Source organism: Quercus lobata, chromosome 11, assembly GCF_001633185.2.
Source record: "Quercus lobata isolate SW786 chromosome 11, ValleyOak3.0 Primary Assembly, whole genome shotgun sequence".
Lineage (NCBI taxonomy): Eukaryota > Viridiplantae > Streptophyta > Magnoliopsida > Fagales > Fagaceae > Quercus > Quercus lobata.
Genome location: NC_044914.1, coordinates 17,146,946 through 17,219,034, shown reverse-complemented (window position 1 = coordinate 17,219,034; position 72,089 = coordinate 17,146,946). Strand labels below are relative to the sequence as shown.

General features: G+C 35.1%; 2 protein-coding genes, 1 long non-coding RNA gene and 2 pseudogenes across 7 annotated transcripts; 2 read left to right on the top strand and 3 right to left on the bottom strand.

The window, feature by feature from the left end:
* The window catches only part of LOC115966486, a 14,675-nt pseudogene extending 14,349 nt beyond the window's left edge, over positions 1-326 (top strand).
* Positions 327-1,459: 1,133 nt separating this feature from the next.
* Positions 1,460-6,737, bottom strand: LOC115968554. 2 transcript variants are annotated; one of them, XR_004086769.1, is made up of 5 exons: positions 6,158-6,730; positions 4,919-5,176; positions 3,820-4,004; positions 2,819-3,070; positions 1,460-1,866 (listed from the first exon to the last, which is right to left on the bottom strand). It is a non-coding gene; the product is annotated as an uncharacterized LOC115968554 (long non-coding RNA). The 2 variants fall into 2 exon arrangements; XR_004086768.1 differs by having other exon boundaries at positions 2,819-4,004; positions 6,158-6,737.
* A 21,637-nt stretch (positions 6,738-28,374) lies between these two features.
* On the top strand, positions 28,375-32,808 carry LOC115968551 (annotated as a pseudogene).
* Positions 32,809-40,514: 7,706 nt separating this feature from the next.
* LOC115968549 (uncharacterized abhydrolase domain-containing protein DDB_G0269086-like) lies at positions 40,515-43,887 on the bottom strand. The gene is made up of 3 exons (XM_031087967.1): positions 43,256-43,887; positions 41,623-42,566; positions 40,515-41,547 (listed from the first exon to the last, which is right to left on the bottom strand). The coding sequence occupies exons 2-3, from the start codon at positions 42,094-42,096 to the stop codon at positions 40,867-40,869; spliced, it is 1,155 nt and encodes a 384-aa protein (XP_030943827.1). The 5' UTR covers positions 42,097-42,566; positions 43,256-43,887; the 3' UTR covers positions 40,515-40,866.
* Positions 43,888-51,168: 7,281 nt separating this feature from the next.
* LOC115968550 (glycine cleavage system H protein 2, mitochondrial-like) lies at positions 51,169-55,806 on the bottom strand. Of its 4 annotated transcripts, none has more exons than XM_031087969.1 (4): positions 55,377-55,806; positions 54,331-54,460; positions 52,560-52,811; positions 51,169-51,624 (listed from the first exon to the last, which is right to left on the bottom strand). In XM_031087969.1, exons 1-4 carry the CDS (start codon positions 55,391-55,393, stop codon positions 51,616-51,618), a joined length of 408 nt encoding a protein of 135 aa, XP_030943829.1. In that variant the 5' UTR covers positions 55,394-55,806; the 3' UTR covers positions 51,169-51,615. The 4 variants fall into 4 exon arrangements, 2 of the variants coding, with proteins under 2 accessions (XP_030943829.1, XP_030943828.1); XM_031087968.1 differs by lacking the exon at positions 55,377-55,806 and adding an exon at positions 54,712-55,281; XR_004086766.1 differs by lacking the exon at positions 54,331-54,460 and having other exon boundaries at positions 52,560-53,898.
* Between the last annotated feature and the right edge of the window lie 16,283 nt (positions 55,807-72,089).

The window sequence follows — 72,089 nt, the reverse complement described above, 5'->3', positions numbered from 1 at the left end:
TTTTTTTTTTTTATTTATTTATAAATTTTTACAGTTTGAGCTAAAGAGAGAGCACGTTACCTTAGGCATCTAATGCTACAAAAAGCAATATAATGTCTCAAACCAAGAGGTGCATGCCAAATTTCAGAAACAAATTGTGAATGCATGGAAGGATATAAACAGAGAGTGCATTAGACCTACTAAAGTGCCAGTACCTTTCCTCACACATGTTGTCAATTTCGCACGAGTCATAGATCTACTTTACAAAGATGAATATGCATACACAACTTGGAGGAATGATGGTAGAGTGTGTCACTTTAATGCTTGTTGATCCAGTATCAATTTAAAGATAATGATGCAATGTCTCAATATGATTACAAAATTATAACTAAGTTGGTTCCTTAAATAAAGGTTCGATTTCCTACCAAGTCAAAATAATAAAACAAATGTGTGACTAGAGTGAATCACAAATTTATGTGCTCCAAATTACTCTTAAAATTAGGAGCTTAATGCTTTTGAACTTTTAAATAAGTTTTCCGTGGATTATATATGTATGTGTTGGTACTTTAAAAAAGTAATAGTTTCAATAATTGATTAACTTATGAGTATTATTTCTACATGAGTCATGCTAACAAGTGTCCTTAGGGTATTAGTTAATAAACTATTTTAGGAAAGTTTTGACATCACTTTTATAAGAAATGAAAAAAACTGTCAAAATATTAATTTTTTTTCTTTTTCCATAAAAACCTTCTTTAAATAGATTATTAACGACATTTGTTAGAATTCGTTAGCATTTTCCCTTTCTACATTACTTTCCACTTGTGCATGTGTTCTAACAGTGAAGAGATTATTCAATGCGCCAAGGCTCTCTCATCCATATATTTATATCCATATTTACTTTTGTTTGTAGTTTTAGCTTTTTTTTTTTTATTTACTTTTTTTTTAAGCTCAATATGAATATGCAATCTAGTTAAAAAAAAAAAAAAAGACTAATACTTAAAATGGGGAGTATCGCTAATCCCTAAAGCTTGATAAAAAGTATGAATTTAATCACAAATCATTGTTTTAATACTCCCTCACACGTGGGTATAAGCTTCCCTCACTAAGTGAGACTTAATATGTGAAATTTTTAATTTTCGAACGAGAGGTAAAATAGAGATAAGATTCAAACTCAGAATCATTGCTTTGACACAATGTTAAAGTGAAATATCCTAGGAAAAAGAAGTAGATGGAAATGGAATACTTGAATAAATCAATGTGATTTGGTCATTAAAACCTAACACCAAATTTGGGAGAATGATACCACTGACAAGATAGTAAAATGGAAATACAGGTTGCAATTAGTGAACAATGATATTTAGCCATAATGATAAATTTCTTTAGCATCCCTTGACATCCACCCTCTGATTTTCGTGTAACTAACAAGTGAAAGTGAATAAGATAGCGTTCTCCATGCATCAAGAGAATGAGATCCCATATCTTGAATAAGTATTCGACTCAAACAAATATTATGAAAATGGTTCTCAAACCACAAACCTGCCTAAACAGCACCAATAGATGAAACTAAAACCCAGAAAGATTATTTGCTTAGGATATCCACTAAATTTATAGCTCTTAGGTAACAAAAGAAGAACAGTGGAAGCACATGTTTGGATGAAAATAGAAAGCAAGATATGTGCACCACACACTTCAAGGATTGTGTAATTTATCGTGATTATCCATGAACAACCCCTACATGAAAATTGTCCAAAGTTCTTCAAGGCCATAGTCACTCAGTGAATATCATCTTCTTCACAGAACTTGGTGTACTTATCTGCATCCATCAAGCTCTTCAATTCACCACTATCACTCACCTCAACCTTAATTATCCATCCTTTGTCAAATGGGCTTGAGTTAATCCACATCAAGACAGATACATCAGAAATAAGCATAAAAGAAATGAAGGAAGAAACCTATTCTTGATGGCAGAAAATATGTCAAACTTCACCAATTAAAGGAAACTGGAATTGTGAATGAATTTTTTAACACAATGAAGGTGGTTAACCAACATTTTCAGAGACAAATTTATTCAGATGACTACCAGCATCAACCTTAAGCTTAATAAGTTTAGTAGCATGTGAGTCTCCCTTATGGTCTATTCTGCTCTTGATTGTGTTCCAAATATTAGCTACTAGGGACATTGCCTAACAACTTGCATACTAGAAGGAACTATATTTACCTATAGGCCATTTAAGGTAACTAAAAAAAAATATATATATATATATGAGGAAGAAGAAGGAAACTTGACTTAGAAGCCCTACCCAAAAGGAAAGAAGAACCATGCAACACCAGACAAAAAGCGACATGGGGACAAAACATGCAGGGCAAGATGAAGAGAACAAAGAGAAATAGTAAGATATGCCGAGCTATGATAGCTAGCACACAATTCAGGAGGCAAAATTTGTTCATAGGCAGACCTCTCTGAATTCAGAGCATTTAAATAAACATAGACAAAATTTGAGCCTCTGACATGTTTTGTTTATGCATTGATGTCAAAAGATTAAGATTGGAGATGGTTCAAATCAGTTCATAACCACTCCTCCCCCAAAATCTTAAGTGCATTAGCACAAAATTCAATTTTGAGACATTCAGTTTCAGTCAACCATGAAAAAGAAAAATACAGTTATCATTTCTCTCTTGTTCCAATCTATGAATTTACTTGTTGATCCAGACCCAATACACCCAAAAAAAGAAAAAGAAAAAAGAAGCAAAACAAAACAAAACAAACAAACGAAAAAAAGAAAAAAAAAAAAAAAAAAAACATACAGCACTGAAACTCAAATTAGAAAAGGAGACTTACCAGACCAGGGGAGTCATTGAGCTCTTCGTTTACTTCAACCACTTTCCCTGAAATGGGAGAATTAATATCATTAGTAGCCTTGACACTTTCAACCACACCAAAGCCGTCGCCCTGTGATACTGGAGCTCCCACTTCCGGTAATTCAATGTAGACAACATCACCTAAATGATCCTAAGCACGGTCGGTTATACCAACAGTTGCAGAATTCCCCTCAACTTTCACCCACTCATGAGAGTCACGGTACTTAAGATCCTTCACAACCACATGTAACACGGAGAAAGCAGATCAATTTTCTAATAAACCAAAAAAGATCTCATCTCAACAATTATTTTTTTGATAGACAAGAATACTTTATTTAAAAAAAGAAAGCATAAAGTAGCCAAAATAATTATGCCAAAAAAACAGAAGCTATGTACAACAAGAAAGAGACTCTAAAAACATGGGAATGGAGTCACTAGATGTGAATCCCTAAGCATGAGACCAAACAAACAAAGTGTCTATAAATGAGGCAATGAGCTTGTCCCCCATATTTCACATGATTTAATTAAAAAAATATGCACCACACTTTCCACCACTATAGCAACAGATCATTGTCCATACTGACAGCAACTACCTCCAAAAAATCACACTTGGGTTTGAATTTTCAACAAATTATATGTGATAGACAATGGCTTAGGTTTCATTTTTTATTAAAAAGAAGAAAAAAAAATTATAGGAATAATCGACCTAAGATTAATCACAATTCCAGCACAACAAGAAACTGACAACACTATAAAAAGTATAGCTTTCACATACACAGAGTATATTGATTTATGAATGCCCAAATTCAAGAACCCATTGACCTCAGCAGTAATTGAAAAAAAAAACATGGTAAGTATGATACCAATGACAAAAACAAACCAACCCAATTTCCAAATACGAAATATTCTGATCAAAGAATCATAGATCAACCATTATAACTAACTAATACATATATGAGAGATCCAAATCCAAATCTCAACTTTTCTAGTTGATATGGCATTGGGTTAATGTTGATGTTGGTGCATCGCAGGATGGTAGTATATCACTCAATTTGATGGAATAGATGATATAAGAGGAAATGCCCTTGTACACAGAGACACAAACGTACAGAGGCTTGCTAAGATCCACTCCAAATGATGGCAATCGCAATTCCTCCAATAAAACCCTAAAATTCAAAAATCCCAAAATCAAAAAAGAGTCATAAAAAATAAAGCCAATTAAACTAAACAGACAATGAAATAAATTAACCCCAGAAACCCTAATACAAAACCATCAAGCTGAACCCAATTGCATAATAAAACCCATAATATTATGCCTTTAACTGCAAGTAATTTATCACGGAAACAATTGAGAAAACTAGAAATGAAAGGCAGAAAACTTAATTGTAACATTAGTTCTGTTTTAGGGGCAGTGGTACCTAGCACAAGCATGGAGAAAACTAGTGCTGGTTTGACCTGCCACAAGCATTTGCACCTCTTCCCCTTAATGGGAAGTCTATAGATAGGCGGAGGGTTTTGATAAAAAAAAGATAGGTGTTGGATTGAGCTACCTGCATTGGAGAGAGAGAGACAAGGAGGCGTAGGAAAGGAAATAACAGGCTATCAGAAAGCGACCGTGTTTCAATGTTTCAACACATGCGAAGAAAAGAAGAACCTCCAAAAGAATAAAAGATGAGAGAGTCAGCTTAATGTGGTAAGTAGAGCTTGTTGACTGACTCTACAAACTTTGATTGCGAAAGAAAAAAAGAGGCTCAAGAGCACTTTTGCAGGGATTCTCATGTAAAATAAACGAACATAACATCAGGTATCACATCCTTAACAAATGCAAAAGCAAGTTCAGATTGGTTGGCAATGTACTGAAACTCTAGTGTAGCTTCTAGATGATTGGCAATATAGAGACATTCAGTTTCAGTCAACAATGAAAAAGAAAATATCAACAATCAAAAAGAAAATATGGTTATCTTTTCTCTCCAGTTCCAATCTATAAAAATAAATAAATAAATAAATAATAAAATAAAAAAAAAATAAAAAACCTACATAACATAAGGCACTGAAACTCAAATTAGAAAAGGAGACTCACCAGACCCAGGGAGTCATCGAGCTCTTAGTTTACTTCAACCACTTTCCAAAAAATGGGACAATAAATATCACTAGTAGCATTGACACTTTCAACCATACGAAAGCTGTTGCCCTGTGATACAGGAGCCCCCATTTCTAGTAATTCAACAGACAAGATCACCTAAATAATCCTAAGCATGGTTGGTTATGCCAATAGTATCAGAATTCCCCTCAACGTTAATCCACTCATGAGAGTCAAGATACTTAAGATCCTTCACAACTGCACGTAAAATGCAGAAGAGAAGTATAAGCACAATAGGTCGGTCAATTTTCAAGGAATCCAACAAAGACGTGATATCAACAATTCCCAAAATCAATATTAAATAAAGTGATTCTGCAACTAGAAATGAAAAGATATTGCAGAATGCTACAAAATCAATGAACTAGATCATCATTTATATGGGAGAACTATCTCTATTCTATATAGATATATCGATCAGAAATTTGATTGGATAACTTTATGAGAAAATAACACTCCAATAAAAAAATTGAGAGAGAGAGAGAGAGAGAGAGCTGAGTAATGCACTGACAAATGAAGAATGTTGCTTGTTAAGCTTGCAGAAGCATTCAAAACCCTTTTACATTCTTTTTTTTTTTTAACAATACTCTTGACACCCCACATACCGTTGGAGTGTCATAAATAATAGTAGTAAATAAGCTGCTTTTTCATATAAGTAAATAGTTGAATTGAGATGGAGAGGTTCTTGAAATCAGAGTATTAACACTTAAAAAATAACAGCCTATTGTCTTTACATAACTTTTTCCAAACACTCGTGTGTGCAAATGATGAATTGAGATGAACTATATTGTAAGCAGACTGTTCAACCTGAGTAGAATTCACAATAATAAGAATATCACAATGATAAGAACCCACTGGTTCTTAAGAGTTTAGATGATCTATGGTACTAATTGGCCTAACATTAACCACAATTCCAGCACAACATGAACTAACCTCACACAGAGAGACAATATATTGATATATGAATATCCAGATTCAAGAACCCACTGACCTCAGCACTAATCAAAATCAAAATTTGGTAAATAAATATGATACCAACGACGAACGAAAAAAAAAAAAAACCATTTCAAGCAACTAATACAAAAATATAAATGAGAGATCCAAATCCACATCTGAGTCTTTCTGATTTATATATAAAAGGCAAATAAAGAACAACCCATCAAAGCAAAGTCCGATAAATACCAGAAGCAGAGCCTCGGTGGAACACAGAGATCCTGAAGCCATGTTTGAATGAAAACTTTGAAGTCTGAACCCCCCACCCAAAAAAAAAAGAAAAGAAAAGAAAAAAGAAACCTGTTTTTTTTCTGTTTCTCTCTCCCTCAAGAGTCAACAGAAACATGCAACACTAAATATTTTTTGTTTCTCTTATAATAATATACTTGGTGGGGTTAGGAGAGAAGAATTTTGGAGGCGGTTGTGTGTTCTGTAAGGAAGGGGAGACCATCGGATCGCCATGGCCATGCTCATCTTCAATTCTGAATTGCACAAATTGGATATGTAGACAAAGACACAATTCCTCCATTAAAACCTTAAAATCCCAAAGTCAAAAACAATACTAAAAAATAAAAATAAAAATAAATAAAGCCAATTGAAGTAAACGGTCAATGAAATAAAATAATCCCAGGAACCCTAATAAAAAAAATCATCTAAAAGTAATATTGCGCATTTTTTGACTTCAACACGCAAAGAAAATAAATAAATAAAATTCATTGACAAGTCGCAGAAAAATATTGGAAATTTGGATCAGGAAAGGCATTGTTAATTTTCAGTCTTGATTATTAAACATGAAGACTGAAAAAGAAAAAGAAAAAGAAAAAGAAAAAGACAAAATGCGCAATAATACTATAACTCGTCACATAATTAATTGTAGCATTTGTTGTGCCAAGACGTGAGGACAATATGCTTATTTTCGTAAGAGCCAACTGTCATATTTAATAATATATTAACGGATTTTTTTTATATTTAAAAAAAGAACTATTTGCATATTAAGCCCTCCATGCTAAATTGTTTGCCAACAACAACTTTCACGTCCACCAAACCTCAAGTCCTAGCTTTCTAGTTCCAAAAGCTCTCTTCTGAAACAACTGCAAAGCGGCACCCAAAATGAGCGGTTCATATGTCTCACTATTTAAAAATGTTTCGAGTTCCCAAAAAAGGGAATCTACATCAAGCTCTCCAACTCCAAGCGTGAGACTGCAAGGTGATGAAAATAAGAATGATGAATTTCCACCATTGCCGAAGTGTTCGATAACTTTGTCAGCCGGATTTTCCAGTAAGCTCAGACTCATTTTCCATGCTTCGATCACTATTTTATTTCTTTTCAATTATACTTGCTTTATACAAAACTTGACTCTTTTTTTCTTTTCTTTTTTTTTTGCTTGACAGGTTTGCCAAAGAGATCATTGACAGAACCCCAAATGGCAAGATTTCTTTTTATGCTCCATTAATTACAAACAAATTCATGGGATATGATTAACATAATGATCTTGTTGGAAACGATATATATATATATATATATATATATAATACATGGGGTGTGCTTTAAAAAAAAAAAAAAAAAAGGAGTATTGTTTTAGGTTTTTTTTTTTTTTTTTTTTGGGAGAAGGGAGTATTTAATTTATTTAGGTAGATTTCATATATTGTAACTACCTGTTGATATGATTGATTTTGATTTTCCTATTACAGCTAACGTAGCTGATGCTTCAATAACTGCTAGCATATACAAATAAATTACAAAGTACTAAAAAAAAAAAATACTAACTTTGTTTTTTTTGGTAACTTTGAGAATTATCTTAAATTTTATAGTTGACATTTCCACAGTCACCCTACTTTTTTCTTATTATTAAATTACACTTCTTTTATGCATGTGTGTGATTTTACTTTCATTCTTACTATACATCAAAATCCTGAAATGAAATAGTAGTTTTTTCTTCATCTTGGTAAAGTTTTTTTTGGAAATGCACATGTTTGTAACTCAAATTTAGCCCACTCTCATATGACTGTCCATCATATTGATCTATATTTCTAAACATACTAATTAAACCAAAATGCATATCTAAAAAAATCATAATAAATCATTCTTTAAATGAAAATTGATAATTGATTAACATATATTGTATTCACTACACCTCCCAAAATTGTTGCTTTGCTTTCTATTTTAAATTGAAAGCTGGGTATTCTTGTCTATTTACTACAGGAAAAAGGTATGGCAGAACTTGAGTACGAAATTTCAGACTCTGGTGGAGATGTTTGTCATCGCTCCTTGAGTGGTGCTTGTGTATCATTTATTCAATTTGATAATAGTGAAAAAGCCCAAATGAAATAAAGTCTTCTCCAAGGACTTAGATGTGGTGAATTTGTTTATCCCCTCATTATAAGTAATCCCAAAGTTTGGCTAGTGATGGAGAAAATAGATTTCACGTTAGACCAATTTAAAAAGAAAAATACTAGGATTTGGTCTTGTTATCAATTGGATGATAAGTAAGATCATTGTAAGGTATGAAAATAGCTTTTAATTTATTTTCATGATCTTTATAAATTTATCATGTGATCTAATGATTTATTTGATCACTTTTTTTTTAATTTCATATTTGAAGGGACATTATTGCTGCCGTTAATCAATTGGTGAATCAAGCATATACTGGAGAACTAAAGATTCAGGATATTGCCATTATAAATGGACGTGCCAAATTGATGAGAATCTCAAATGAGTAAGCCAAGGGACCAATTACAAAATCTATTAGAAGGCTTATTGGGAAATGATCCTAACAATAAGGAGTTGAATGATTTCTTAAACAATAAGGAGTTGAATGATTTCTACTCTCGTATGAAAACAATGCCAATGTAAGTACTCATGTACATTCAAACCTGTTTGGCTTTGTATAAAGTATTTTCTTGAAAATAGTTTTCTTATTTTTCAATATTTGGTACAATGAAAATCATAGTCAACAAAAACATTTTTAGGATTAATTGAAAACACCAATAAAATCTTAGAAAATGGTAATACATTTTTTTAGATAGTGATCTTTTGTCCTCATGTTCTAAAAATGTTCAACCAAACAAAATCAACTAAAACTCTTCTTGCACTTGAAATCGAATCAATAAAATTTTAGTTGAAAACTTTTTTTGAAGGGAAATATTTTATGTGGAAACAAATAGTTTTTCTTATGTGCATGAAATTATGTTTTCAATGTCTAAGTCAATTTCTTTTCTGAATATTTTTACCTTTTAGTTTTTAAAGGTGCAAATACATTCATTTGAGAAATCATCCGATATTGTTGACGTCTCAAGAGAGATTGCAATTCCCAGTATTATTACTTCAGTTGCTAAATTATGAGAAAAAATCGTCAAATTGGAAAGCTAAATATGATCGTCAATCTAGAGATGAAGAAGTTAAGAAAGCGAAAAGACTTGAGAAAGATAAAGAATATAAGGTGGTGTATGAGTACAAAAGTGAACAAAAGAGGGAAGTTAATTACATAGCAACAAAAGTTGAGAAAGATCAAGAATATTAAAGAACGTGTACAAGTACAGATTTTACCCAATACTGTATCAAGCCAGATTGTTTTATCTCGGAATTTCATTATACACATCAATAATGATAGGAAATATGTATGTACTCTTATAAATCTATCTATCTATTCTTTTTTATTAAATGAATATTTGTTGATTACCATTTAACTTTCTTTTATCAATTTCTTTTATAGAAGTCATATGTAGGTTAATATTACATATGGCAGTGAGAGTGAGAGAAGTTCTTCAAATTTTTTATAATTATTAACTAAATGCAAATTATATGATTGTCCTTTAACTTTCTTTCAGCAATTTCTTTTGTAGAAGTCATATGATAGATTAATATTACATGTGGCAGTGAGAGTGAGAGTGAGAGTGAGAGTGATAGAAGTTCTTCAATTTGTTTTACTAATTTTTTTTTTTTTTTTTTTTTTTTTTTTTTTTTTTTTGACAAAAGTAGATAGAATGCTTATCAAATTTCCAAGAGACGTCCAAGTTGATTTGGGTGCATGTGGAAGGTTGTAATAAAGCTTTATTCGAGAGTTCATAAGAGAATGGAATGAAATGATCATAAAAAAATGATCTATACTTCAGACTATTTTTAGTAATAGTATTTTTTATAATTTTTTAATGTGTGTTTATCACTTTATAAATACTATACATTGAAGTTTGTTTGTATGGTTACAGAGAACTGGCGAGAAAGTTGAGAAAAAGTTGAAGTATTTCTTTCCAAATTTGTGGACGAGATTGTTCTCACTTATGATTTGTGAGGGAATAGATATTTGGGATCAATGCACGTAAGTGTTCTTGTAATTAATTGTAAGAAACATGATTCAATATTTGTATCAAAAGTGTTTTGTAATATATAAGGTCTCTTGAAGAATACCTTCCTAGGAGATAGATAAATGTACCCACTGTTGGAAGAACAAAATTAATAAGGTGTTAAATCAATCATATTGAGTTATGAGATATTCTTTAATAAAAAGCATTTGCTTTCTTGTACTAATTAATTGATAATTGTACATTAATATATCAGTGAGAAGTATGGAGGAGATCTACTCAACCATTGGAGAGCTAATTTGAAGCTTTGCATCTTGGAAAATGATGATTTGGCAACAGAGTATTTCTTGAAAATTTGCAGATCATTTCTCTCCCTTATAGGTATGGTAGTTCATCTCTTGACATTTAAGTAATCTTTTAAACCTAAAATGGCCTACTAAGAAAATGACAAAATAAGGAAGGACAAGGCTATGTAACAAGTTATTATAGAAAACAAACAGAATTGAGTTTATTATGGTTTGCTTGATTAATCTTCCTTCACCAGGTGTTTGAACTTTGAACTTATATGACAAATGGTAAAAGGGAGAAGTAGACTCTATCTATATCTATGCATTTTGGCGTATGAATTCCTTGAGGTTGAGGTTGCATTGATTCAAACTCTATCTATATCTATATGATGGATATGAGGGCTGATAAAAGTGAAGCCATTTCAAGTCTTGTGACCATGATCAAGGACCAAATTCTTGTAAGTTCATCCCATTGACTATTGAAGCTCAAATTATGGGTCTAGATTTAAGCCAAAAATCAATAATGTGATGTTAGTGTTCTTCCTTGTTGCAGACCGTGGAATCAAAGTTTCTACAAGATCAATTCAAATACAGGAAATTGGAGTGGATATTCAAAGATGAGTCAGATTACAATGTCAGCAGCACATCTAAAAAGTGCATCAAATTTTTAATGAGGTAACTATGATTGGTAAATTGCTTTTTGCCTATACACGCTCATATACTATAAGAAAACAGAGAGCTAGGAAATAGAGAAGCTAGAGAGAGAATCAAGATTGAAGAAACTTTGTAATACTTCCATTAATTAACAGATTGAATGTACATGAGGTTTATATAACAGAGCTAGCACAGGAATGAAAATAGCTAACCCTCAACCAACTCCAAACTATACGGATCCAATACCTACAACCATTCACTACATTACACGTGTTAATACATAGCTTCTAACTGATCTAAGCCTAAACTACATGTCGTATCTGCTATATCAGTCATTTAGTAAGCTCTTCCACAATTCTTCCAATGCTCTGCTTCAATGCTCTGCCTCTCTGCCTGAGCTAATGTCCTCAAACATTCTTCAACAAACTCATCTTGACTTGCTTGCATCTGACTTCTCCTTATGTTTCTTATCTGTTCAATCAACTAAAATTTGACATATACCACTCATAATATCTGTAAAATATTTCAGGTTTTTAAAGTTCATAGCACTTTTTCTACACAAGTATGCTCTGAATGCTAATGGTGATGTAAAAGGAATGTTTGAAACTGCCTAGAGCAGCTTATTATAGGCCCATCCAGACTTGAAAAGTCTAAAGAAACACAGTGTATGCTTCCATCGAAATTCAATTCCTAACTGTCCTCTTTCCTGCGTACCTATCTAGCATATGTCTTATCATTGTATATATTGACTTCGCAGAATTTACTTGAAAGTGTTCCTAGTAATGAAGAATTCAAGTCATTGCTAGGCAATCCTCAAAACATCAAAGATTGTGGGAAAAGTGTAGCAGAATCCCTTATCATTTTGACAAATCGTTGGCATAAGTTATCGATAAGTCCTACTTTATTGTAATAAGCATTAATTTTGTGCAGTGTCCTGTCTTTCTTAAATATACCAATTCATTCTTCAATCCATAAAATGAAATTATTTGGACGTTTTATGTTTTAACACGAAGCAAAAATGTTTGACTTTTAAAATAAATGAAACTAGGGAATAGATAATTTTTTGAGAAATTACTTTTTATACAAACCCATTAACCCATTCAATAATTCACTTAATTTGGATAAGTCTTAACTCAATTCAATTAAATATTTGGATTAAATGGATAAGACAGACCCAAATGGGTAATTTAAAGTTTAATCCTAAAAAACAAAACAGCTAAAAGCCTAAAATGTAAAACCTAAAAAAAAAAAAAAAATACTAACCAGCCGCCACTTTCTCCACTTCTTGCATCTAACAGAAACTTTTCTCCTCCATTTTCTTGGGCAATTTCTCAACTACCAAACAGACAAAATCTAAACCCTCTCTCTTCAACTCTGCCCTATAGAACACACCACAAAATCTCACTCATTCACACAGAAAGAAGGAAATCATAGAATGAAAATCGTTGGCAAATCATTGGACTATGATTTGGATTCCATGGCGTCAAAAGTGACATTGGAGGGATCCAAAACGTCGGGCTTTGATTCAGACACTCAAATCGGCTTACCAAACTGTAATTACCCTATATTTTTCTTAAATCTTTACTAATCCTATGTTTGGTTGTCGAGAAAATTTAGGGGAAAGGGAAAAATTCTTAGATTAGGTTTAGTTTGGCAGCTGTGTATTTGCTATTTTGCTCTATTTTAGGGCACAATTTGTACTGAGGGAAAGTATTTTCTGGGAAAATTTGAATATATATATATTTTTTTATTGACAATTTCATGTGGTTCGCACATTTTAGATCAAGATGGATAGATTTGAGAATAATTCCTCAATTCTTATGATATATATATATATTTTTTATCCTCTGTTTAGTTGTCAAGAAAGGTTAGGAGAAAAGAAAATCTACAAGTTAGATTTAGTTTCAACATTCTTATTTTTGTTCTCCTAGCTCTGGTTGTTGTGATATCTCCATGACATTTTTATAACTAATCTTAAGTGGTAATCTCAACGCTAAATTCAAATTTGAACCAATAACAATTAACCACTTATAATTTATTGTAAAAATGTTGTAAAAATATTGTAGACGTAGCACTTCTCCTTACCCAGAATAAAAAACTCATATCATTTGCGTAGTACCGCACTAACATATACGCTACAACCCTTCAACACCAACCCTTTTTTATTTCATAATTGGACCATGTGAATGGCCAAATGCCTTGTAACTGAATTAGTATCTCCTCATGCATAAAGTGTTTGAAGGTTTAAGGGAGAAAGGGTTCAAGCTGCGAGATTAGCAGCATATTGTAATTATTTCTTAACAAAAAAAAATAGCAATATTTAAAAAATAATAATAATAATTAATTTTTAGAAAAAGCAATATATATATATATATATATATATTTTTTTTTTTTTTTTTGAGAAAAGAAAAAGCAATATTAGATGTACTTGCGCAGACGGTAGATTGAGATTCTTCAAAGATGTCACATGTATGGGAGAGCTCATATGTAACACCATGATGGCGTACCAGTCCTAATGTACCATGATAGCTATATAAGATTAAAAATTGATTTACTTAAAAAAAAAAAAAAAAGATTAAAAATTTGATAATATTAAAATTTTTACTGTTACAATATATCATGTGCTTAGACCACACAGAATTCTTCCATACCTCATATAGTATCTCCACGGGATAGTTCGGTCTTAGAACCGCCTTAAATCTTATATTACCTTTCTTTCTCTCTTCTTAAACCAACTCACACCTCTTATGTTTTAGTCACCACGAAAAATAAACACAACCACACAGTCACACACAGCTTTTTTATTTCCATTTGCATAATACTACTGTGCGCACTGAACCGAGTCATCCTATAGCCTAGCCAACTTGCATTCTTCTGGGAGCTTTTGGTTTTGCTTTTGTGTTTTTGTTTTTGACAATGGATTTTGAATGGGTAAGGGACTTTCTTGAGGGCATGTTGAAACCTTTGGTTGCAACCATGGTGGCAATTTTCATCCATATCCACGAACCCACCCATTACCCATCTAATTTGGATAAGTTTTAACTCAACCCATTTGAATATTTGGGTTAAATATGGGTTTTAATGGATAATGTTTGGATATATGTGATTCACTTGTTAGGAACATATGTTACTATTTTATGTAATTGGCTAATCCTTTGACAAAATGTAATTTACTTGTAATTGGGTAGATCTAGGTGTTTTTAATACTTCAAAAAATTGTGTTTCAAGATCAAGTGTTGAAGTCATCAAGTCTGTCCAAGAAACAAGCTAAGAAATGCAAGTTCATTAAAGCTCGACAACTAGCATGTGTTGAGGTTTAAGAAACTGCTTAGCCTGTGTGCTCAACACCTGCTCGATAGCTACTTGACACCTTCTATCTGTTGAGGTTTAAGAAAGAATTAGAAATTCTGATCTGTTTTCTTGGAATCTGTGAATGTATCTTTGTGACTTCTTTTCTCCTAACTTTAGACAAATAAAATGATTATTTTAAGTGCCGTCAAAGAGTTTACAAGTTGCACAAGCTTTGAGAAAAGTCTGTTTAAGCAAATTGTGACCGGAGACAAAGTTTTGCCCTAGATCATATCTTCTGAAGAAGTTGCTATGTTTGTACACCATAGGGTTTTGTGACCAAGCATCTTCTTGATCTTCATCGTGTGGATGAACTGAAAAACTTTGCAGCCAATAACCTTCTCTAATTGGTAATTGAAGTCGCATACTGGGATCCATGCAATTGGTTAGTCACGTATTTGGGAGCCATGCATCAAAAGGAGAAATTGTCATTATAGAACAAGTCCAGTTGGGTATTGGGGTAAGGGTTCAACTGTAAGTTGGTGTAAGGTACTGTGATTCCTTTACTTGTAATCGCTTGTTGTGATAATAATGGAATTTCGGGAGTGGTGACCAGAAAATCACCCAGTGGGGTTTTTGCCATGTAGGTTTTCCCCATTCGTAAACAAATCACCCTATCAATTTAATTTTCGCTACACTTAGTTTAATTGGTGATTTATTTGTGCTACTACGCACTTTGCATGTTAATTTGATTAATTAATAAACTTGGCTAATTAATCAATTAATTTAATCACAAGGGATTAATACGTTTTTGGCTTATCAAGTGGTATCAGAGTAGACACACTTATTGTAGCACGGTTATTGTAATAATTGTGCATTTACGCACAATTTTACACCCATCGATGTGGATATTTTTTTGCTCAAAATGTGTAAAATGAGCACATTTTTCTATTTTGCACAATTTTACATCAACTGATGCAGTTGCTCTAAGAAAGTTGCAAAGAAACATATGCATAGTTAAAGATAAACCGAAAATAATAATAAACTAATTCTATACTATTTAACATTAAAGACAAACAAATCTCCTGAAGTATTATTTATACTTTTACAATACAAAAGTATATAAAACTACAATATCACACCACTATAATATCACACTTAAATTATTATAAACCAAATTCACACTTACAATAATACAGAATCACTCTATATTAATTTTGAAAAGCCCGTTACTCATATAACCCTTTTCCACATACATGCCATTCTTTGTGAGTACAAACTTGTCAGATTCAATGACCACTTTGAAACCATTCTTACTCAACAGTGAGCAAGAAACAAGGTTCTTATCAATATCTGGCACATGCAACACATCATTCAAAGTAAGTTCCTTGCCTAAAGTCACCTTCAATATTACCTTTCCTTTTCCTACAACCTTGGAGGTTGAGGAATTACCCATGAATATTTCTTCTCCATTGTCCACAAGATGGTATGAAGAAAACAAATTCTGATCTAAACATACATGGTGAGTAGACCCAGTGTCCATCCACCATTCCTTGGTATCTCCTCCTACCAAGTTCACTTCAGAAATCACTACAGAAAAGTTTATATCATTAACATTTTTAGAAAGATTTTCCATTTCAATAATGTTGGCTTGAAAGCCTTTCTTGGTCCCTTGATATTTACGCTTATGACAGTCCTTAGCACGATGCCCCATCTTGCCACACACATAGCATTTTCTATTGAACTTTGTAAAGTTACACCCATTGGTTCCTTGATTCAAGCTTTCACCGGAGTACTTCCTCTTCCTCTTATTCTTATTATGCTCCACAATGTTTGCTTTAGATTCCATGTAGTGATTCCTTACAACTCTTTCTAAAGAACAATTGTCCTCCTCAATTCTCAATCTTACGATCAAGTCTTTTAGCCGCATATCCTTGCGCTTATGCTCCATGTAATTTTTTAAATCTTTCCAAGATGAAGACAGTTTCTCAATGATAGTAGCCACTTGAAATGATTCACTTATAGACATACCTTCAGCATGAATTTCATGTAAGATCATTTGTATTTCTTGCACTTGACTAAGCACAGTTTTGGAATCTACCATTTTGTAATCCAAAAGTTTACCTACAGTGAACTTTTTAGTTCTAGCATCTTCTGTCTTGTACTTCTTATTCGAGGGATCCCATAATTCTTTTGATTTCTTGATTGAACTATACACATTATACAATCTGTTGTCCAATCCATTAAGAATATAGTTTTTGCACATGAAGTCAGCATGTTTCCATGCTTCCATAGCAGCAACCACTTGCCTATCCGTCTTATTTTCCTTGAGATTTGGAGCATTCTCATACAAGAACTTTTCCAAATTCAGTGTAGTGAGATAGAATAGCATTTTTTGTTGCCATCTCTTAAACACTGTACTATTGAATTTTTCTAGCTTTTCTCCAGGATTCACAGGAACAGTAATAGGGGCAGCAACAAGCAACAGGCACTGCAACAGATTTCATAACAGTTTCATTCGACATTTTTGTCAAACAAAACTTAGTTAAATTGAATCCTAGAAAATCGACATTTTATAAAATTCAGTAATAGTGACTATCTCAAAGTAAAAGCCAAAGATGCATATAAGATATATATATATATATATATAGGGATTTACTAACGTGTGCCTTTAGAGTATATATTAATAAACCATTTTATGAAATTTTTTATGGAAAAACGAAAGAGTAATTAATTGTTTAGACAGTTTTTTCATTTCTCCGTAAAAACTTTTTCAAAATGAATGGCAATGGCACACATTAATTGGACCTCTATATATATATATATATATATATATATATATATATATTAATTCAACCCACAATAACCAAAGGACACGAAATAGTATCTAAAGGCAGAAAAGGATATCAAATAGTGAAGCCACAATCTGCCAAATGCCTTTATAGAGTAGACAGGAAATTCACAAAAATAAATTTATATATATATATATATATATATATATATCTGCTTTAAGATTGTTGGATATATATCAAAAATTTACTTTTGTGATTAACCAAAAAGAACAACATACAGATCTAAGCATAAGCAATAACACAAAAAGACGTGATAGCAAAAGCAATAAATAATTATGTACATATATCTATATATATAAAGAAATTTGCAAATAATTAACAACTCATAGACTAAATGTGTCAAGGATAAATGATTCAGATCAAGTCTTGTGTTTGACACAATCTCCTTAAAGCAGATTTCGCCTCTCACATAATTTGTGGTGCTTTGATACTCATGGACGTCTGCCTCCCAGGATAATATGATCTACTGGAACAGAGAATAAGCACACAAGGTCTATGTTCTACAAATTACTTTATGTCTCTTTCTCTCTATTTGACTCAAACACATGCACAAAATATTTTCTCTCTAGGAGAGTTTTTTTAGAAATCAGTTTTCATGAATGAGGGACTATGAATTTATAAACGTTGGTGAATAGACACACTATTCAAAGAAAAACTGTTGTGCACAGACTAACTGACTCAAAAAAAAATAATAATAATAAATTATTATTTGGACAAGAGGGCCCAGTCCACATATGCCAAAGCCCAACCCAATGTCCGGTCCATGAGCATATAAACTCATATATTATCTCTTTCCTTTCCTATGTGGGACTTAGGATTTTCATCACTTTAGTAACGTCTTCAAGTGAACAAATTAAACGTCAATTTCTTATTCACTCAATACTATTTTTCCAACAAAGGGATCTGCCTAAAGTTCTGGTTGACCAACATTGGTTATGGTGAAGGATTAGTGTCCATGGGGGCTAAAGCTGCTTTTTTTTTTTTTTTCTTGAAGATTCTATTCCGGGCCGAAAAGTACTTTTTTAGCTGGAACAGTTGAAATTGGTCAAAATGGCCGATACAAGCTGGAATGATCCGGTATTTGAAGCAAGACGATATAGAGGTGTACCTGAACCGAATTGGGCACTGGAACGAAAAATACCGATTGTATTGGCCAGTAGGGTATAGTATTGTCTTCCTTGAGTAAGAATAAAGAGAAACAATTAAAAAATATTAAGGAAAATTGATATTTAGGGTCATTACACTCTATTCCCTTGAGGACTAGGAAATCACACTCCACCCCAAACTTGAAAAGAAAAAACACATTCCCTCATTGACATCTAATTGACCAAGTGTGCATTTGGATTGGAATGGAAAATTAAAATTATTTTACTATTCAGCTTATTTTTGCTACTATTCATGGGCCTTACTGCACTTTTTAGTACTATTCATGAGCCTCACTGTACTATTTTAACTAACTTTTACCTTTATCTACAGTACTTTCAGCAATAAGTTTTTAGTTTCAACAAAATAAATGGTTTCCAAACACACCCCAAATTTTGTTAAATTAATATTAAAATGTTGTGTACTAGCAAAGGGTGGGTTTCCAAAATGATCGTATTTCATAATTAAAATTCGTAATTTTTAATTTTTAATTAAAGTGTATTTTAAAACATTAAGTGTGAACTTTGCCTATTAATTTTTTTTTTCCTTTTTAAATGGATTATGGAGAGATTTGATGTTGCAAATGTTTTAGTGCTTAATAAATTTTTCATTTTTATTCAAAATTTATTAGTTATTTTTTTAATAACCATGGTAAAACTTTTGTACAGAGATTCTAATAAAATTTAGAATAATTCAATACTAATATAAACAAAAGGGGGGAAGGGGAGTGTTAATTTCTTCAAATCTCAAGGGAGGTGAGTGTTTTTTCTTTTCAAGTTTGGGGTGGACTATTATTCCTCTAAACCTTTGGGAAGGGAGTGTAAAAACCCCTTGATATTTTAATAGAATGCAATTTAAAATAAATAATATGATGTGATGTTTTTTGAAAAGTGAGTATGTAAAAAAGAAAAAAAAAAAAATTCTTATGCTAAAATAGATTGAAATTTTTGCACGAACTAATGCGAATACTCTCAATGCGTAACTAAATCCCTAAAACTTTTTTATGGTTCAAGACACGATTTTATTTAATTTAAGCTCAGAGGAACTACATTTGTTGTAATTAAAAAAAAAAAAAATCATTGTCTTAAAAAATTCACATAACCAATCACATCTTTAGAAATTCCAGTGATTGTTGATGATTCCACACTCTCTCATACGCTCAAACCCCACACACAAGTACCATGAGCATAGCCAGTGCAAGCGACATAACCATGAGATGCACCGAGAGAAAGAAGGATCGTCATCCTATCTCACAGGAATGCTAACTATTTCCAGTCCTAGGGTGTCAATAGGGGTCGCCCATTCCTAAAACTTGGTGCCATGTTATAAGTATATTAGACATATTATATAATATAATGTTCAGCGACTGAATTTGTATAGTTTCAACCTTTTTTTGGTGTAATTTTTTTACTTGGAAACAATAATTATTTATTTAAATAAAATAATGTTGGACGTATACTGATATAATATATGTAAATTTTATTTTTATTTTTCTTAGAAAGATATATAGCATTTATTTGGTTTATAGATTTTTCTAACCATAAATATTGTCAAAAATAAGTTTTACAAAAAAATGAAAAATATTTTTTTAATGGATATATATAGATAGATAGATATAATGCAGATCAATCATAGATAGTTTTAAAAGTCAAGTCCTATTTTGATACATGAATAGAAATGTATTAAGAACAATTATTTTGTCTTTTTTATTATTATTTATATTTGATTAATATTTATACTATATTAGTTTCAATTTTATGTATCAACTTGCTTTTGATTTTTTTTTTTTAAATTTATTCTAGAATGAATTAAAAAATGTTTTTATCCTCTCAAGGAGAAATCCTGTTTCTGTGCATCCTTAAAGGAGAGGAAGCAACCGAATGATCTTGGAAAATGTTACTTTGAATATACCCAATGTTAAATTTATTCCAAATGAATTATTGATTGTGTTAAAATTTTAATGTTATTGCATGAAACTTGGGAATCTTGATCATTTATATTACTATTGGTATGAGTGCCTTTTCAAATCCACCCTTCTAACTATCAACTTACTAGTAGAAAAAAAAAAAAAAAAAAAAAAAAAAAAAAAAAAAAAAGGAGAGAGAGAGAGTATTTTTTAAGAAAGAAATACACACCAAAGATTGGATAATATTTTAACACAAAAGCATATCATAAACTTCACTCAGAAGTCAAACTTATGGTGGAAAGTACTATGTGATACACTCTATTAAACAAATATAGGATAATTACCTCTCTTTATTTATTTTTCCTTTGAGAAACTAAGCAACTTGACTTAAGCAGAAAAGATTTTGTGAATGAAGGGAGGGGATACAATTTTTTTCCACAATTTATTTATTTATTTTTTTTACAAATTTCTAAGTGGTAAGTTATATTGGAATAACATTAATTGTAAATTGGTCCACCACTAATACAACTTTTATTATGTATCAATTACAACAAACCACGTTAACTATTGTGAAAAAACTTATGCCTCTTGATTTATTGGAATAAGGTAAGTGACTATGACAAATATATCTCTTTAAAAAAGTTTTAAACAAAGAAAATGTTAAATAAATTGGAGGAGATATAGAAATATTGTAGATGCAGAAGCGTAAAAGAGTAACATAAGAACAAATGAGGGTTACGTGGCTTTATCTAACAACATATGTCCATGGAAAAAGAAAAAACCCTTAAGGGCTACATATTTGATAAATGAGTAAAGCACAATTCATATGTTACAATGAAGCCAATATAATCATAGGCGAAATTCTAAACTAATTAACCACACATTAGCTATGATTAATTGACTAGTAATAGAAGTATAAGACTTGACACATAAAGCATAATTGGACTTTGGCCTAAATTATTAGGCTAACATATATCTCTAACATGTACAGAAAAAGAGAATGAAACTTATATATATATATATATATATATATAGAGAGAGAGAGAGAGAGAGAGAGAGAGAGAGAGAGAGAGAGAGAGAGAGAGAGTGTTATTTGAATTTTGCTTATTGGCCTTGGTCCAATTCAAGCTAAGGACCAATGGTGGAGAATCGTTACAGGAATGGCTGAATTAGTTTTGTGTAAAAAACTAATACTTAGCCGACCAAACCCTTGGTTTCAAAAGGAATTATGTTTGGTCTAGGACAATCACACAAGCTGCCAACCCTTGTTTCAAAAGTGTGGCATGCAACATCAATAGAGATAGAGAATTAATATATTTTTCTCTAGTTTATATCCTATGTGACAAAGAGCTTTTTGGGTGTATTTAGGTTTTGGGTTTTATGAGGTTTAAAGTAGAGGTTCAAATTATGTGACTAACAGATAGGGGTGGTATCACACCCACCAACCTCCACCTCAAATTATGTGGCTAATAGATAAGGGTGGTGTCAAACCCACCAACTTGACAAGACTAACCTAAACTAATGCCCAATTTTTTTAAAACGCATAAAACATGTATGCACAACCCTTAACCCAACCCAACTAGGGTTTGGTTGGTTTCTACTTTCTACACGTGATGGATTGAGTTGAGTTAAAAATTTTACCAACCCAACTCATGCACACCCCTATTAATAAAGTCTTGAGGTGGTTTTTTTTTTTTTTTTTTTACATAGTTTTAACCTTGGACAACTAAGCCTCAAAAAATTAAATTTATGCTTTATATATATGTATGTATGTATTTATGTATATAAAATCTTCTCTCCCTTGTTGTCCCCCTCTTCTTCTCTTTCTCTTGTATGTCAATGATGAGAAATCAATTATAAACAAAAATTCACTTGTTAATAATTTATTGGTTTAATTTGTATGCACAAATTTATTGTAGTCGTACATATTATTCTTGATATTTGTATACAATTTAACTTAATTTAATGAAAATATATTTAATAAAATATTAAATACACCTTAACTTATGCCTTTAAAGAACTTGATAATAATAGCCTTTTTCTCAAATAGATGTCATAAAAGTTGACATCTCTTTTGAAAAATTACTGATTGTAAAGTGAAAACAGGAATTGAACTCAAGATTCTCTTGTTTTGATACAAAGTCGAATTACACATTGTTTCAAAAACTTAAATTATTAGAAAATAATGAATTCAATCATTTAACAATATATATATATATATATATATCTCTCTCTCTCTTTTACATCCAAATTCCTATACTAAATTAGTTTAATAGGAAATTTATGTAAACCCTCCTCTCATATATCATTAAGATGACACGAGAAAGGAGAAAAAACTATGATTCTCAACTCAAAGATAGAAGAGAAAAGGGAAGGGGCTAACTCCAATATATGTTTGTTCATTTTGCTTTAAAATTTTATAAAATTCTCTTCCTTGTTCCATATCGACCACAATTGTATTGCCATAAGTTTTGCTCACATGCTTCAGGAAAGTCAGAAAATACAACTATATTGTTATCGTTAAGAAATTGTCCATGCAGGGAGCTAGGTTCCAATTATTTATAAGTGCGAGCCTCAGTTGTAAATATAAGTACATACAGGTGCATAAGCTTTTTCCTTCATGTTAAAGTTTGAAGGACAAGAGGCATCCATTGAAGGCTTAAGCCAACTACTCCTTAATCCTTATCTACACCCCCAAAATGCTGTAAGAGTCTCCTGTGGAAGTGTACATAAACTTGTCATCTCTGATTTACTTTGGGAGGCCATCTGCCCTTTTGTGAATGGGTTTTGTTTGTGCACACGTAGGGCCATGACCTTTCAATTTGTGAGACAAATCTTTTAAGTTTCATATCGACCACAATTTTATTGCCATAAGTTACATATGCTCACATAATTCTAAAATGTCAGAAAAATATCGTTATAAAGCTTAATAGTTGTGGGCCATGCTGTGGTTAATGCAAGATACCTATTAAGGTGGAATGAAAAAAATTTCAAGAGAGAGAAAATGACTAAATTTTTGTTTTTTTTTTTTTTTTTTAAAGGAAAAGAAATTAAAGAGAGATTGAAACTCATAAGAATATTATTACCATTTATTTTTGTCGTTAACTTGATATAGTTGTTCTGATTACCAGATGAAAATTAGGTTATAGTTTTCATTTCTTTTCCAATATTAATATTGAGGCAAGCTTGAGTTTGACGGGTTCTGAGTGAGAGGAAAATACAACTTGATAATCTGAAAGGAAAATATTGTGGGAAGGTAATTAATTAGAGCAATATTATTATATATATATATATCCATGCAAGGAGGTTCTAATTACGTGCCTCAGTTATAACTTATAAATATCTTCTTCTTCTTCTTTTTTTTTTTTTTTTTTTTTTTTTTTTTTTTTGCTGAATATAACTTATAAATATCAGTACATATAAGGGCATAGCTCTTTCATTCATGCTAACGTTTAAAGATTTTAAATTCTATAAGAATGTGGTGTAAAACTAAAATTTTATACCCTCCAATCTAAACATGTAACGTCATCTTATCACATATTAAAAAATAAGTACAACCACATTTAATCAATTCTAATATCCATCTGAAAATCCAACTCCACCATGTTATCTTGACAATTCATATCAAGATTAGTTTAGATTGCAACTCAAATTTAAATTCACTTATCAAGTAATCAATGGACCATACGCTATGGGTTGGGTCAAACTGACTCAATTACTAACACTTAGAAATCAAATTGATCATCTTGACATGAACTTTCTTAGATTTTTATTTTTTATTTATAATAATGGGAGAAAAATATTTATTCTGAATGTGAAATTGCACATGTACCTGTCATCTCCCACTTGCTCAATATGTCCTTTTGTGCATGGTTTTGTCCACTTACATGTAGGGATTTGATATTTCAATTTGTGAGAAAAACACATAAGAAACATAGGCATATAATTCTAGATAAGAGAGAATGGCTTTTGTAAACTATTCTTTTACACGTATTTGGTAAGTTGGGAAGCTTATCTAATTTGCATTCTATATAGAGGTAATTAATTAATTAGCACAAAAAAAAAGGTCTATGAAAGGGCGGTTCTAATTGCATGCCGCAGCTGTATCTATAAGTACCTAAGCGCATAATCTCTTTCGTTCATGCTAGTGTTTGAATTTTGTAGGACAAGAGGCACACGTTAATAAGGCTTAAATTAAGCCTCTGCTTCGTTTCCAAACATTATGGGGAGAACATTTCCTCGCTTATTCTAATGGCTTTGAGGTGTGTGTATAAATATATATATATATATATATATATATGGGTTCAAGTTATACATTTTTTAAACCATTGGATTTAAATAGATCCAACCGTTAAAAAAAAATCCTCATTATTACAAATATTCTTATTAGAATCTTATTAATTACTCTCGTTTATTGTATTCTAAAATTATCTCTAAACCTAAAAAACATTTGATGTTTGACACTCTCTCTCTCTCCACCATTGCTCCACCTCCACAGGTTGCTGGCGGGAAAAAAAAAAAAAAGCTGAACACTAACAATAGAGGTTTGTGAGTGAGAGTCACTCTTTAGAGGAGCTGCATCAATGAAAGTAGTTCATACCATAAACACATCAGGCAAGAGGAGCTGTTCGATGATGGCTCTATACAGTTATGGATCAAAGGCATAGTCATAGATATTTATCAAGTCTCTACCTAGTGTCAAGAATGAAACGTTATTCGGAAAAGTATAGAAGGAAAAGATGAAAGAATTATTTGCAACTTAATTTGCAGGAAAATGATGTTTAGGAATGGTGTAGGAGATTGCCATATATAATATACGTTGGATTCAGTCTTGTATTTGAAGACATTAAAATAGTCAGATATGAAATTAAAGAGGGAAGGTGCTTGTGTGGTTCTGCAAGTCCTTTTAGGTGAGGTGGAATGAGAATGAAAAATTGTTTAAGAAATGGTCATTTGGAGAAATGTCATGGTGGGAACTTTCTTCTGTACTCCCACTTATTAGGAAATTTTCGTTGTTGGAAGCACTTGAAATTAAACACAAATGTGGATCAGGCTGGCCTGCTTTTCTTTGTCTTTGTTTATTTATTTATTTCTTTATAGGATTTGCAAGGAATCTGCCTGTTTTCCCAAGCTTTGGTTGACCGCATTGAAGGGAGAAGGAAATTGTAGTGACGTTTCTTGGAAGTGACCTTAAAGTCTTTGTGGGCGGCCTATTGTCTTTGTTTTCCATGCAGGGGTTTTTATTTTAATGACATACATTTTCCACGAAATAGTTGATCGGTTTCTCTAAAATAGATAATGCCTTTCGTTGACAAGGCTTGAGAATGTATCTCATTCACTCGTATCGTATGCATTATCTCTCTTATAGTGTATGTATCCACCCAGAGGTCATTATAGACATATGGAGAGTGACTTGATTGTATGAAATTGTCACAGTAATTTCCTCAGTGAATGCTTGGAAAAGTAGTAATGATACATATAACCTGGAATTTGGAATTGCTAGAACAATTTCTTTTTCGTTCCATGCACGTCACGTGTGAGAAGGGAAACAAGGGAAATTCGGACTTCATAGATTCATAGTCATGCCCACATGATAAGCATATGTGATTCATACCGTTGGATCACAGAGAGAGAATCGGAAAGAGAGAGAGTCAGACGTCAAATGTTTTTGGATTTAGAGGTAGGTTTAGAATGTAATAAATGGGGGTAATTAATGAGATCCTAATAAGAATATTTGTAATAATTAGGGTATTTTTTTAACTGTTAGATCTACTTAAATTCAACGATTTAAAAAATGTGTAACTTGAACTCATCTCATATATATATATATATATTAGTAGAGATCTCATGGTTCTGCTAAGTGGTACATTATATGATATCCTTCTCATTTACGCTTCCATCTTATCTAAATTTAGCATTTATGTTAAACTATTATGTAATGACAAATGCATTTATTCAAATGTATTAATAAAATTCAAAAAATTTGTATATAGTTATAACCTTACATGCTTTGAATTGATAAGGATGAATTTAAAAAGTTATGAGAAATGTAGGAATAAAATTCAAAGAATTTGTATACATTTTAACTTTATATGCTTTAAATTAAAACAAATGGATCTAAAAAGTCATAGAAAAGGTAGGAGTCAAAAAAAATTTTCAATTTTCTGCATAAGACTAACTTCAATGCGGAATTTCAAAAGTTGAATTCAATGAATTGGACAAATATTATTTGTTCCACATCAATATATATATATATATATATATATATATATATATATAAGTAGAGACTTTATGTGAGAAAGCATGAGGTTCTGTCAAGTGACACATTGTATGACGTCCTTCTCATTTAGGCTTCCATCTCATCTAAATTTAGTATTTATGTCAAACTATTATGTAATGACAAATGCATTTATTCAAATTTATTAATAAAATTAAAAGAATCTGTATACATTTTTAACTTTACATGTTTTGAATTGATAAAGATGAATTTAAAAAGTCATGGGAAATGTAGGAATAAAATTCAAAGAACTTGTATATATTTATAACTTTACATGCTTTGAATCGAAACAGAAGGATCTTAAAAGTCATGGGAAAGGTATGAATCAAAAAAAATTTTCAATTTTTTGCATAAAACTAACTTCAATGTAGAATTGTAAGAGTCAAATTCAATGAATTTGACAAATATTATTTGTTCCACATCAATCAATATATATATATATATATATATATATAAGTAGAGACCTCATGTGTGAAAGCATGAGGTTCTACTAAGTGGTACATTATATGACATCCTTCTCATTTAAGCTTCCACCTCATCTAAATTTAGTATTTATGTCAAACTATTAAGTAATAGCAAATGCATTTATTTCAATGTATTAATAAAATTCAAAAAATTTGTATACATTTATAACTTTACATGCTTTGAGTTGATAAGAATGGATTTAAAAAGTCATGGGAAACGTAGGAATAAAATTCAAAGAATTTGTATACATTTATAACTTTACATGCTTTGAATTGATACAGATGGATCTAAAAAGTAATGGAAAAGGTAGGAATCAAAAAAACTTTTCAATTTTTTGCATCAAACTAACTTTAATGCAGAATTTCAAGAGTCAAATTCAATGAATCGGACAAATAATATTTGTTCCACGTTAATATATATATATATAAAAGTAGAGACCTCACGTGGGAAAACAGGAGGTTCTGCCAAGTGGCACATTATATGACATTCTTCTCATTTAGATTTCCACCTCATCTAAATTTAGCATTTATGTCAAACTATTAAGTAATGACAAATGCATTTATTTCAATATATTAATAAAATTCAAAGAATTTGTATACATTTATGATTTTACATGCTTTGAATTGATACGGATGGATTTAAAAAGTCATAGAAAATGTAGGAATAGAATTCAAAGAATTTGTATACATTTATAATTTTACATGCTTTGAATTGATACAGATGGATTTAAAAAGTCATGGAAAATGTAGGAATAGAATTCAAAGAATTTGTATACATTTATAATTTTACATGCTTTGAATTGATACGGCTGGATCTAAAAAGTCATACAAAATGTAAGAATCAAAAAAACTTTTTAATTTTCTGCATAAGACTAACTTCAGTGCAGAATTGCAAGAGACTAATTCAATGAATTGGACAAATATTATTTGTCTCCACATTTGTCCAATATAAATCCCCATTTCCATTGGACTTAAAAATTAAACTTCCATACTTTTCTCACAATATACCTACTTAAATGTTGAAAAAAAAATCAACCTTCATTAAAAGTTCCATAATAACACCAAAGATAATCTATTAAAAAAAAAAAACTGAAGGAATGCATTCTCAAATAGACTTACCAAACGTAACCAAAGTGCATGCCTCAGCTATATCTATAAATACCTAAGCACATAAACTCTTCCTCTCATGCCAGTCTTTTGAAGGATAAGAAGCATACATTATAGGCTATAGCTTTTGCTAATTGCACCATTTCAACACTAAGTTGTTCTTTCACCTCCCAAAATGTCTCACCAAATTTCCATGGCTACTGCTCAAACCCAAAATCCAGATGCTAATGTACATCGTCGCTCAGCAAATTATCGTCCAAGCTTATGGGGAGACCAGTTCCTCTCTTATTCTAATAAATCCGAGGTATATAAGTCTTCCACCTGACATCTTAGGCTACATAATAAAATTAATATTCTAATATAAATTGTGATTCATTTCATAGCCAATATTCAAATGTCATGGTCTTAAAATACATCATCTTTAAATGACAAATGATGCTTGTAAACAGTGGTAACATGTTAATTTTTTATTTCGATTTCCAATTTTAGGAGACTATTGATGACTCGGAGCAAGTCCAAGGGTTGAAGGAAGAAGTGCAAAGGATGCTGATGGCTCCCATCGATAATCTTCTAGAAAAGTTGGAGTTGATTGATGCAATCCAACGCTTAGGAGTGTCTTATCATTTTGAAGGTGAGATTGATGAAGTATTACAACAAATTCACAGGTACCATTATACGTGTGATGTCCAAGAAAGTGATGATGCTCTTTACACCATTGCACTTCATTTTCGATTACTTAGACAACAAGGTTATAACATTCTAAGTGGTAAGCACTCTTTTGGTTGGTTATTTGTTTATTTAAGAAAACTCACTCTATGTTTGGATGGAGGGAGATGCGAGAAGGGAGAAGGTGATTGGAATTTGCTAAGTTTTAATATATTCTGGCTTCCTTAAATCCTTCCCCTCTATTCTCCTCACCTCTCCTTCCATCTCTCTTCATTCCAAACATATCCTTAAACAAGCTAAAAGTTAATTTTCGTGATCAAGCATTCACTTGCATCATTATTTCATATCATCTACTAATGGCTCATGCATGTCTTGTGCTGGGTGGTAAAGTAGATATCTTCAACAAATTCAAAGACAATATGGGAAACTTCAAGGAATCACTTACTAACGATGTGAAAGGAATGTTAAGCTTTTATGAAGCTACACATATGAGGGTGCATGGAGAAGATATACTTGATATATGAAGCACTTAAGTTTACAACCACTCACCTTGAATCAATGGTAATTAATTTCAGCCCTCCTCTTGCCACACAAGTAAGCCATGCTTTAAATCGACCTATTCAAAAGTGCTTGCCAAGGGTAGAGGCTAGGCAATACTTTTCTATCTACCAAGAAAATGCTTCACATAATGAAATTCTACTAAACTTTGCAAAATTGGATTTTAACATGTTGCAAAAACAACACCAGAAGGAACTTGGCCATATCTCAAGGTAAGTTCATTAACTATATCTCACTACATTGGTGTTGTAATTAAGCTTTCATTAGACATCATTTGACCAGCCAGTTTTTGTTGAAATTGTAATTTAGGTGGTGGAAAGGTATAGATGTTGCGACAAACCTATCCTTTGCACGAGATAGGGTGGTGGAGTTATACTTCTGGATTTTGGGAGTGTACTTTGAACCCCAATACTCTCTTGCTCTGAAGATACTTACCAAAACAATTTGCATGGCATCAATCATAGATGACATTTATGATGTATATGGCACACATGAAGAACTCGAGCTCTTCACAGACGCAATTAAAAGGTTTAATGCAAGCATATAGGGTCATCTTCATCTCCATTTGAAATTGATTGATATCATGATTCAAATTAAAAATTATAAATCTAAAGATGTATCCAATACGACATCACATAAAATTTTAAATGATGGAGTACTCTATGCACTATCAAATTAAAAAAATTAAATCGCAACCACGAAATGGATTTTCTCAATTTCTATTAGAATGGAGAATATCATTTTTCAAGGTCATATGTTTACCAATAAGGATGTATCTTTACTTCTAAAAATATTAATTAAGCCCATATTAACCAATAGATGAAAAATAATGTTTTTAAAAATTGAAACACTAAAACTATTACCACATTTATAAAAGAAATTATCTTCTTTTAATGTATAACTGACTATTGGTTTTATTCATGTGAAAGTTTTAGAGTATAGAACTCATAGTGTTCCACACACAAAAGCTAGAAAATCACTTACTCTCTCTTTCTCTGTCAACAAAACAAATTTAAAATCTGCAAATTATATAAAAAATAAATAAAAATAAAATAAAATAAAATAAATCTCAAACCTCATTTTTTTGGGTACATATTGCTGGAAATTTTGCCACTCTCTCCATTTAAAGAATAAAAAGTAATTTAAGCTTCTTTGTAGCAACATTGGACCTTCTTTTTTGTTCCTTTCAGGTTTGGCTCAGCTTCAAATCTCTCTCTCTCTCTCTCTCTCTCTCTCTCTCTCTCTCTCTCTCCTTGTTTTTATAGGAGATCTTTTACTTTGTGTTTGTTTTACCCTTGGTAGTGGTAGGAGATAAAGAAAGAGACCAATGTTTTATCTTGATAAAATAATTTATTCAGTCACTCTTGTTTAGCTTAGCTTTAAGCTTTTACATAGTCCATATTTATTATGCTCTTCATCATTCACTGTTTTTGACATGGCCCATTCAACCATTCGTAGTTTTGGGCGTGATGTAGCATGAGTTTCACAGTAGTTGTTGACAAATTTAAAAATTAATTTTGTTAAAAAAATCAATTAAATATAACATTTTAAGAAAGATTAAGTGATTTAACTATATTATTAATTTAAAAATAGATGTTAGAAAAGTTGAATAAAACAATTTAATTCATAATTTTTCATCTAATTAAACAAGCAAGTAGAATAATTTTATATTAAAAAATTATTACTTAATTGATATATATATATATATATATATATATGTACACACACACTCATATATATATATATATATATATCAATTTAGTTATTGCCTTAAGCCCCAAAATACATGAAGTCGGTCCTGCCCTATTTTTAACATTTTGGGGTATAAGTCAACATTGCAAACATGATTCAAACGTTTAAATTTCAGGTGGGATATAAGTTGCATAGACCAACTCCCAAAATACATGAAGTTGTGTTATAAAGTACTCTTGGATGTTTTTGAAGAAATTGAAGAAGAGATGTGCAAGGATGGAAGACTTTACTGTGTTTACTATGCAAAAGTTGCAGTAAGACACTATTAATTCACTTGAAACCGCTCTATTTTTTTCCCATTAATTCTCATTTTATAGTTATCAATATTTTATATGTTAATGTAACTAGATGAAAAAACTTGTTCAAGCCTACTTTGAAGAAGCCGTATGGTTGAAAGAAAAATATATTCCCACAATGGAGGAATATATGAGTAATGCACTAATATCTTGTGGTTACCTCACGCTTAGCACCATATCTTTTATTGGCATGGGAGATATCGTGACCAAGGCAGCATTGGAATGGGTCATCAAGGAGCCAAAGATTGTTAGAGCAGCATCAATCATAAACAGGCTAATGGATGATATTGTTTCCAATGAGGTACATTTAGCAAATGTTATATAGCACACATATTATTAGTGGATCTTATTGAGCATTGTGACTAAAATCAAGGGACGTTAATTATTCTATATTAAAAAAAAAAAAAACTTGAGAAAAATCATTAAGTCACATTTGTGCTGCACCTTAAAATAATTAGTCTAGTCACAATTGAGTTTTTTATTATTATTATAAATTCCAGATTAACCCAATATATATGTCTAATGTGGGACTCAACACATACCTACACAACACATGATTAATATTCAATCAATTCTGGGCATCACAGTTTTAGTCCAATTAAAAGATCCTCCTACATGCAGTATGTACAAAAATTATAAAAATATATAGAGAATATACAAAGTCACTCGTAATAACTACCTTTCTTTTTTCAGTATTTTTACTTCAACAGTGTGTAAGAGACTAGTTCAATACTACAAGGGAATTAGATCCACATCTACAAATTTATGACATGGTTCAAATTTTGTTTTTGAATCTAGTAAATAATAGTGTACATATTGTTAGGTCTTAAATAACGTGGTATTAGATACACCTGTAAATTTTTACTATTTAAAGCAAGAAATTGATTCATTTTAAATAGATCCACAAATCCATTTAGGCCTAACAAAAAATGACACTCATTACATATTTTGGGAATTTATTTTTTTACAGTTTGAGCAAGAGAGAGGGCACGTTGTCTCGGGCATCGAGTGTTACATGAGGCAATATGGTGTTTCAAAGCAAGAGGTACATGACGAATTTCGAAAGCAAATCGTGAATGCATGGAAGGATATAAACAAAGAGTGTTTTAGACCTACTGAAGTGCCAGAACCTCTCCTTACACGTGTTGTCAATCTTGCACGAGTTATGGATTTACTCTACAAGGATGAAGATGCATACACACATCTTGGAGGAGTGATGGTAGAGGGTATCACCTCAATGCTTGTTGATCCAGTACCAGTTTGAAGATATTGATGCCAGTGCTCATTATGAGCACAAAATTATAACTAAGTTGGTTCCTTAAATAAAGATTTGATAAACTGTCCTACGAAGTTAATATAAAATGAATGTGTAAGTGTCTAGAGTGAAAATTTTACTTGAACTCCAAATTACTCTAAAAATTAGGAGCTCAATGTTTTTTAGAGTAAATATCGTTTCAATAGGTGATTAATGTGTGAGAATTATTTCTACATTACTTTTCTCATATGGTTCCATTTTGTAGAACTCTGCTTTGTTAATCCGCAATAATTAATATATGTTTCTTGTGCATGTGTTCTAACAATGAACAAATTATTCAATGCGACAACGCACTCTGTCTCTTCTATATATTAATATTTATCGTTTTTTTTTATTTGCAATTTTAAACTTGTTTTTATTTAGTTTATATTTGAGCTCTGAATTTCAATAAGCAATTTAGAAAAAATAAGGATTAATTCTTTTAATTGTAGATATTGAAAATCCCAAAAACCTGAGGTGATAACAAAAGAAGTTATTTTATTCACTTATTCATTATTCTAATAGCTCCTCACAAATGTAGATTTAAACTCTCTGCACCATGAGCGGCTCTAGGTACAGCCTAGGGGGTTCAAATGTACTCCATGAGCTGGGCCAAAAAATAATTTTATATATAATTTTCTAATTTGTTTTATTTGAACCCTCTTAAAATAAAATTTTGAACACCCTAGGTTTATATTTTTTTAAACCCAGCTAAAATAAACTTGAATACTATCATCTTGACAAAAAATAAAAAATAAAAAATAACTCATAACAAATCAATTTGATCTGGGCGAATAGTAAGCCTAACAACAAAAGTATATTTTTTCATCTTAAATCTTTTTTTTAAAAAAAAAAATCCATGTAGATCTTAACAAATTTGAAATAAACTTGTACGGCACCGAGATCTTAGGCCCAAACAGACCCCGGGCCCTGCCCCAATTGTACAGTACGGTGATCCCAGGCCCATACAGGCCCTGGGCCTTGTCCCGTACTAGTTTTGGCCACAGGCCCAGCCGAAAGGTCCAGTCGTCTTACGCCATTCCCGGGAATTCATAAATAACAAACAAGTGTAGGGTATTAAGTTCCAAGGTGGACTCGGTCAAACGTTCCCGGTCATGTACGTGAGTCATTCCCGGGAAAATGTGGTATGCACGGGAGACGGAGCTGCCGAGCATTATCGGTCCAGATGGAATCAAGTTCCAAGATCATAAATGCAGCACCGCCCTCTCACCTAAACATCCACTTAAATCAAATGATATTGGACCTTCAATAGCACAAACGGTGGCTGTAATCATGATCTTCCCACTAACCTAGGCTATAAATAGAAGAAAGATGGGAGAGGAAGGGGTTCAGAAACTTGGAGAGAAAAGAGTGACAGAGTGAACTTCAAACTGGGCGTTGCTTTGAGTCTCTGCCGAGAACGACCCATAGTAGGAAACCTTCAAGCCCACTACAAATAGATTGTGAGCCCATAGTAATCCAAGGCCCATAGGCCTCGTACTTGGTTCTTACAATTGGCGCCCACCGTGGGGCCCTCCTACAAAGCTGTGGTTCGACTGAGACTCAAACGAGGAGGATGTCTGAGGAGCGTGCACCAAGCGGCTCCATGGGATCTTCTCGGGGGTCAACATGGAGGGAGAGAAGGCAAAAAAGGCGGGAAGATAGGGAGCACTCAAGAAGGGAGGAAGGGTCCGGACAAGGAGAAGGATCGGCTCAGACACACTGGACGGTTTCGGACGTCTCGGCGCATCGGCGGCATGACGAAAGGGACCGAGAGCTGGAACGGTTACGCAGACTGGTAATGGACCTAGAGCTGGAAGCAAGGGTTCGGCGAGATGAAAGGAATCGCAACTCCCAGCAAAGGAAAAACCAGGGTGAGGCCTCCAGCCGGTCTAATACGCATCGGTCCCGAGACCGGTCGCGCTCCCAAGAGTCGCACCGGCAATCACGGGAACCACACAATCGGCGGAACCGCTCACGGTCGCACGGTTATGATCACCAAGGATCAGAATCACCGGAAGAACGACTACACCACAATGCCTCCATGGACGCAATGAGCCGGGCTCTACGGATGGCTGCCCGATCACCGTTTTCCGATGAAATTGAACGGGCTCCTATGCCGAGCAGATTCACACGACCACCATTCAATTCGTATGAGGGAAAGACAGACCCCGTGGAGCATGTTAGCCATTACATCCACATGATGTCGTTGCATGCGCACAACGATGCATTAATGTGTAAGGTTTTTCCCTCTAGTCTCGGTTCCACGGCGCTAAGATGGTTCAATGGTCTGCGGAAGGGCTCCATACACAGCTTTGCCGAGCTGATTCAGGAATTCGGCAGCAGGTTCGTGACATGTAGCCGGGTGCAACAGCCGGTTGACGCACTACTTTCCATGAAGATGAGGGTTGGGGAAACCCTTCGGAGTTATGCCAACCGATACTGGGAACTCTATAACGAGATCGGTGGAGGAAACGAGAAAATTGCGGCAAGCACCTTCAGAATGGGACTCCCTGAGGATTCTGAATTACGGGAGTCACTGACGAGAAGACCCCCCGAGGACATGAGGCAACTGATGAGACGCATAGAGGAGTACAAACGCCTGGAAGATGACCGGTTGCAAAGCAGGGGGAAAGCTCCTTTAGTAGGGAGATCTCGGCAAAACGTTTTGCCGGCAAAACCGAAACGAGACTTCAGAATGCAGGAACCAGAGGGGCAGATCGACGGGGTCAATGTGGTGTTTAAAGAGCCAGTGCACAAGATCCTGGAACGGATCAAAGACGAGCCATTCTTCAGGTGGCCGAACAAAATGGGGGGCGACCCATCTCGGAGGAACCAAAACTTATACTGCACCTATCACAGAGACAAGGGGCACACGACTGAACAGTGCCGGGTATTAAAAGATCATCTCGGACAGCTAGCAAGGGCCGGGTACTTAAAAGAGTTTGTAACAGATTCCGTTAACCGAGAAACCGGGCAGGGATCCCAACAGAAAAGGAATCCCCTTCCACCACCCCTGGGGGTAATCGAAGTCATCCATGCCGCACCAAGAAGGGCAGCAGCGGCTAAAAGGATACTGACTGTAGCCTGCGCGGAAGGAGAATCATCCAAGAAGAAGAAAAAAGATGGACGGCCGACCATCTCGTTCGGAGAAGATGATTTCGAGGGGACGGTCCAACCCCACGACGATGCTTTGGTGGTGACAGCCCGGATAGGCGGATTCCTGGTGAAGAGGGTAATGATTGATCAAGGAAGCGGAGCCGACGTCATGTACCCGGATCTCTTTGAAGGGCTAGGGTTAAAGAGCCAGGATTTGGCGAAGTATGACACGCCGTTGGTCTCGTTTGATGGGAGGGTTGTAATTCCCGAGGGGCAGATCTCTCTCCCAGTAAACATGGAAGGCAAGACAGTTATGGTTACATTTATAGTGGTCCGATCATTCGCACCGTACACCGCAATCCTGGGAAGGCCGTGGATTCACGCAATGGGGGCTGTCCCGTCCACCCTTCACGTAAAAGTGAAATTTCCTACCGAGAATGGAGTTGCCGTGGTGAGGGGGAATCAACAGGTGGCGAGGCAGTGCCTCGTCGCCGCGGTCCGGAGGGAGAACGAACAGCTCGGTCAAACCGAGGAGAACGAGAAAGAAAGTTCATAGCAATTACAGAAACCCCAGGGGGAAGCTGGGGCGGACGTTGCCGAGGAGGTGCTGAAGGTAAGGATTCTCCCAGATGCTGACAAGTATTTCCAGATAGGTACAAGCATGAACGACCGGGAAAGGGTAGATATGTTGCTGTTCTTATTGCAAAACGTGGACGTTTTTGCGTGGAGCCCGTATGAAGTGCCCGGCGTAGATCCCGAGTTCATTGTCCACAGACTCAACGTGGATCCATTATTCCCCCCAAAGAAGCAGAAACCGAGAAGAGCGTCGAGGGAACACGTCGAGGCAGTAAACCTGGAGGTACAGCGGCTGAAGGATGCCGGAGCCATAAAGGAGATATTCTTCCCGAAGTGGTTGGCAAACACTGTCGTGGTGAAGAAGAAGAACGGGAAATGGAGAGTTTGTGTGGATTTCACAGACTTGAACAAGGCATGTCCCAAGGACCCATTCCCGATGCCCAAGATCGACCAGCTAGTAGATGCAACGTACGGGCATCCGAGGATGAGCTTCCTGGATGCCTTCCAGGGCTACCACCAAATTGCCTTGGCGCCCGAAGACCGAGAAAAGACTGCGTTTATCTCCCCGAATGCAAATTATCACTACGAGGTCATGCCGTTCGGATTAAAGAACGCCGGGGCTACGTATCAGAGAATGATGACGAGAATGTTCCGAGAAAAAATTGGATGCACGGTTGAAGTTTATATCGATGATATGGTGGTGAAAAGCAGAATTGAGTCGCAGCACACCGAAGATCTCCGGGGAGTGTTTGAGATATTACGTCGGTATAAATTGCGCTTGAATGCCGAAAAGTGCACTTTCGGAGTGGGGGCTGGTAAGTTCCTGGGGTATCTGATCTCTACTCGGGGTATAGAAGCTAACCCCGACCAGATAGAAGCCGTAAACCGCCTCAAACCACCAAGCAATCCCAAATAGGTGCAAGTGCTCACTGGAATGCTAGCGGCCCTGAACAGATTCATCTCCAAGTCTGCCGACCGTTGCCGGCCTTTTTATCAGCTTCTGAAAAAGTGGAAGGGGTTTCGATGGGACGAGAGCTGCGATGAAGCCTTTCGAGAGCTAAAGGAATATTTGGCAAAGGCGCCGAGGTTGACGGCCCCGGATCCCGGAGAGGATCTGTTTATGTATCTCGCTGTCACCGACCATGCTGTAAGTGCTGTGTTGCTAAGGGACCGGGGAGTGCAGATGCCGGTGTATTACGTGAGCAAAACCTTGGTCGATGCCGAGACAAGGTACTTGCCTCTCGAGAAGTTAGTTTTGGCTCTGGTGCACGCCACGAGAAAGTTGCCACATTACTTCCAGGCACACACAGTGTTCGTCCTCACCGAGTATCCGTTGCAGTCACTATTGAAGAGATCAGACTTCACAGGGCGGATTGCCAAGTGGGGGACTCGGTTGGGATCGTTCGACATAAGATACCGGCCTAGAAGCTCGGTGAAGGGACAGGTTCTGGCTGACTTCATCGCAGAGTTTACACCCAAGGATGAAGGCAAGATAATCTGTAGTACGGAGATTCGCCCATGGAGGTTATTTGTGGACGGTGCATCGAATGCTATGGGGGCCGGGGCTGGTATTGTCATTGTCACCCCGGAGGGTATACGACTGGAACACTCCCTCAGACTGGGGTTCAAAGCCTCGAACAACGAAGCCGAATACGAAGCCATGTTGGCCGGATTAAGGGCAGTATTACATATGGGCGCAAAGGACATAGAGATCTACTCTGATTCTCGACTGGTGGTTTATCAGATCACTGGGGACTTCGAAGCCCGGGACCCCAGAATGAAAGCTTATCTCGGCGCGGCAAAGCAGATTATCGGTCAGTTTGGAACGGTAAAGATATCCCAGGTAGCCCGGTCACAAAACAAGCACGCTGACTCTCTTGCCACGTTAGCCTCATCGGCTACCGAGGATACGCCAAGGCTCATCACGGTAGAACTTGTAAAGGAGCCAAGCATCCAGGTGAAGAATGTTCCCGACCAAGCCGGAGTAGAGATTGCGCAGGTGGCAGTAGCTGGTCCAAGTTGGATGAGCCCGATCATAGACTTCCTTGCCGAGGATAAAGTTCCGGAGAATGAGGCCGAGGCCAACAAGGTTCGGCGAATGGCTCCCAGATACTGGCTGTCTTCAGACCGGAAATTGTACCGAAGATCCTTTGCAGGCCCTTACCTCTTGTGCCTACATCCAGACAGGGTCAAAGAGCTTCTGACCGAGCTGCATGAGGGAGTGTGCGGCGGGCATGCCGGGGGACGATCTTTGGCACACCGAGCAATGACACAGGGGTTTTGGTGGCCACAGATGCAGAAGGATGCCGCCGAATACGTACGAAGTTGCGAACAATGTCAAAAGCACGCCCCAATGATCCATCAACCTGCAGGACAGCTAAATCCTGTCAGCAGCCCGTGGCCATTTGCACAGTGGGGGCTTGACATCCTTGGGCCTTTCCCCCGGGCAACGGGGAACCGCCGTTTTGTATTGGTGGCTGTAGATTACTTCACAAAGTGGGCTGAAGCAGAGGCCTTGGCTAATATCCGGGATTCTGACGTGAAAAAATTTGTATGGAAAAACATAGTTACACGGTTTGGGGTGCCGAATTCGCTAGTATCAGACAATGGGCTGCAGTTCGACAGCAATGCTTTCCGGAGCTTTTGTAGTAAGCTTGGCATCAAAAACAAGTATTCAACCCCGGCATACCCACAAAGCAACGGCCAAGCTGAAGCGGTAAACAAGACTATCTTGAACGGGCTCAAAAGAAGGTTGGACGGAGCAAAGGGAAGATGGGCGGAAGAGTTACCCAGTGTATTATGGGCGTACCGCACGACCCCTAGGAGATCCACGGGTGAAACCCCGTTCTCCCTGACTTACGGCTCGGAAGCAGTCATACCAACCGAGGTGAGCTTATGCAGTGCACGGGTCGCCGGGTTTGACCCCGTACAGAACGCCGACCTGATGATGGAGCATTTGGATTGGCTAGAAGAATGCAGGGAGGCTGCGACCATACGTCTTGCCGAGTATCAACAGAAGCTGGCCCAAAGGTACAACCGAAATGTAAAGAGCAGGGAGTTCATTGCCGGGGAACTAGTATTAAGAAGGGTAGTGGGGAACATGCGGGACTTGACTGCAGGGAAGCTCGCTCAGAGTTGGGAAGGACCATACAGAGTCACAGCTATTGCGGGTGCAGGGGCCTACTACTTGGAAGACCTTGATGAGAGGCCACTCCCCCGACCATGGAACGCCAACAACTTGAAGAAGTTCTACGCATAATCATCGGTGTAAGCCATTACTTGTATCCTATTGAAATTAAGAGCATGATGAATCCTTTTGTACAAGCTATTTATCATTCCTTAGCCGTGCGCCGGAAGAATCACCATCAAATCTAAAGACAGAAGCCTGACTCTCGGCTCGATCAAAATCGCCGAGCAGGTGGAAACCTACAAATAATAATCTAAGGACAGAAACCTGATCCTCGGTTCGATCACTATCGCCGAGCAGGTGGAAACCTACAGATAATAATCTAAGGACAGAAACCTGATCCTCGGTTCGATCACTATCGCCGAGCAGGTGGAAACCTACAAATAATAATCCAAGGACAGAAACCTGATCCTCGGTTCGATCACTATCGCCGAGCAGGTGGAAACCTACAGATAATAATCTAAGGACAGAAACCTGATCCTCGGTTCGATCACTATCGCCGAGCAGGTGGAAACCTACAAATAATAATCTAAGGACAGAAACCTGATCCTCGGTTCGATCACTATCGCCAAGCAGGTGGAAACCTACAGATAATAATCTAAGGACAGAAACCTGATCCTCGGTTCGATCACTATCGCCGAGCAGGTGGAAACCTACAGATAATAATCTAAGGACAGAAACCTGATCCTCGGTTCGATCACTATCGCCGAGCAGGCGGAAACCTACAGAATTCTCTAAGGACAGAAACCTGATCCTCGGATCGATCACTATCGCCGAGCAGGTGGAAACCTACAAATAATTCTCTAAGTACAAAAACCTGGCCCTCGGCTCGATTCCCGGTTCAGCCAAAGCCTAACCCGACCTTTTTTTTTTCAAATACTAAGTCAAAAAGCGCTCTCAAAATACGCTAAGCGCCGCGTAAAAGGTTCTCGGGGGGTACCATTACATTAAGCAGCCATAGCACTGGCGTGGTTCAAGCAAAAACACGAACAGAGATAATTTCATTCGACAAATTCAAACGGAAAAAGAAAACGGACTTCTAATTAAAGTAGAGCAATTGTTCGGTCACCACATCCCGGTGACATAGGCAAATAAAACCAACGAGATAAAACAAATGTTCGGTCACCGCATCTCGGTGACGTGAGCAAGTAAAACCAATAAAATAAAAATGAACAAGCAAAATAAAAGCAAAATTAGCGGGGAGGTTGGTTCGGCGGTATCACTTCCTGCTGGCCGGCCAAAGAAAAAGGCGGGGCCTCACCGAGAAGCTCCTGCACAGTCGGGATACTGGTGGCTTCCATTTCCTCAGGCTCAGCGTGAGCATCGATTTGCTCAACCAGCTCCCTCATACTGGCTGTCTCTTCCTCGTCAATCGCCACCGGGGTACCCTGAGCAGCAGGGGCGGGGCTCGGGAATGGGATTTGGCCGGGGTCTCTCAGATGCGAATCCTCAGGAACACCCATTGCCTGAAGGGCGGCAAACCACCCGGCCTCAAAGCCCATATTCCTAGCCCGAGCAACCACCGGCTCTACAGAGTTTTCGGCATCAGCAAAGCCGACATCATACCATTTCTGCTCCGCGGCTGCCAAGCCTGCCCTAAGGTCAGCTATCTCCTCGGCATTGGAGGTGTTTAGGCTGATGGCTTGGGCTAGCTTAAGCTCCGTCTCATTCTGCTGGGTTAGGAGCTCTGCACACCTTTTCTCGGCCAGGGACCGGTTCTTCTCGGCAGCTGCAGCCTTCTTCTCAGCAGACTCGGCGGCCTTCAGTTTTTCCTTAGCCGTTTTCACCGCCGCCTCGCGCGCCTCCTTCTCGCGCTCGCTCTCCTCAGCAAGCTCCCGTGCCCGAGCAGCCACAATGTGGGCCATTTGGGCAGCCTAGCAAGGACAAAAGTTAGAAAAAAGGCAAAAGGAAACCTGTATGAAGAACTAGAAAGACAAAAAAAAAATTACCGCAATGGCGTGCCACTCTAACCGGCGCCCTACCGACTCCTCGGATCCATCCTCGAAAGCATGCACATCCTCGGGAAGTTGGAGAGCTTCGGCCAAAGATTGGGCAATACGGCCGCCCTCGCCTTTATCCCACATCCGAATGCAGGCGGTTGACGGCAATGGTTTGCCGTCCAGAAGGATCTTCGGCTCCCACGCAGGAGCCACTTGGGAGGAGGACGCGCCCCCCGTGCCGGCTTCAGTCGGCGGCTCACGGATAACAATGCCACCTGTTGGACGGGGAGGAGTCTGGGCAGCGACCTCGACCGGGCAAGTGGAAGGTTGATCGGTGACCTTTTGCTTCTTCCGGGCACGTCCGGCCTGCGATGGGGGTGAAGGCTGCGGCACTTGACCCCGGCCCTCGGGAGGAGGGGGCTGATTGGATTGTCGGGCACCGGGCACAAACCGTTCTACCGACAGCACTTTTCTAGATACCATCTTTCCCTTAGGCCGGGCAGCTCTGGCTAAAAGGGCAGCCGCTTCTATCACTTGTTGTTGGTTCACGGCAGCAGGATTCTCGGGGATTGGCTGCTCTTGCGCTTGGTCTTGCTGTACGGCTTCGTGGGCTAACTCCCTGAGGCGCCGGGATGCTTTTTCCGCGGATTCGTCTCTCAAAGGGGCTAGCTCGTCTGCGCAAGTAAGCCGCCGGCCAAATTCCCTCGCTTCCCCGGTTGTAAGACTCGGCGGTAAAAAGTTCACGTACCGAACGTCTATATACGACAGCAGGGGGCTGTCAACTATCAGTGCCTGCTTGAACGGCTGCCAAGTAGAATAAACCGGATCCACACCGAGAATCAAATGCGAAGCCCGGAGTTGCCCGTCCCAATGCACGTATATCTCAGAGCGGAGGACGAAGTTTAAGTCTTTGGCGTGGACGACTCTGAGGTCCTGCACAAACACTTTGCCGTCTGCAAAAGATCAAATGACGCATTAGTCTCTAATCATAAAAATTCTTTTTACCGAGAGGAAGAAAATGAGAGGCGAAGGAAAGCAGTTATATGAAGGGGATGGAACGAACCCACTTCACGCGGCTTAAGGGGGCAAGGAAACTCCCCGGCAAACCAATTGCCGCTCACCCTAACGAACTCATTGGCGGAGTTCCTGTTCGAATCAGGTAGGCATGATATCAGCCGTACCCGTGCATCCCTTGTCTTTAGGTAATAACCGGTGGCTTTGCTCCCACAGAGCCTATACATTTGGTTAATGTCATGGTGGTCTAACTGTAAGTTAAAGGTGTGGTTCAACTTACTGACACAACTAACTACCCGGTAAAAGTTGGGGGGAAGTTGGTCCGGGCAAAGCCCGTAGTAAGTGAGTGTGTTTATTAAGAGGGGATCCACGGGGAACCTGACCCCACCTTCTAGAATGGACATCAAAGGAAAGAAAGCTATACCATGCCCTCGGTGGAGTTCAATATCGCTCTCATGGCAGTAGGCCACATCCACGTCATTGGGAATGTTAAATTTACTCCTAAAGGTGGCCAAAGCAGCCGGGGACTCTAGGAGGTAAGAGTAACCCATCTATAACGCCTAAAAATACAAAAGTAAACTCAAAGAAATGAAAGTTGAAAGGAAAAGGAAGGGGAAGAAAAACTTACTTTGGGTTCTAAGGAGGAAAAGAACACTGGGTAAGCAAGCGCACGGAAATGTGGTCGGCAGAGAAAAAAGAAAGCTCTAAAGATTGGCAGAGGAAAAATGGGATGCTGTTCAGAGGGAGGTTATTTATAGAGGAAAGAAAAATGAGTGGAGGAAGAAGAAGCGTCTGAATCAAGCATTAAATGGGCGCGGTCTACGAGCAGTCCAACGAACGCCAAGCACAACCAATCCGCACGTCGCTTCGGTTCTCGAACCGTCAGGCAATAATGACGACTGCGCCTGGCGCCGCGAAACGGCGCGTCTTTTGAGATAAGTATTAAATGAGAGATGACGGTCAGAAGTCCCAGGCTAAAATACTCCCGAGGTCAAAAGGTCCCATGCTGCTCCTTGATTCTTCTCGATGACCGAGTATGAATCAAGGGGGGGCTATTGTACGGCACCGAGATCTTAGGCCCAAACAGACCCCGGGCCCTGCCCCAATTGTACAGTACGGTGATCCCAGGCCCATACAGGCCCTGGGCCTTGTCCCGTACTAGTTTTGGCCACAGGCCCAGCCGAAAGGTCCAGTCGTCCTACGCCATTCCCGGGAATTCATAAATAACAAACAAGTGTAGGGTATTAAGTTCCAAGGTGGACTCGGTCAAACGTTCCCGGTCATGTACGTGAGTCATTCCCGGGAAAATGTGGTATGCACGGGAGACGGAGCTGCCGAGCATTATCGGTCCAGATGGAATCAAGTTCCAAGATCATAAATGCAGCACCGCCCTCTCACCTAAACATCCACTTAAATCAAATGATATTGGACCTTCAATAGCACAAACGGTGGCTGTAATCACGATCGTCCCACTAACCTAGGCTATAAATAGAAGAAAGATGGGAGAGGAAGGGGTTCAGAAACTTGGAGAGAAAAGAGTGACAGAGTGAACATCAAACTGGGCGTTGCTTTGAGTCTCTGCCGAGAACGACCCATAGTAGGAAACCTTCAAGCCCACTACAAATAGATTGTGAGCCCATAGTAATCCAAGGCCCATAGGCCTCGTACTTGGTTCTTACAAAACTAATACATAAAATTGTATTGTATTTAGATCTCGCTTGGAGTTCACTTTATAACAATAATCAATATGTTTATTATATTTAAAAACAATAGATGATTTCCAGGATTTAATATTAGTAACAATAATTAGTATTTTCATTATAATAATAAACAATATATAATGAACTTATATTTTATCTTATATGAGAAACGATATGTTTACAGCACTTTCATAACAAATCCTAAGTGACAAATTATTACTGGTTACTATATGTTGGCAAAATAGTAATTTCAGTAGTAAGTTTAAATTAGAACTTATAACAACTTATCACCAAAAATTTATTAGGAAAGTTTTGTAAAACTATTGTGGAGATAACACTTCTCATATTTTATTCTCTTGTTAGTACGTATTATGGACAAATTTATAATAAAGAAATCATGTAAATCACAAGATTAATTTCTTTTTACCCAAAATGCATCTTCTTACTGACCCCCTAAAAATATATCCTGGAGTCGCCACTGCTCCACACTAAGTGAGGCCTAAATTATGAAATTTTTAATTTTTGAGTAGGAGGTAGAATAGAGACAAGATTCAACTCAACATCATTGCTTTGACATAATAATGAAATATTAGGGAAAAAAGGTAGATGAAAAGGAATCATTGAAGAAATTAACGTGATTCAGTCACTAAAAACTACGTACGTTCACAACATTTCATTGTTTCATGTAATCTTTTTAACATTAATTAAGCATGTGGCTTCTTTTTTATTTTTATTTTTTGTTAATGATATAAACATGTGAATCTGGTCATAAAAATTGGAAATTTGACTAACTAGCTAATAAACAAGTACAAAAGTCATCAATGGCGAAGTGAATCATGAAGCATTGATAACAACACTTTCCAAACTAAATTAGAAATGTAACGCATCCGTAGCAAATGTACATTTATTTTTGAGATAGATAGAATTTACTTTAGTCTAAACTAAGTGTATATGTGTATGAAGCTCCCTCTAGAAGACTTAAACCCTGCCCTTACTCCTCACACCCTACAAACACTTATACTTGTGGAGTGACCACCACACCAAGAGTGCGCAATGGTGTAGCACATGTACGTTGACACTTAGAGATTGATCGATATGATTGAATGGGCGGTACTATGTATTGTTTAGGGGTTCGAAATGAACCGTTGGGCTGGCAATTGTTTTTTAAAACATATAATTTATTTATTTAATTTTATTTAACCCTCATAAAATAAAAATTTTAACATCTTGGCCTTAATTTTTTTTTTTTTTTTAAGCCTAATTGAAATAAGCTTAAATTATATGATCTTCTTAATAATATTTTGGTCTTTTTAAACGCAAAATAAAAATTCCAACAACAAATCAATTTTATCTAAAATTTGGAGGGTAAAAAATAGTAAGTCTAACAATAAAATTAGAAATTTGTTCATCTTAAAACTTAGAAAAAACTCATTTAAAGCTTAACAAATTTGAAATAAACTAATGAAAAATTCTTAATTTACATTGTATTATCAATGTAAAATTTACATTGCCTCTAAACAAATACGTATAACTTTGTACACTTTTATGCAAATGTGTATAATATTGTACACTTTTTGCAAATGTGTAAAAAAGTGTACACATTTATTTAATCTATAATGTAAATCTTACATTGATAGTACAATGTAAACACATAATTGTCCTAAACTGATATGATTAATTTAATTTTTAGTAACAATAATCAGTATAGTCATTGTATAAAGAAACAATATGCTTAATGAACTTGTAGTTTATCTCTTATTCTCTTGCTAGTACATACTATGGAGAAATTTGTAATAAGAAAATCACATAGACTGTAAAATTTATATATCTCTAACCTAAGATTCATTTTCTTACTGGCCCCCTTAGGAAAAAAAAAAAAAATCCTAAAATTGCTATCGGTTGATAAATGAAGCCTAGTGTTTCATCGAACTCTTCACTTTCAAAAATGTAAAACATGTTTTTATATCATCTACTAATGGTTAATGCATGTCTTGTGTGGGGGTGGTAAAGCAAATGCCTTCAATAAATTCAATGACAATATGGGAAACTTCAAGGAATCTCTTATTAAAGATGTGCAAGGAATGTTAAGCTTGTATGAAGCCATATGATGGTGCGTGGAGAAGATATGCTTGATGAAACACTTAAGTTTACTACCACTCACCTCGAATCAATGGTGATTAATTTAAGCCCTCCTATTGCCATACAAGTAAGTCATGCCTTAAATCGGCCTATTTGAAAATCCTTGCCAAGGGTAGAGGCAAGACATTACTTTTCTATCTACCAAGAAATTGCTTCACGTAATGAAGTTCTACTAAACTTGGAAAAATTGGATTTTAACATGTTGCGAAAAAAAAAAGAAAAAAAAGAAAAAGGATTTTAACATGTTGCAAAAACAACACAAGAAGGATCATAGCCATATTTCAAGGTAAGTTCATTAGCTATATCTCACTATGTTGGTGTCGAAATTAAGCTTTTTGTTGTGAAATTTTAAAGTATTCACAAGTGTACAAACTGTACCTAAATATAATTTGACAAGAACGAGGTTGAACCCACAAAGACTTGTATGAACGTAGGAAAATTAATCAAATCTTAACCAAATTAATCCTAATCTAGTTTAATAAAAATTGATTGTTTTGAAATTAAATAAAGCTAAGCAAATAATTAAACTAAGCAAAAGATATAATACAAAAGCAGTAAAGAGTTTAAACAATCTAAAGAAATGAATTAAGGTTTTAGAATCTGCCTTGTAAGTCATATCAGCATATATTTATGATCATTAATTTTTCTCAATTACTGCATGATAATCTAGAAATCAATCTTGCTATCATGGAAAATATTCTCATTAAAATTCTTATTTAAAAAAATCTATTTTTTGCTTCCTATATATAAAATCAAATCATCAATTGTATCTGTAGCTAAACAAATCACAAAAGATATCTAATTTTATAATCAAGCAATAATAAACCAAGCATTCAATTTATTAAGATAAATCAAAAATCATGAGAAAAACATGATTGAACTCATATTAAGAATCATATCTTAATTGATTGTAATGAAGCAAGAACAATTTAAATCATTAAAGAACAACTATTTTGGAAAAAATCAAATCACATAAATAAAATTGATAATCTTTAAGAATGTTTCATCTTCTACCTTAATTGAAAATTTAGCTACTCATGGTAGCTGAAATAAAACACACAAAATAAATATTGAACATTAAACTAGACAATTAAACTACTAACTAGAATGAAAGAGAAAAGCTACAGTGCTAGCACTGAGAAAGGGTGAAGAAAAAAGCCACATGCGTTTCAGCCTTCTCCGTCCTCTGTTTCAGCTTTCTTCTAGCCTGCGTTTCAGCTCTCCTCTAGCCGCCCCCAATATTTCTTATTTCCCTCTATTTATACTAAGACCTAAAAGCTCATTATTAAAACCAACGTGGCCCAAAAGTAAGTACTCCCTAAGTAGACGTTTTGGTGAACAAATCAAGAGGCCCACAACAACAATTCAATTACTGATTTGGACCCTAAAGCCCACCACGTTCACTGTGTAAGAATTGCTTGATTTGAGTTTTGTTTCCTTGCACACTTCATTCACGTTGGATTGAATCTTGGGCTTCTTTTTCTTTTTTTCTTTCTTTGTTTTTGTCTTCTCTTGAATTCACGCTTGGGCTGGATCTTTACTTTAGGCTGAATCTTTCCTTCGTGCTTCACACCTGGGTCATAAGTTAGCTTGACAATTGGCCTGGTGCTACTTTGTATGTAAAGCCTTTATTACCTATAAATCAAAGACAACTTACCATCAGTCACAAATTAATATAAAAGTGCAGCTAAATATGCAAATAGAAAGTATTTTATTGTATACATTTCATGATCATCACTTTCATAAGACATGATTGACCAGACAATTTTTGTTGAAATTATAATTTAGGTGGTGTAAAGGTATAGATGTTGCCACAAACCTATCTTTTACAATAGACAAGGTGGTGGAGTTATACTTCTGGATTTTGGGAGTGTACTTTGAATCTCAATACTCTCTTGCTAGGAGGATACTAACTAAAACAATTTGCATGACATCAATTATAGATGACATATATGATGTACATGGCACACATGAAGAACTCATGCTCTTCACAGATGCAATTAAAAGGTTTAGTAAAAGCACATATGATTCTCTTCATTTGAAATGGATTCATGTCATGGTTCATTCTAAATATTATAAATTTAAAGATGCATCTAGTGCCATGTCATTTAAAATTTTAATTAATGTGGCATTCTATACATACTGCCAGATCAAGAAAATAAAGTATTAACTGTGACAAAGATTCTCTCAATTTCAAGTTAACTGGGGAATATCATGTTTTTATATTTGGGAGGGGAGGGGAGGGGAGGGGGGCACGATCATGGGGTTAAAGTCAACATTACACGCTTCATTTCAACGTTTAAATTATAGGTGGGATATCAATTGCATAGACCAACTCAGAGATTACATGAAGTTGTGTTATAAAGCAGTCTTGGATGTTTTTGAAGAAATTGAGGAAAAGATGTGCAAAGAAGGAAAATTATACGTTCACCATGCAAAAGTTGCGGTATGACACTATTAATTCACTTGAAACCATTTTTTCCCCATATATGTTCATTTTATAGTCATTATATTTTATGTTTTAATGTAACTGGATGAAAAAACTTGTTAAGAAAGTGTTGGCATGGGAGATATCGTGACCAAGGAAGTGTTGGAGTGGGTCTTCAAGGAGCCAAAGATTGTTATTGCAGCATCAATCATAAACAGGCTAATGGATGACCTTGTTTCCAATGAGGTATGTTAGTGTATCATACTCTCTGATTTCACAAATGTTATATAGCATATATTGTTAGTGGATCTTATTGAGCACATGTTAGCTCTTGATTGTGACTAAAATCAAGGAACATTAATTATTGACCCGAGGAAAAAAGCTAGTTACATTTGTGTTGTACTCTAAAAAGATTAGTCTAATCACAATTGGAGCATTTTGTAGTTGTTAATGAATCTCATATTAACCCAATATAAGCATGATATGGGACTCAGCAAAACCCTACACAATGCAGAATTTTATTCCAATTAAGAGATTCTTCACATGCAGTCTTGTCACTGCCACATGTACTGAAATTATATATAATATAGAAGATATACAAATTCAGTCAAAATAATTATCTTCTTTCTTTTCCCAGTATCTTTATTTCAACAAGGTATATGAGACATTAGTTTAGTACTGCAAGGAATATGATCCTTGTCTATGGACTTATTTCATGGTTCAATTTTTACTTTATTGAATCTAATAGTGTATAGAGTGTAGTGTATTTTAAAATTTTAAATAACATGTTATTAGATACCCCTTTAATTTATACTATTTAAAACATGAAATGGATTCATTTCAAATGGACCCACAAATCCATTTGGGCCTAGAAAAAATGACACTCATTATATATTTTGGAATTTTTTTTTTTTTTTACAGTTTGAGCAAAACAAAGAGCACATTACCTTAGGCATCTAATGGTACAAGAAGCAATATAATGTCTCAAAGCAAGAGGTGCATGCCGAATTTCAGAAACAAACTGTGAATGCATGGAAATGGAAGGATATAAACAAAGAGTGCATTAGACCTACTAAAGTGCCAGTACCTTTCCTCACACATGTTGCCAATTTCGCATGAGTCATGGATCTACTTTACAAAGATGAATATGCACACACAACTTGGAGGAATGATGGTAGAGCGTGTCACTTTAATGCTTGTTGATCCGGTATCAATTTGAAGATATTGATGCAATGTCTCAATATGACTTCAAAATTATAACTAAGTTGGTTCCTTAAATAAAGGTTTGATGTCCTACCAACTCAATAATAAAATAAATGTGTGACTAGAGTGAATCACAAATTTATGTGAACTCCAAATTACTCTTAAAATTAGGAGCTCAATGCTTTTGAACTTTTAAGTAAGTGTTCCGTGGTTATATATGTATGTGTTGGTACTTTAAAAAAGGTATAATTTCCATAAGTGATTAACTTACAAGTATTATTTCTACATTACTTTCCACTTGTGCATGTGTTCTAACAGTGAAGAGATAATTCAATGTGCCAAGGCTCTCTCTTCCACATATTTATATCTATATTTACTTTTGTTTGTAGTTTTAGCTTTGTTTTTATGGGTGAGGTTTGGGTCCAGTGTTCAATTGCACTAGACCCGTTGAGATTATAACACGTGTCCACTTTTGAACACATCTCACCATCTTAATGGGTTCAGTACATGCTCTGTTTTTATTTACTTTTATTTTAAGCTCAATATGAATATGCAATCTAGTTTTTTTTTATTTTTTTTATTTTTTTTTTTTTTAAGAAAAAAAGAAAAAGAAAAGGACTAATACTTAAAATGGGAAGTATCGCCAATTCCTAAAGCTTGATAAAAAGTATGAATTTAATCACAAATCATTGTTTTAATGCTCCCTGACACGTGGGTATAAGCTTCCTTCACCGAGACCTAATATGCGAAATTTTTAATTTTTAAACGGGAGTTAAAATAGAGACAAGATTCAAACTCAGTATCATTGCTTTGATACAATGATAAAGTGAAATATCCTGGGAAAAAGAAGTAGATGGAAATGGAATTGAATAAATTAATGTGATTTCGTCATTAAAACCTAACACCAAATTTGGGAGAATGATACCACTGACAATATAGAAAAATGGCAATACAGGTTGCAATTAGTGAACGATGATATTTAGCCAAAATGATTTAATTCCAAAGAATATAAATTTCTTTAGCATCCGTTGACATCCACCTTCTGAACTTCATGTAACTAACAAGAGAAAGTGAATAAGAAAGCGTTCTCCATGCATCAAGAAAATGAGATCCCATATGTTGAATAAGTATTCAACTCAAACGAATATTATGAAAATGGTTCTCAAACCACAAACCTGCCTAAACAGCACCAATAGATGAAACTAAAAACCCAGAATGATTATTTGCTTAAGAAATCCACTAAATTTATAGCTCTCAGGTAACAAAAGAAGAACCGCGAAAGCACACGTTTGGATAAAAATAGAAAGAAAGATATGTGCACCACACACTTAAAGGATTGTGTAATTTATCGTGATTATCCATGAACAACCCCTACATGAAAATTGCCCAAAGTTCTTCGTGGCCATAGTCACTCAGTGAATATTATCTTCTTCACAGAACTTGGTGTACTTATCTGCATCCATCAAGCTCTTCAATTCACCACTATCGCTCACCTCAACCTTAATTATCCATCCTTTGTCATATGGGCTTGAGTTAATCCACATCAAGACAGATACATCAGAAATAAGCATAAAAGAAATGAAGGAAGAAACATATTCTTGATGGCAGCAAATATGTCAAACTTCACCAATTAAAGGAAACTGGAATTGTGAATGAATTTTTTAACACAATGAAGGTGGTTAACCAACATTTTCAGAGACATAAATTTATTCTGATGATTACCAGCATCAACCTTAAGCTCAATAAGTTTAGTAGCATGAGAGTTTCCCTTATGGTCTATTCTGCTCTTGATTGTGTTCCAAATATTGGCTACTAGGGACATTGCCTAACAACTTGCATACTAGAAGGAACTATATTTAACTATAGGCCGTTTAAGGTAACTAAAAAAAAAATTTCAGGAAGCAGAAGGAAACTTGACTTAGAAGCCCTACCCAAAAGGAGAGAAGAACCATGCACACCAGACAAAAAGCAACATGGGGACAAGATATGCTGGGCAAGATGAAGACAACAAAGAGAAATAGTAAAATATGCCCAGCTACAATAGCTAGCACACAATTCAGCAGGCAAAATTTGTTCATAGTCAGAACTCTCTGAATTCAGAGCATTTAAATAAACAGAGACAAAATTTGAGCCTCTGACATGTTTCGTTTATGCATTGATGTCAAAAGATGAAGATTGGGCACGGTTCAAATCAGTTCATAACCACTCCTCCCCCAAAATCTCAACTCTGAAGTGCATTAGCACAAAATTCAATTTTGAGACATTCAGTTTCAGTCAACCATGAAAAAGAAAATACCGTTATCATTTCTCTCCTGTTCCAATCTATGACTTTACTTGTTGATCCAGACCCAATACACCAAAAAAAAAAAAAAAAAAAAAAAAAAAGAAAAAAGAAAAACAAAACAAAAAAAGAAAAAGAAAAACATACAGCACTGAAACTCAAATTAAAAAAGGAGACTCACCAGACCAGGGGAGTCATTGAGCTCTTCGTTTACTTCAACCACTTTCCCTGAAATGGGAGAATTAATATCATTAGTAGCCTTGACACTTTCAACCACACCAAAGCTGTCGCCCTGTGATACTGGAGCTCCCACTTCCGATAATTCAATGTAGACAACATCACCTAAATGATCCTGAGCATGGTCGGTTATACCAACAGTAGCAGAATTCCCCTCAACTTTCACCCACTCATGAGAGTCAAGGTACTTAAGATCCTTCAAAACCACATGTAACATGGAGAAAGCAGATCAATTTTCTAATAAACCAAAAAAGATCCCATCTCAACAATTAATATTTTGAAAGACAAGAATGCTTAATTTAAAAAAAGAAAGCATAAAGTAGCCAAAATAATTATGCCAAAAAAACAGAAGCTATGTACAACAAGAAAGAGACTCAAAAAACATGGGAATGGAATCACTAGATGTGAATCCCTAAGCATGAGACCAATCAAACAAAGAGTCTATAAATGAGGCAATGAGCTTGTCCCCCATACTCTCCAAATCCTCAAATGTACGCCTGTTTCGTTCCTCCAAATTGTCCACATCAAGCATAATGGCACCAAGTTCCTAATACCCGAGGAGTGCTTCCCCAACCAATTGTACCACCCAAACAAAAGGTCAACCACTCTCTCAGGTAAAACAAGAGACACAAAAAGATCTCAAAGCAAGACTCCACAATTGGTACGCAACCTTGCAGTGAACCAACAAGTGATCCACTGCCTCTCCACAACACCGACACACTATAGTAAAGCTTCTTCCCCTTAAGTGATTCTATATCTAGAAATGAAAAGATATTGCTGCATACTACAAAATCAATGAACTAGATTATCATTTGTATTAGAGAACCATCTTTATTCCATATGGATATATCAATTAGAAATTTAATCAGATAACTTCCTAAGAGAAAACAGAACTCCAATAAAAGCATTAAGAGAGAGAGAGATGAGCAATGCACTGACAAATTAAGAATTTGGCGTGTTAAGCTTCAAAAGCATTTAAAACCCTTTTACATCTATACAATTCCTTCTTTGTTCTTAGAAATTCTCTTAAAAAATGAGCCACTAGTATCTTAGTCCCATGACCTTTTTTTTTTTTTTTTTGATAAGTAGTCCGATGACAAATTTAAATCTCAAAGAAGTGAGTTCAATAAGTCAAATAATAATCATGGTACTAGTGTGTTCAACAATCATATTACATTTGAGATATCACACAGCCTATATTTCATATGATTTAATTAAAAAAATACACACCACACTTTCCACCACTATAGCAACAGATCATTGTCCATACTGACAGCAACTACCTCCAAACAATCACACTTGGGTTTGAATTTTCAACAAATTATATGTGACAGACAATGGCTTTCATTAAAAAGAAAAAAAAAATTATAGGAATAATCGACCTAAGATTAATCACAATTCCAGCACAACAAGAAACTGACAACAGTATAGTATAGCTTTCACATACACAGAGTATGTTGATTTATGAATGCCCAAATTCAAGAACCCATTGACCTCAGCAGTAATTAAAAAAAAAAAACATGGTATATATGATACCAATGACAAAAACAAACCAACCCAATTTCCAAAAACGAAACATTCTGATCAAAGAATCATAGATCAACCATTTTAACAAACTAATGCATATATGAGAGATGCAAATCCAAATCTCAGCTTTTCTAATTGATATGGCATTGGGTTAATGTTGATGTTGGTGCATTGCAGGATGGTAGTACATTACTCAATTTGATCTTGATGGAATAGATGATATAAGAGGAAATGCCCTTGTACACAGACACACAAACGTAAAGAGGCTTGCTAAGATCCACTCCTAATGAAGGCAATCGCAATTCCTCCAATAAAACCCTAAAATTCAAAAATCCCAAAATCAAAAAGAGTCATAAAAAATAAAGCCAATTAAACTAAACAGTCAATGAAATAAATTAACCCCAGAAACCCTAATACAAAACCATCAAGCTGAACCCAATTGCATAATAAAACCCATAATATTATGCCTTTAACTGCAAGTAATTTATCACGAGAACAATTGAGAAAACTAGAAATGAAAGGCAGAAAACTTAATTGTAACATTAGTTCTGTTTTAGGGGCAGTGGTACCTAGCACAAGCATGGAGAAAACTAGTGCTGGTTTGACCTGCCACAAGCATTTGCACCCCAGTGGCACCTCTCCCCCTTAATGGGAAGGCTATAGATAGGCGGAGGGTTTTGATAAAAAGAAGATAGGTGTTGGATTGAGCTACTTGCATTGGAAAGAGAGACAAGGAGGGGTAGGGAAGGATATAACAGGCTATTAGAAAGCGATCGTGTTTCAATGTTTCAACACATGTGAAGAAAAGAAGAACCTTCAAAAGAATAAAAGATGAGAGAGTCAGCTTAATGTGGTAAGTAAAGCTTGTTGACTGACTCTACAAACTTTGATTGGGAAAGAAAAAAAAAGGCTCAGGAGCACTTGTGCATGGATTCTCATGTAAAATAAATGAACATAACATCAGGTATCACATCCTTAACAAATGCAAAAGCAAGTTCACATTGGTTGGTAATGTACTGAAACTTTAGTGTAGCTTCTAGATGATTAGCAATATAGAGACATTCAGTTCCAGTCAACAATGAAAAAGAAAATATGGTTATCTTTTCTCTCCAGTTCCAATCTATAAATTTCCTTGTGGATCCAGACCTTCCCCCCCCCCCCCCCCCCTCCACAAAAAAAAAAACCCCTACATAAACATAAGGATCTGAAACTCAAATTAGAAAAGGAGACTCACCAGATCCAGGGAGTCATCGAGCTCTTAGTTCACTTCAACCACTTTCCAAAAAATGGGACAATAAATATCACTTTCAACCACACCAAAGCTGCTGCCCTGTGATACAGGAGCCCCCATTTCTAGTAATTCAACAGACAACATCACCGAAATAATTCTGAGCATGGTTGGTTATGCCAACAGAATCAACGTTAATCCACTCATGAGAGTCATGATACTTAAGATCCTTCACAACTGCACATAAAATGCAGAAGACTTCTACGAAGATCATTTAACGAATTTGATAATACTGAAAAAGCTCAAATGAGCAAAAGACTTCTCCAAGGACTTAGAACTGGTGAATTTGTTTATCCCCTCATGGTTATAAGTAAACCCAACGTTTGGCTAGTGGTGCAGAAAATAGATTCCACGTTAGACCAATTTAAAAAGAAAAATACTGGGACTTGGCCTTGTTATTAATTGGATGAAAAGTACAAGATCATTGTAAGGTATGAAATAGCTTATAATTTATATTCATGATCTTTGTAAAATTATCACGTGATATAATGATTTATTGATTACTTTTTTCTTTTTAATTTCATGTTTGAAGGGACCTTATTGCTGGTGTTATTCAATTAGTGAATCAAAGATATATGGGAGAACTAAAGATTCAAGAAATTGCTATTATTAATGGTCGTGCCAAATTGATGAGAATCTCAAATGAACTTGGAGTGAGTAAGCTAAGGGACCAACTACAAAATCTATTAGAAGACTTATTGGGAAATGATCCTAACAATAAGGAGTTGATCGATTTCTACTCTCATTTGAAAACAATGCAAATGTAAGTACTCATTTACATTTAAACCCGTTTGGCTTTGTATAAAGTATTTTCTTGAAAATATTTTTCTTATTTTTCAATATTTGGTACACTGAAAATCATAGTCAACAAAAACATTTTTAGGATTCATTAAAAACACCAATAAAATCTTAGAAAATGGTAATGCATTTTTTTTAGATAGTGATCCTTTATCTTCATGTTGCAAAAATTTTCAACCAAACAAAATCAACTAGAACTCTTCTTCCACTTGAGAATAACTTATTTTCCTCATAAAATTTTAGTTGAAAACTTTTTTTGAAGGGAAATATTTTATGTTGAAACATATAGTTTTTCTTATGTATATAAAATTATGTTTTCAATGTCTAAGTCAATTTCTTTTCTGATTATTTTTACATTTTACTTTTTAAAGGTGCAAACTTATTCATTTGAGAGATCATCCGATGCTGTTGACATCTCAAGAGAGACTTCAATTCCCAGTATTATCACTTGTGTCGCTTAATTATGAGAAAAAGACGTCAAATTGGAAAGGTAAATATGATGATCTATATAGAGCTGAAGAAGTTAACAAAGCGCAAAGACTTGAGGAAGATCCAGAATATAAGGTGGTGTACGAGTACAAAATTTACCAAAAGAGAAAAGTTAAATTAGTTAATTACATAGCATCAAAAGCTGAGAAAGATCAAGCATATAAGAAGGTGTACGAGTACAGAAGTTACTCAAATAATGCATCGAGCCAGATTTATTTCTCTCGGAATGTCATAATACACATTAATGATGATGGGCAATGTGTATGTACTCTTATATATCTATCTTCTCTCTTTTTTATTAAATGCATATTAGTTGATTACCCTTTAACTTTCTTTTAATTACCAATTTCTGTTGTAGAACTAGTCATATGTAGGTTAATATTACATGTGGCAGTGAGAGTGAGAGAAGTTCTTCAAATTTTTTATTATTATTAACTAAATGCATATTATATGATTGTCCTTTAACTTTCTTTTAGCAATTTCTTTTGTACAAGCCATATGATAGATTAATATTACATGTGACAGTGAGAGGGAGAGAAGTCCTTCAAATTTTTTTTTTGGTTGCAATAAGGTTTCGTTTGGAAGTTCATAAGGGAATGAAATAGAACGATAAAAAAGGAATGATTTATACTTAGACTATATTTAGTAATAATATTTTTTTATCATTTTTAATGCGTGTTTATCACTTAATAAATAGGCAAAAATGTAAAATTGACCCTCTAACTTTCAGTCTTTTTCATTTCAGTCCTCTAACTTTCAGTATTGTCATTTCAGTCCTTTAACTTTCAATTGTTGTCAATTTGGTATTCCGTTAGACCTCAGTTATTTATTGCCGTTAAGTGAGCTAAAATGACGTCGTTTTGACTTTTTTTTTAATTAAAAAAATTAAGAAAACTGTTATTAAATTTTTTTTTTTTTTTAAAACATTCATTTTTTTTCTCATTTTCTCTGTCGTCGGATTCTCTCTCGCTTTTTCATTCTCTATCACTCAATCTCACAATGCCGTGGTGCAAGGCCTCACTGCCGCCGCCGGCCTCCACCCACAACCTCCTTGTCACCGCCGGCCTCCACCTCTCTCTCTTCGTCACTCACTCCACCAAAATTTGAAACCCAAAGTCTCATACCCCCTCTCCACCAAAATCTAAAAGCAAAGAAAATAATCTCAAACCCAAACTTCATACCCAAACTCCCATGATCATCTCCTTCACAATCTAGGTAATACTGACCCCAGCCCTAAATTGCGAATTTTGGGGGAAGAAGCGAGAGTCCGTCTGGGTGAAAGTAAGTAGACCCATCTTGGAGATTCCATGGACTTGGAGAACCCAAATCACAAACAGAGAAAAACCCATCCCATTTATCATTGAACAGGTGGATTCCTTTCTTCCTACCCATTTATAATCAGAAAGAATTTGCTTTGCCTTTTTTGTTTGGGGTTTTAGTAACCAACAACAGCAGCTAAAGCCATTGTTTTCATGAGCTTAAGCGTTTGCTGGGAGGGAAAGATTCACTTTTGGCCAAATGGGTATTCAAAATTTTTTTTTTTTTTTTTTTTTTTTTTTTTTTTTTTTTTTTTTTTTTTTTTCTCTCAATTTTGAGAGAGAAATTGATATAAACAAAATGAGAATAAAGCAATGAAATAGGGTTTTTGAAGAAATGGGTTATGTTATTGGTTTGGAGACAAAGAAAAAGAGAGAAAGGGAGTGTGAGATGGAAGGGAAATCAAAGTCTCAGGTAGGAGGAAAAACTCGAACAGACAAGTAGAGAGAGAGAAGAGGGGAGGGGGTAGGTAAGTGATGAAAACTCTGTGTGTCTCTCTCTCTGTTTCTGTGTTAATGTTATTAGGTTGTGGGTGGAGGTCGGTGGCAACGATGAGGCCTTGCACCATGGCACTGTGAGACAGAGAGATAGAGAATGAGAAAGCAAGAGAGAGTCCGACGAGAGAGAAAATGAGAAAAAAAAAATGAATGTTTTTTTTTTTTTTTTTAATAACAGTTTTCTTAATTTTTTTAATTACCAAAAAAAAAAAAAAAAGGTCAAAACGACATCGTTTTGGCTCACTTAACGGCAGTAGATAACTGAGATTTAACAGAGTACCGAATTGACAACCATTGAAAGTTAGAAGACTGAAATGACAAAACTAAAAGTTAGAGGACTAAAATGAAAAAGGCTGAAAGTTAGAGGGTCAGTTTTGCATTTTTGCCTAATAAATATTATACATTGAAGTTTGTTTATATTGTTATAGAAAACTAGTGAGCAACTTGAGAAAGAGTTGAATGATTACTTCCCAGATTTGTGGATGATATTGTTCTCACTTATGATTGATGAAGGAATAGATGTTTGGGATCAACACAAGTAAGTGTTCTCGTAATTAACTGTAAGAAACATGATTCAATATTTATAGATTTATATGTGTATCAAAAGTGTTTTGTAATATATACGGTCTCTTGAAGAATACCTTCCTAGGAGATAGATAAATGTACCCACTGTTGGAAGAACAAAATTAATAAGGGGTTAAATCCATCAGATTGAGTTATGAGATATTCTTTAATAAAAAGCATTTGTTTTCTTGTACTAATTAATTGATAATTGTATATTAATATATTAGTGAGAAGTATGGAGGAGATCTACTCAGCCATTGGAGAGCTACTTTGAAGCTTTGCATCCTGGAAAAAGATGATTTGGCAACAGATCATTTCTTGAAAATTTGCAGATCATTTCTTTCTCTTATAGGTATGGTAGTTCATCTCTTGATGATACTTTGTGATGTGTGTGCGCCATGTAATACATCCTCTTTGAAGTGAGAAAGACGCAATGACAGTTAAGTAATCTTTCTAACCCAAAATGGCCTACTAGGAAAATGACAAAATTAGGAAGGACAAAGCTATGTAACAAGTTATTATAGAAAACAAACAGAATTGAGTTTATTATGGTTTGCTTGATTAATCTTCCTTCACCAGGTGTTTGAACTTTGAACTTATATGACAGATAGTAAAAGCAAGAAGTAGACTCTATCTATATCTATGCATTTTGGCATATGAATTCTGAAAGTTCAAATAGTGTGTAAAACATCTATGAACGTTTAGACCCTCAAATATAAAAATACCAACACAAGCTTATACACAAACAACATATGTGCGGAATTATGAATATAAGCTAAACCCAAATTGGTAAAACACTCCAAACCGAAATTAATCATAACCACAACAGTAATTAAAAGGTAAAGAGTAAGGAAAGAGAGATGCAAACACAAAGATAACACGACAATGTGTTATCGAAGAGGAAACCGAAGTACTCGACGAAAAACCTCTCTACCGCTCTCCAAGCGGTCAATAATCCACTAGAGAATAAAGTTGGGATACATGAATAGCAGAAGATCCTCTAAACCTAATCTACCCAGTGCACTTAAGCTCTCAAAGTTTCTTGCTCCAACAGGGTTACGCCGAACCTTATCTTCTCTAGCTTACCAAATCCCGCAATAGCCCATTGCATCAACCAAATGAATTGGTTCCTTTTGAACTACTTCCTAAGTACCAAAGTACCTCCTCACTAATATGGGTATGGTGAGATAAGGATTTGGCTAAGTGTACCTCTCAAGGATATGCCAATGGAGAGAGTGAGAGTAGAAGAATTTGAAGAATCAAAAGATGAAGATTGTGGATGAGTCAATTTTGTTTTGCTCTAGGGTTTCTCTCTCAAAATTCTCTTTGGAAGCTCTTTACATTTTGTGGGTATAAGGGTATTTATAGTGGTGTGTATGAAGAATGCGAAAAGTCATTTTTAACCAAATAGGGGCATTCTGGCAACTCGAGCTCGGGATTGGAACGAGTGGCGAGTTTAAGTCGTGAGCTAACTACCTGGCCAGATTGGAAGTTTTGTCTTGTAGTGCTCCAGCTGTCGTGACCCTTTAGCTCCCCCTGCATGCTTCACACGTGTGTCATTCTGGCGACTTGCCAGTCGCGAGCTAGTTGCGAGACTCCTTTGAATTGCACACATCTTGAGTTTTCTTCACACTTTCTCACATACTATCCTTACATAATTCACACCTAAATACAGGGTATCTAATTGCTAAATTATAAGCAAATTTAGCACGGAATAAAGCCAACATATGATTGAATAAATTCAACCTTACAAATTCCTTGAGGTTGAGGTTGCATTGATTCAAACTCTATCTTTATCCATGTGACAGATATGAAGGCTGATAAAAGTGAAGCCATTTCAAGTCTTCTGACCATGATCAAGTACCAAATTCTTGTAAGTTCATCCCATTGACTATTGAAGCTCAAATTATGGATCTAGATTTAAGCCAAAAATCAATAATGTGATGTTATGTGGACAAATTGCACTGAATGCACTTTACTGAAAAGCCTTATATTACGTTGTTCTTGTTCATATGGCCAACTCATTTTGCATAGCAATTTGTCAAGCATATGATTGGTCCACCTTGGCCCTATGAGAAGCATCAAACCATATCATGCCAAATACATCCTATTATTTCTTATTCCAAAAGTATTCTATTAATTTCTTCTTGTATCAAACTCAAAACCTTCCGTGAAGCATACTCATCTGTTATTTTTGTTACCAGTCATATCCTACATTAATTAGATCAGCTCTAGCAAAATGCCATTGATAGAATATAAATGAACAATCCAGTCAACCACCAGTGGAACTCCACTAAACAAAATTGATCCTTTCATTCACCATTGAAAGAGTTGAGTATTAGTGTTCTTCCTTATTGCAGACAGTGGAATCAAAGTTTCTACAAGATCAATCCAAATACAGAAAATTGGAGTGGATATTCAAAGATGACTATGTCTGCAGCACGTCTACAAATTGCATCAATTTTTTAATGAGGTAACTATGGTAAATTGCTTTTTGCCTATACACGCTCATATAACACTTATAATATCTGTAAAATATTTCAGGTTTTTAAAGTTCATAGCACTTTTTCTAGACAATTATGCTCTGAATGCTGATGGTGATGTAAAAGGAATGTTTGAAACTGGCTATAGCAGCTTATTAAAGGCCCATCCAGACTTGAAAAGTCTAAAGAAACACAGTGTATGCTACCATCGAAATTCTATTCCTAATTGTCCTCTTTCCTGGTGTACCTATCTAGCATTTGTCTTATCATTGTATATATTGACTTTGCAGAATTTACTTGAAAGTGTTCCTAGTAATGAAGAATTCAAGTCATTTCTAGGCAATCCTAAAAACATCAAAGATTGTGGGAAAAGTGTAGCAGAATCCCTTATGATTTTGCCAAATCGTTGGCATAAGTTATCAGTAAGTCCTACTTTATTGGTGCAGTGTCCTGTCTTTCTTAATTATACCAATTTATTCGTCAATCTATAAAATGAAATTATTTAAATGTTTTAAATGTGTGTGAATTTTTCTCTTGAAAACTTGAATCCCGACTTTTACTATCCATACCCCACAAATACTTATACTTGTAGAGTGACCATCGCACCAAAGGTGTGCGATGGTTGCATCAACTTTGATAAATTTCTTCCCTAAAGTATTATGCCTACACAATTTACATCCCACTGTTTAGTTTGCAGATAATTTAGAAGGTATTTAGACTCACATGCAAGTACCACGAGAGCTACAATGGCAAAAGACTGAATTGCCCCCATTTTAATCTCTTAAAACATCGCAAGTCCCTCACTCGATATTTAGTTCCTCTCAGTCTCTCGCATCTTCTTCTACCTAGTGTCTATTTGGAACAGCTTATTTAGTTGAAATTAAAAACTTTTTGCTGAAAGTACGGTAGATAAAGCTAAAAAGTAGCTGAAATAGTACAATGAGCCCATAAATAGTGCCAAAGGTGTGCGATGGTTGCATCAACTTTGATAAATTTCTTCCCTAAAGTATTATGCCTACACAATTTACATCTCACTGTTTAGTTAGCGGATAATTTAGAACGTATTTAGACTCACATGCAAGTACCACGAGAGCTACAATGGCAAAAGACTGAATTGCCCCCATTTTAATCTCTTAAAACATCACAAGTCCCTCACTCGATATTTAGTTCCTCTTAGTCTCTCATGTCTTCTTCTACCTAGTGTCTGTTTGGAACAGCTTATTTAGTTAAAATTAAAAACTTTTTACTGAAAGTACGGTAGATAAAGGTAAAAGGTAGCTGAAATAGTACAATAGGGCCATGTAGGGGTGTGCAGAAAACCCACCAACCCGCCAAACCCGACCCAACCCAACCCGACCCGTCGGGTTAGGTTGGTTTTTAAGGCTTGGTGGGTTGGGTTGGGTTACAAAAAAATTTTTCGTAGTGGGTCGAGTTGGGTTTGGGTCATAAAATTACAAACTCGCAAAACCCGACCCGACCCATCCATATTTAATATATATTTAAAATATATTTTATATTTAATAAATTATTTTTTTAATCAATTGTAGGGCACTTTTATATATATATATATATATATATATTTAATTTAAAAAAAAAAAAAAAAAAAAAAAAAAACCAGCTGTAGAGTAGCATTTTCTCAATTCCTCCTACTAATACTAATTTAATATATATAAAATATTATATAATTAATAATTTTTTTTAAATAACCAGTTTTTCTTACCCTATATTAAAACCAATTAGTTCACACAAATCCTAATAAATTACTATTGTTGTTTAGTCATTAGTATTGTGCCTTTAAGGAGTTACATTGATACTAATCTTTAGGTTTTTTTAATATATTAATATTTATATTTTTTTCTACTCAATTTAATAATAATAATAAAAAATTTGTCAAACCCATGGGTTCAACCCGACCCATGTGGTTTGGGTTGGGTTGGGTTGGACTTATGTGATGGGTTGGGTTGGGTTGAATTTTTTTTGACCCAGGGTTAGGTCAAAAAATCCCCTCAACCCGACCTATGCACACCTCTAGGCCCATGAATAGTGTCAAAAAGTGTAATGAGACCCATAAATAGTAGCAAAAATAAGATAAATAGTAAAAAAAACTGATTTTTTAAGTAATCCTACACACACACCTAATCTCTCACTTTCACAAAGGTAAACCATCTAACCAAACCCAATTCTCTGGTAAAGCCCATAATATTATATACCTCTTTTTTTTCTTTTCTTTTTTTGAGAATCATATTATATACCTCTTGATTTCAAAACGCCAACAAATGCCAAAAAATTCAAGAATTGTTGGGTTCCTATGAAGAAGGCTCGGGTCAAATGATAAACAAGAGCAAAACCACTCTCTTTTTTAGTAAGAATACTGATGCATAGACTATGGAGGAAATAAAGATGTCCTTACGTGTCCCGGCCATTCAGCATTACGAGAAGTATTTGGGGTTGCCTTCTTTTGTTGGCAGGGGGAAAAAAGCTTGCTTTGCGCAAATAAAGGAGCGGATTTGGGCAAAGATGCAAGGGTGGAAAGAGAAACTGCTATCCCAGGCTAGAAAGGAAGTTATGATAAAAGCAGTAGTACAATCTATACCTACCTATTCCATGAGCATGTTCAAATTACCTGTTGGTCTATGTAAAGACATTGAAACAATGATTCGAAAGTTTTGGTAGGGGCAAGGAGAGACAAAAAAAATCCAGTGGGTGAAGTGGAGTGCTCTCTATTCGTCTAAGTCTGTGGGTGGGATGGGTTTTCGAGATATTCAGAATTTCAACAATGCTCTTCTTGCTAAATAGGTTTGGCGGCCATTACATCATAAAGATTCTTTACTTTATAAGGTTTTTGCTACAAAATATTTCCCCAATGGTAGTATTTTGAAAGCGCTGGTTCATCCACGGTGTTCTTTTGCTTGGAGGAGTATTTTACAGGTGAGGGATGTCATTAATAAATGTGCGGTGTGGAGAGTGGGGAATGGGGAATCTATCAAAATTTGGGAGCATAAGTGGTTGCTGGAGCTTTCAAACAGTTATGTTGTTTCCCCAAGAATTGATACTGAGGTTAGTTTGGTGAAGGACCTGTTTGTGGCAGGTACAAGGGAGTGGGATCCGAGTCTTGTACAGCAGATTTTTCTATCTTAGGAGGCTGAATTGATCCAAAGAATCCCAGTGTGTGAGGAGTCTGTAGTTGACCTGTTGACTTGGCCTCTCACTCCAACTGGGGACTATAGTGTGCGGAGTGCCTATCGTATGTTGGAATCTAATGCAGGGAGTGTCAATCCGAGGTCATCTTCAGGGGATGGACAGAGTAAGATTTGGAAGAAGATATGGAAGATCAAAACTCTGAATCGGATTCGACATTTCATTTGGAGAGCTGCTCGTGATTCTTTACCAACAAAGCAAAATCTTCGATATCATCACGTACCTGTGGAAGACTCCTGTCCTACATGTGATGAGTACTCGGAATCTTTAATTCATTATCTATGGTTGTGTGAACATGCCCAGGTTGTGTGGAAGTCCAACATTAATTTTGTTCGGTTCTATAGGAAACAGTATAGAAGTTTTATTGATTTATTGGAGGAAGTATTGGATAATGCATCGAAATTTCAGGTTGCTCTATTCTCGACTATCTCTTGGTTTCTGTGGCAGAGGTGAAACAGAGTGAGGGAGAATCAACCCACTTGGTCGTTGCTAGAAGTGGGCGAGAGGGCAGTAGCATTGGTTCAGGAATTTATGGACCTTAGCAAACTAGGTGCATTGCCGAGAAGCTCTAGTGTTTAGGTGGGTTGGTCTCGTCCTCCGAGGGGGTCTTCAAGGTGAATTTCGACGCTGCCTTGTTTGAGAATATTGGTAGTGCAGGTATTGGGGTGGCGATTAGAGATTCTGATGGCGAGATGATTGCGGCATTATCTCAGAGGATTCTGCTTCCTTTTTCTGTGGAAATGGCAGAAGCCATGGCTGCCCATAGAGCACTTCTTTTTGCGCAAGAACTGAGTATCAAGGTGATGTTGGAAGGTGATTGTCTCAGGGTGGTCTCGACGTTGAACTCTTCGGCCAGCTACAACACGATGTATGGAAATGTGGTTGAGGAAACTCGTCGTCAAGTTAGCAAGTTTCTTTTTTGTAGTTTTTCTCATGTGCGTCGGGGTGGGAATCAGTTAGCCCACGCCCTCGCTAGAAGAGTAGTTTCATCTGCGGGTTTAGATGTTTGGGTAGAAGAACTACCCATTGAGTTGGAAAGTGTGTTCCAAACTGATTTCCTTAATTTATAAGAGCTTAACTTTTTCTTAAAAAAAAAAAAAAAAAATTTCCTTAACAATGGAAAGTTTTCAAAAATAAATAATCGAACACCCATTGTTAGCCTGACTCCTAACTTAAAAACAAAACAAAACAAATGTGACACTCCCAATACCAATTGATAACAGCTTATTTAGAATAACCACGTCAAAAACTTTCAGGTGTCACAAAAATTAAGGCTCCATTTAGTAGAGTTGTTAAAAAACTCATTTTCAGTTTTTAAACAACATTACACACATTTCCACATACTTTTTTACTCATATATATTTCAAAAATCTACAAACAACATTACTCAAATTCCTCTAACAAACAGCCCTAACTATTTAGAATAGAATATACAGTATATACTATTTTAGATTATTGTATACAGAAAGAAAGCCGGAAAAAAAAATTATATATATATATATATATATATTTTTTTTTTTTACTTCCTCACCAACAAATTCATTGTTTTGACGCTGTTGACCTCACTAGAAAAAAATCCTGAAGCCACTGTCTGCTTCTCAAAAAGAGGCTTCAACATCAAGCTCTCCAAGTGCGAGACAACAGGAAATTAAGAATGAATCTCCAGAATTTTCGAAGCCCTCAATACCTTTGTCAACCTCTTCGAGTAAGCTACAGATTTAGCCATGGCTTTTCCTTTCAACTATATATAGACTTGCTTTATAGAAAACTTGACTATCATTTTGTTTCTTCGTCTTGACAGGTCTACTTGAGACTTCATCGACAGAACCTGCTGTGGTAAGATTTCCTTCTATGCTCCAACACAACAAAATTTTCGTTAGTGTAATAGGTTGAGAAAGATATCAACAAAATTTATGATTCACATAATGATCTTGTTTGGACACGATGCTACTTAGTTTAAACTATTAAAAGAATTTGGAAAGAATTACTAAATCAAATTGTTCGTAAAAGAAATATCAATTGAAGTGGATTGGGGTTTTGAATTATATACAACATCCGTTCAATCCGTTTGGGATGTGATGCGCTTATTTGAATTTTTAGCTTCTTTTTTGGTATTACTCATAGGTCTTAGTGTACTTTTTAGTACCATTCATGCCTCTCTTTGTACTGTTCAACTAACTTTTTTTTTTTTTTTTTAACATTTTCAGCAAAAAGTTTGCAATTTTAATTAAATAAGTTTTTCTCAAACGGACCCATTATAGTTCACATTTTCACAATGCCGATTTTTAGGGGCGGAGCCACGTAGTGGCTTGGGGGGGCCCCGACCCCTGCAATTTCTTTTTTTTTTTTTTTTTTTTTTTTTTTCCATTAGAGTTGGTAGAAAAAAAAATTGGGCTCCCCAATATTGGACAGCCGGCCCCCCCATGCCTAATTCTCAACTATTCTCCCAAGCCCAGCTTTAGTTTTAGGCCTTATTACCTTATGTACTTCAAATAAAACAAGTTGGCCTACTCAAGTCCAAATACTAAAAGCAAAACTTCACTTTCTCTTCATCTCAAAAAATCTAGCCACTAACCCATGGAATCCCTTTCTTTACTTCTTATTCTTTTGTTTTGTCTTCTTTGATACACTTTCATTTGCACTTGTACCGTTGCCCACCTACCAGCCCCCAAAACTCCAGTCCTCTGTACTCATAGTCTGAAAAAATAAATAATAATAAAAATCTTGACCAATTTTTTATTTCTTCATCAACTTTAGTTTTGGAACTTGGTGACTGGTGAGTTTTCTTCTCTTTCTTAAGCATTAGACATTCATCTCTTTTTAAGCTACGTTTGGATTCGGCTGAAACTGAAACGTGCGCTGCCTTTTTTTTTTTTTTTCACACGTTTTTGAGATTGCGGCTATTGTTCATGCACTGTTCAATGAACAGTAGCCGCAAAGGTGGACTTTTCAAACTTTTTTCAGCCAATCAGTGCACATCGTGTACTGTTTATAGACTCACAAATTTCATTTTTCAGCAACTTTTTCATTAAAAATGGGTCCCACGGTACTATTCACACATTTAAAAATTATTTTGCTACAGTGTTTTTCAGTTTCAGATTTCAGTTTTCAGTCGTATCCAAACAGACCCTTAGTGTCTTTTTTTTTTATTTTCTCAACTATCTACACCTAAATATTCACATGCTCTTTATATTTTCATAGATTTTTAGAGAAATACATGATTGAAGGCATGGGGAGATTGTTTGTGATGGGTCTTGAAGGGAAGATCTAAAGTTGGAGGCAGTCAGGCAGAGGCAGTAGGCATTGCCACATGGGAGACCCATCTTTGCACTTTGTAAAGACAAAGTTTCTAAGATAAAATTGTTTTAATTTATTACTTATTTTTGATTAGTTAGATATCTTGTGACTGTGGATGTGGCCGTGAGTGTTGTTAAATTGTTTGGTTTTGTGTACCAATATTTGTGTGTTTAATTTTTGTTTTTGTTTGAGGGGTTATTATTAATTAAAGTCGTATTAAAAATGGGTTGTATGTTTAAATTATAGTGGAAATTTTGTTTTTTCTTGAGTATGAATAACATCCATATAACTAAGTAAAAATTTCTAATTAAAATTTTAATTTTTAAACTTCTTTTCAGGTTAATTTTTGAGTCATATTCTTAAAGCTAAAAGAATTATGAGTAAACGAAAAACAATTGATGCATTCTTTAAGAAAAAAGATGTTAGCAATTCAGAAATTAGGACACCTATGGCTGTAAAAATAAATATTGATACTTCAATGCCTGATGAACAACTTAACCCCTCCAAATGTTCAAGAATTTAATCTGAAGAGATAGATTGTGATCCAGGACCACGTAAACAAATATGTGAATTCCTTATCAACAAACAAGATGAAATCTAACGAGCTTATCTCAAAGAAGGTCCATATCAACCTAAAAATATAGACTATCCATACAACGATGATATTCATTGTCGTCGATTTCAACTTTTATGGTTCAAATTAGCCCCCTCATGTAAAAATTCCTGGCTACGCCCTTGCCGATTTTTTTTGTACATGTTCTTGAATTACACTTCTTATATGCATGTGTGTGATTTTACTTTCATTCTTACTATACATCAAAATTCTGAAATGAAATGGTAAGTTTTTTCTTCCTCTTGTTAAAGTCTTTTTTTTGGAAATGCACATGTTTGTAACTCAAAGTTAGCCCACTTTCATATGACTGTCCATCATATTGATCTATATTTCTAATCATATTAATTAAACCAAAATGCATGTCTAAAAAAATCATAATAAATCATTCTTTAAAAGCATATTGATAGTTGATTAACTTATCTTGTGCTCACTACACCTCCCTAAATTGTTTCTTTGCTTTCTATTTTAAATTGAAAGTTGGGTATTCTTCTCTATTTACTACAGGAAGAAGGTATAGCAGCACTTGAGTACGAAATTTCAAACTCTGGTGGAGATGTTTGTCCTGGCTCCTTGAGGGGTGTTTGTGCATCATTTATTCGATTTGTTAATACTGAAAAAGCCCAAATGAGCAAAAGTCTTCTCCAAGGACTTGGAACTGGTAAATTTGTTTATCCCTTCATGGTTATAAGTAAACCTAACGTTTGGCTAGTGGTGCAGAAAATAGATTCCACGTTAGGCCAATTTAAAAAGAAAAATACTGAGATTTGGTCTTGTTATCAATTGGATGATAAGTACGAGATCATTGTAAGGTATGAAAATAGCTTATAATTTATTTTCATGATCTTTGTAAAATTAACATGTGATATAATGATTTATTGATCATTTAAAAAAAAAAAAAATCATATTTGAAGGGACCTTATTGCTGGTGTTATTCAATTGGTGAATCTAGGATATATGGGAGAACTAAAGATTCAAGACATTGCTATTATTAACGGTCGTGCCAAATTGATGAGAATCTCAAATGAACTTGAAGTCAGTAAGCTAAGGGACCGATTATAAAACTATTGGAAGACTTATTGGGAAATGATCCTAACAATCAGGAGTTGAGCGATTTCTACATTCATATGAAAACAATGTCAATGTAAGTACTCATTTACATTTAAACCCGTTTGGCTTTGTATAAAGTATTTTCTTGAAAATATTTTTCTTATTTTTCAATATTTGGTACACTGAAAATCATAGTCAACAAAAACACTTCTGGGATTAATTGAAAACGCCAATAAAATCTTAGAAAATGGTAATACGTTTTTTTTTTTTTTTTATAGTGATCTTTTATCTTCATGTTGTAAAATTTTTCAACCAAACAAAATCAACTAAAACTCTTCTTCCACTTGAAAATAAGTAAATAACTTATTTTCCTCATAAAATTTTAGTTGAAAACTTCTTTTGAAGGGAAATATTTTATGTTGAAACAAATAGTTTTTCGTATGTGCATAAAATTATGTTTTCAATGTCTAAGTCAATTTCTTTTCTGATTATTTTTACCTTTTACTTTTTGAAGGCGCAAACTTATTCATTTGAGAGATCATCCGATGCTATTGACGTCTCAAGAGAGACTTCACTTCCTAGTATTAGCACTTATGTCGCTTAATTATGAGAAAAATATGTCAGATTGGAAAGCTAGATTTGATGGTCTATATAAATTATAAAGAGCAAAAGGTTGACATAGCAAAAAGAGTTGAGAACGATCTAGAATATAAAAAGGTGTTCAATTACAAAATTCTCTCAAATAGTGCATCGAGCCAGATTATTTTCTCTCGGAATGTCATAATACACATTAATGGTGATAGGCAATGTGTATGTACTCTTATCTGTCTATCATCTTTGTATTATTATTAAATGCATATTAGTTTATTATCATTTAACTTTCTTTTATCAATTTCTTTTGTGGAAGTCATATGCAGATTAATATTACATGTGGTAGTAAGAGTGAGAGAAGTTTTTCAAATTTCTTCATATTATTGACTAAATGCATATTAGTTGATTATCCTTTAACTTTCTTTTATCAATTTCTTTTGTAGAAGTCATATGTAGATTAATATTACATGTGGCAGTGAGAGTGAGAGAGGTTCTTTTTTTTTTTTTTTTTTTTTTTTTTTTTTTTTGGGTTTGCTTATGACAAAAGTAGATTGATGCTTATCAAATTTCCAAGAGATGTCTAGGTTGATTTGGGTGCATGTAGAAGGGTTGCAATAAGGCTTCGTTTGGAAGTTCATAACGGAATGAAATGTATTTGATAGTGCTTATTATTCTCATTTTCTTGACTTTCTTGAATCTATGTACTTTTAATTACAATTCTTTAAGAGATTCTCTCGTACACTTCCTTCATACTTAGATGGTGTATTTTTAGTAATAAGACTTTTTTTTTGTAAATAATTTTTTAATACATAATTATCACTTTATAAATACTATACATTGAAGTTTGTTTATATTGTTACAGAAAACTAGCGAGCAAGTTGAGAAAAAGTTGAATGATTACTTCCCACAATTGTTGACAAGGTTGTACTCATTTATAATTGATGAGGGAATAGATGTTTGGGATCAACGCAAGTAAGGGTTGTCGTAATTAATTGTAATAAACATGATTCAATATTTGTAGATTTATGTGTATCAAAAGTGTTTTGTAATATATATGGTCCCTTGAAGAATACCTTCTTAGGAGATAGATAAATATACCCACTGTTGGAAGAACAAAATTAATAAGGTGTTAAACCGATTAGGTTGAATTATGAGATATTATTTAATAAAAAGCATTTGTTTTCATGTTATCATAATTAATGGATTGATATCATAATGCATCCATCTGAAATGGATTGATATCATAATTCAAATTAAATATTATAAATCTAAAGATGTATCCAGTATGACATCACTTAAAATTTTAAATGATGGAGGACTCTATACACTATCAAATCAAAAAAAAAAAAAAAAAAAAAAAAAAAATCATAACCATGAAATGGATTTTCTCAATTTCTAGTAAAATGGAGAATACCATTTTTCAAGGTCGTATCTTTACCAATAAGGATTGTAAGAACCAAGTACGAGGCCTATGGGCCTTGGATTACTATGGGCTCACAATCTATTTGTAGTGGGCTTGAAGGTTTCCTACTATGGGTCGTTCTCGGCAGAGACTCAAAGCAACGCCCAGTTTGATGTTCACTCTGTCACTCTTTTCTCTCCAAGTTTCTGAACCCCTTCCTCTCCCATCTTTCTTCTATTTATAGCCTAGGTTAGTGGGACGATCGTGATTACAGCCACCGTTTGTGCTATTGAAGGTCCAATATCATTTGATTTAAGTGGATGTTTAGGTGAGAGGGCGGTGCTGCATTTATGATCTTGGAAC

Excerpts from the sequence above, each read along its gene's own strand:
- LOC115968550 (XM_031087968.1), bottom strand. The coding sequence starts at position 54,860 with ATGCAAGTAGCTCAATCCAACACCTATCTTCTTTTTATCAAAACCCTC. Across the intron at positions 54,461-54,711 it reads TTTCTCCATGCTTGTGCTAG|GGTTTTATTGGAGGAATTGC; the intron begins GTACCACTGCCC and ends TTTGAATTTTAG. Across the intron at positions 52,812-54,330 it reads TCAAGATCAAATTGAGTAAT|GATCTTAAGTACCTTGACTC; the intron begins GTACTACCATCC and ends GTGGTTTTGAAG.
- LOC115968549 (XM_031087967.1), bottom strand. The coding sequence starts at position 42,096 with ATGGTATCTAGAAAAGTGCTGTCGGTAGAACGGTTTGTGCCCGGTGCC. Across the intron at positions 41,548-41,622 it reads TAGAGTGGCACGCCATTGCG|GCTGCCCAAATGGCCCACAT; the intron begins GTAATTTTTTTT and ends TGTCCTTGCTAG.